Source organism: Mesocricetus auratus, unplaced genomic scaffold (assembly GCF_017639785.1).
Source record: "Mesocricetus auratus isolate SY011 unplaced genomic scaffold, BCM_Maur_2.0 Super-Scaffold_100057, whole genome shotgun sequence".
In the NCBI taxonomy this organism is placed as follows: domain Eukaryota; kingdom Metazoa; phylum Chordata; class Mammalia; order Rodentia; family Cricetidae; genus Mesocricetus; species Mesocricetus auratus.
Window position 1 is genome coordinate 4,565,468 of NW_024429233.1, and position 72,089 is coordinate 4,637,556.

Sequence of the window (72,089 nt, forward strand, 5' to 3'; positions counted from 1 at the left end):
CTAATATGTGGTTGATTTTAGAGAATGTTCCATGTGGTGATGACAAGAAGGTATATTCTTTTGTGTTTGGATGGAATGTTCTATAGATGTCTCTTAAACCCAATTGGGTCATAATTTCTATTAATTCCTTTGTTTCTTTGTTAAGATTCTATCTGGTTATCCTGTCTAGTGGTGAGAGTGGGGTGTTGAAGTCTCCCACTATAATTGTGTGAGGTCTTATGTGCTATTTGAGTTTTAGTAATGTTCCTTTTACAAATGTGGATTCATTTGTATTTGGGGCATATGTGTTCAGAATTGAGACTTCATCTTTATGGATTTCTCCTGTGATGAATATGAAGTGATCTTCTTCATCTCTTTTGATCGATTTTAGTTTAAAGTCTAATTTGTAAGATATTAAAAATGCTACTCCTGCTTGGTTCCTGGTTCCATTTGATTGGAAAATCTTTACTCAACTCTTAACTCTGAGGTAGTCTGTCTTTGACGTTGAGGTGTGTGTCCTGTATGCAGAAGAAGGATGGATTCTGTATTCATATCTATTCTATTAGCCTGTGACTTTTTATAGGTGTTAAGACCATTAATATTGAGGGATATTAATGACCATTCTTGTTTGTTTTCGACTTGTTGTTGTTGTTGGATATGTGTGTGGATTTCCACCCCTTTTTTTCTTTTAAGTGGGGCTTATCTATTGCCTATGTTTCTCTGCTTGTAGTTAACTTACTTCGGTTGGAGTTTTCTTTCCAGAAATTTCTGTAGGGCTGGATTAGTGGATGTGTATTTTTTTAAATCTGCCCTTTTCATGGAATATCTTCTTTTCTCCATCTATAGTGATTGAAAGCTTTGTTGGGTCCAGTAGTCTGTGCTGGCCTCTGTGGTCTCTTAGTGTTGATAGAATATCTATCCAGGACTTCTGGCTTTCCATGGAAAATTCAGGTACAATTCTGATAGGTTTGCCTTTATATGTTACTTGGCCTTTATATTTAGCTGCTCTTAATATTGTTTATTCTGTATGTTTGGGGTTTTGATTATTATGTGGTGAGGGACCTTTTTCATTGTCCACACTTTTGGTGTTCTGTAAGCTTCTTGTACTTCCATTGGCATATCTTTCTTTAGGTTGAGAAAATTTTCTTCTATGATTTTGTTTTCTGCACCTTTGTGGTGTGTTTCTTTACATTATTCTATACCTATTATTCTTAGGCTTGGTCTTTTCATGGTGTCCCATATTTCCTGGATATTTTGTGTTTTGGATTTGTTGGACTTAAGATTTTTTTTGGTTGATGAATCTATTTCCTCTGGCTTATCTTTATTGCCTGAGATTCTCTCTTCCATCTCTTGTATTCTATTGGTTATGCTTTCATCTGTATTTCCTGATTGGTTACCCAGATATTCTATTTCCAGCATTCCCCCAGTTTGTGTTTTCTTTATTGTCTCCATTTCAGTTTTCATGTCTTTAACTGTTTGAATTTTTCCTTCATTTGTTTGATTGGTTTTTCTTGGCTTTCCCTGCTTTCTTTAAGAGATTTGTTGATTTCTTTATTATTTTTTGTTTTTGTTTTTCTATTTCTTTAAGGGATATTCTCATATCTTCTTTGCGGGCCTCTATAATTTTCATGAAGTTGTTTTTAAGGTCATTCTCTTCTGCTTCATCTGTGTTGGGATGTTCAGGTCTTGCTGGTGTAGAGTCCCATATTGGATTTTCTGTTGTTGAATGTGTTTTTATATTATATTCTTCCCATCCCTTCTTCCAGTAGGTACAGGAGAAGTCTCTTCCTCTCCTCATGGGTACAGGTCCAAGGTTTCCCTCTGGTTCATGCAAGCAGGTTCAATATTCTGATGGCCCTCCTCTTCCCATGGTTGGAGTCAGGACTAGTACCAGGTCTTTGGCAGTCTCTGGGTGGGGTTGACCACCGGGATGGGTTCCTCATTGCTCATTCCCCAGGCTTCACGTGACTCTAAGCAGAGCATCAGAAGATGGATTGGAAAACGTGGAGGAAATTATTATATCGCTAATTTAAATTTTAAATACATGTAGTTAATTAAAATAAAAACATAGGAGAAGGTCATGTATGCCACAGCGTGAGTCAGAAGAAAGTTGGCTAGACTTGGCTGTCCCTGTCTACCATATGGTTCCTGGAATCTGAACTCCATTCATAGGGCTTGGCAGCAAGTGCTTTACAAACCAATCCTTTTCCCTTTCCTAAATATTGATTTTAAAAAAAGAAGAAAAAAGAAAAAGAATTAAGCTTACCTATTATTGACATAAAGGGGTGAGGGGCCAAAACTGCCAAATTTAGAAATTAATATGTAGCTGAGTCCTGTAATTCCAGTACTTGGGAGGGTGAAGCAGGAAAATAAAAAGTTCAAAATCTAGCAAGGCGACAGACTGAATTCAAAGCCAACCTAGGCAATTTAGTGAGACCCTGTCTTGGAGTGGAAAAACACAGAAAAAAAGACTCTACAATGGAAGGCTTCTGTACCATGGTTGAGACCCCATGTTGACTCTCTGGTACCCACTTCCAAACTGAAGGCAAACTAATTACAAAAATAGATGGATTAATGGCTAGAGGGCAGGCTGATAAGAGTGTGTGCTGCTTTTCCAGAGTACCCTATTTCCCTTCCTAAGCATACACATCAGTCAGTTCACAGTTGCCTAAAATGGCTTAAATTGGCTATACCTCAGACTTGCCTGGATCTCATGGAATCATCCTGCCCTTCTAACTGGTGAGATTGTAGGCCTGAGCCACAATGGCCAGTTTCCAACTCCTTAAAAGCAACAGACTACCTGGGTGTAGTAGGGACATGCTTTTGGTTCCAGCACTCAGGAGGCAGAAGCAGGTGAGTATCTCTGATTTCAAGGCTACCCTGATCTAAATAGTGAGTTCCAAGCCATTAGGACTAGAAAAAACATGTGATAAAAAACAGATAACAACAAAACAAAACAACAACAGAACCATAAAAGACTAATAGTTTGAGGTAGAGCCACTTCTTAGACCTACCTTAAGTACGTAGTTCTGAAATGACCCCAAAGAGTCTAAGAAAACTTTGCTCTGAACTCTACCTTTGTCAAGTATGGTGCATTAACAATGTGACAGGAGAAAAGTGATATACAGAGAGAAGCTTCAAGATTGACATATAAGACCTGCTGTTACAAAGAGCCCAGATTCAATTTTCAGCACCCACATGGAGGATCACCACCTTCTTGGGCTCCAGACATTCACACATGTGGTGCACAAACATACTCAATCAACCTCAGCTACTTAAGTGAGTATGGTGGTTTTAATACAAAAGACTCCCATAGGTTCATATATCTGAATGGTTAGTAATCAGGGAATGGAACTACTTGATAAGGATTAGGAGGTGTGTCCTTGATGGAGGAGGTGTGACACAGGGGGTGGGCATTGAGGTATTAAAAGCCCAAACCATTTCCAGGGTCTCTGTCTCCCTGCTGTCTGTGGATCTGAATGCAGAGCTCTCAGCTACTTCTCCAGCACCACGTCTTCCTGTGTGCTGCCATGCTCCCCACCATAAAGATGGATTAAATCTCTGAAAACTGTAAGCAAGCTCTGCTTAAATAATTTCTTTTGTAAAAGTTGCTATGGAAATGTCAATAGAACAGTGACCAAGAAAGTGAGTTTGAAGCCCACCTGAATTACAACAGACTTTGTCTCAAAAGTAAACAAATAGCCGGGTGTTGGTGACCTACACCTTTAATTCCAGAACTTGTGAGGCAGAGGCTGGTGGATCTCTGTGAGTTCAAGGCCAGCCTGGCTCCAAAGAAATACAGAGAAACCCTGCCTCAAAAAACAAAACAAAAAACCAAATACCACCAAAAACGAAACACAGCTACATGTATCATGTGGAGTATGCTCAAGAAAAGCTGAGGTCCACAGATCTACAAGGATAACATCACCTGGAAAATTAAATAATAGCAGAGAGACTACATTAATAGCCCCTACCTAATGATAGGGTTGATGACTTCCTTATATGACATCCTAGAACCTTCATCCAGTGACTGATGGAAGCAGAGACAGATACTCACAGCTAAACACTGAACTGATCCTCAGGAACCCAGTGACAGAGATGGAGGAGTGTAAAGAGAAGCCTTTTTCTTTGAGAGAAGCCTTCCTGCCAGCCTGGTTCTAGAGCCACATCAGTCCCAAATAAACACACAGGAGGCTATATTAATTATGAAGCTGTTGGCCTTGCTTGTTTCTTACTGGCTAGCTCTGACTTAAGTATTTACCCCATAATTGTTAATCTAAGTATTTCTCTTACCGGAGAGGTTTCCGGGCTTCCTACCCCATGGCGTTACATCTGGACTGTCCGTGTTTCTCCTACCCAGAGTCCTTCTGGACTCCTAGTCCCACCTATCTAGGTTCCTATTGACCAACAGTGCTTTATTGACATAATCACAGGACTTCCCACATCAGAGGAGTGATGAGCAAAGGGATCAAGACCGTGCTGGTGAAACCCACAAAGACAGCTGACTGGACAAGGAGGAGCTCTTGAACCCCAGACTGATGGCTAAGAGGCCAACAGGAGACTGATCCAAACTCCATAAATGTAGTGTCAGTGAGCCTTGGGTAGTAGATTAGTATTCACTATGGCATAAAAATGAACTTTAGGAGCCCATTCCACATGGTGGGATGCTCTCTCAGCATGGACACATGGGGAAGAGCCTAGGCCCTGCCCTGGATGAAATGACAGACTCTGGAGATAACCCCAAGGAGGGCCTCATCCTCCCTGGGGAAAGATGTGGGGATTTGGCTGGGGGGGTGGGAGGGTGGGGGTAGGGCTGGGAGGGAGATGGTGGGGAGCTGGAATTGACATTTGAAGCATGCATGTTTCTAATTAAAAAAAAAAAGAAAAGCTGAGGGTATAGGAGAGAAGGTGTGCAGTTATAGACAATTTATAAAAGATCAGGAGCTAGGAAGATGGCTCAATGGGAAAAGCACTACCTTTTCAAAGCATCCTTGAGACCCATGAAAATACCACAAGGATATGAGGGTCACCATATAATGCCAGCACTGCAGAGGTATAGACAGGGATCCTGTGAGAAAACTGGCAAACTAGACTAGCTGGATCTGTGAATTCTGGGTACATATGAGATCCTGCCTCAGCGTATAATGTGAATAGTAACTGAGGAAAACACCTGAAGTCAACCTTTAGCTTACACACATACAGGGTGCACACACACATACACATGCATACACATACAGGGTGCCCCCACACACATACATGCAACCATGACACACATCTGTATTCACATACCACATGGCCATACACATATACAATACAACCATGGCACACATGTCGTATACAAATACAGCATGCCCACACACATACACACATGCAACCATATGACTCACACACATGTAAAAAGAAAAGGAAAGTATCAAATGAAAACTCAGGTGCTCAGGGGCTTTTGAACTTCTTTTCCCACTTATGCCCACTAGTGCCTTTTTCCTTTCCTAAAGTCAACTGTACCTCTATTACTAACCATTTCTTTGATCCAATTCACTGTTTATTGTCCATGAAACAGTTCCAAATTTTCATTAGTAACCACTGTGCTAAATCACATACTATTCACAAAAGGAGATAATTTTGGGGGGAGGAGGCATAGGGACCTTGTAATCCTGTATTTGTTATAACTAAATTTAGCCTGCATTAGAAAATGAAACTATAAAATAACAATTTAGCTTATACTAGAAAATAAGACCACTTTGCGCCATTCTAAATGGTACCTGCAAGAAGGTTTTACCAAAGCATGCCTTTAATTCCAGCTATTAAGGAATCTGAGGCGAGGACAGTCACTGTGGAGCATGTGAAGTTTTAGTTTGAGTGTTGAAAAAATAAATAAGCTTGAATCTTTGTATATACATACCTACTCAAAGACACATATACATAATTAAAGATAATGAAATATTTGGGAAAGATGGCAATCATTATAATCTCCCACTGTTACAACTTTTTACTTATCAGGCTAAAGTGAGTGAGGGAAGAATTAACATTGTTAATGATAATATCCCTCCCCTGCCAAGCACAAGTGACTCATGCTTATAAAATCCTGGCAGTCTACAGACTGGGGTAGAAGACTTCAAGGGAGCTCCATAACATCCTGTACTACATACATATCAAGATCATGCCTCAGAAAACAAACTAATAAAATGTTACTCTTTTCACAGCTTGAAACTTCTTTAAGTTTTCAACCCATTTCCACTGTCTACCTCATTCTACTTAGACCAACAACTTATTGATTTTGACTGTATTCTGGGTATATGACATTATAGTGCTATATATGCCAATAAGGAGTGTTCCTTTGCCATCGTTGTCCGCGCTCTTTAGAGGCAAACTGTTAAGGAAAAACTGGTTGTTTCCTTGGACATTACAGAACATTCAACACATCGTTACACTGGCCAAATTTAAAGACTGGTGGGCCATAGCTTTATGGTGCATTATTTCTACTAATTAGGCAGGCCACCACAGGGCTGGGGCCACCATTCTTATGTTCACTTAGCCTGGAGGATCCTCCTCATGCTTAGGACAGAAAAGGTCAACCTGACATCCCACCTGAAAACTTTGTTCAGAAGGAGAGGAAAGTTCCCCCACCTCTATCACTTGCTTGGGGACAGAGGAGGACTCCATGTCCTTGTCAGCAGGATGACTTTGGGAGGGCTATTCTCAGCTCTAGAGCCCTGAAACAGCTACAAAAGGTTGACAAGGGACCCGAGTGGACAGGAAGAGATACAGTAGGAGGAGGGGGCATGGTAAGGGAAAGAGAGAGAGAGAGAGAGAGAGAGAGAGAGAGAGAGAGAGAGAGAGAGAGAGAGAGAGAAACAGCAGCAGGCATTTATTTCCTTGCAAGGAAAATGTAGCCTCACGCAGTCCAGTGGCCACACAAAGGGAACCGAGAGGCACAGCTGAGGAACTAGGCACTAAACCTCTGCTGCTGCCTGTGTGGCCTACACCAAGGTTTGATGGCTCTGGACCAGGGTGTGCGCCAGCTAGTCTACTCTCTGGAGTCTTCACCACCTGAATAGCAGAAGCGAATATGCGCAGAGCAGAGAGCCAAGGAGAGGCAGGGGTGCATATTAGGATCAGGGGAATGCAGGAGTATAGTGGCAAGCAAAAGCAAAGAATCATCAGAAACTGGGAGGAGAAAGGGCTAGAGCTTGTAGAATGAGATCCAGAGGGAGGAACACAGGTGACTATTGCCTGTGCCTCTGGGAGGTGGGCGAGGAAGAGGCAGATGGATAGGCATTCTACCCAGCCAGTCTCCACCGGGTTCCTCTCCAACCCTCACCCACCCCAGTAGAGACACCAGAAATCCAGTCAATCTTTACAAATGTGCTGTGCTGAGAATGAGAGTGGAGTTGGTTGTTAGTGTTAGGTGTTTTGAAGGTATTTTCCAGAGAAGTGGGAATCACACCTCCCTCGGGATTCACTATCTGACCAGAAGAGGACTCCTTAGGCCAGATGGAGGGCAGAACCATCTGGAGCCCCAGATCTCACCCTCGAGCAACGCCCATCCCCATTCCTTCTGCCAAGGGAATACACCTGAATCTTGGGTGAATGAACTCCTAAAACTCCTGCCTCCACCTACCAATTAATGCAATTATAGCTTGTGCCACATTTGGCTTAGGTGGCTTCTTTTTCAACTTCAGTGAGTCATAGCAAACCATGGATAGGAAAAGTAGTTGCTACAAAAGAAAACCAGTTTTTGGTATAAAAGCCTGCCTTTTGTCATCTATGTAATATGAGGAAAACAAAACAATACAAAACAAAACACTGCCCCTGTCTTTTCGTTTGGTTATTGCTATAAAGAGAAAAGTAAGGTTTATAAAAAAATTCTAATAAACACTCTGTGTAAAAAAGAAACAAGACTAAAGAGACAGTGTGGTTGTTAAAGGCTAAGGTTCTGTGATGCCTATTGTTGTCTACTTGACTATATCTGCAATGAACTACAGACTAGAAATGAAGGACACACCTATGATCCAGATACTGAGGTAGGAAGACAATATGCTTCTGATCTTGAGGCTGGAAGACAGGCTTTTTATTCAGATCGGAGGTAGGAAGACAATATGCCTTTGGATCTTGAGGCTGGAAGTCAGGCTTTTTATTCAGATCTTGAGGCGAGATGATACAACTTTAAATTTGGGTCATATATTGTGCTGGGAGCCTATATGAGGACAGTGGAAGTCTGTTCTTCTCCTACATGCCCTGACCTTACCAGCTCATCCTTTCCTTCACTGGCATTGGAGACTACTTCTTTGGGATTCCAGTATATACAAAAGACCACCTGAGACACCCACCTTTGTGCCACTGAACAGCGACTAGATTCTTGGATTTTCTGTTCCTAGCTAGTGATTGTTGGATTAGTTGGACTGAAGTCTTTAAGTCTTTCCAATAAATTTCAGAAAGAGCGAGAGAGATTCATTCCATAAGTTCTGTGACTCTAGAGAACCCTGACTAATTCAGATTTTGGTACCAGAGAAGTTCTAGGGAAACAGAAATATAAGGATAAATCTTTTAAGTATCTGAAATAGGCTTTTGATCTGAAGTATCAAAAACCAGGAAATTCATCTACTGAAGCCTCTCCAGTCACTCCCTCTCCTGGGAGCTCAGAATGTTCTGGAAGCCTATGCTGTAAACTATATTTCAAACTTAAAGAGAAAAGTATATTTGATTATCTTGATTCATAAATGACTAAATAAATGACATTGATTTAGTGACCATGTATATAAAACTTTTAGCAGTTTGGAGGAGAATGTGTTGCTGGTTGGCTGTTCTTAGTACCTCTAGATAAACTGATAAAGGACAGGAAAAATCTCCATGATAAAATTAATCAATTTTAGAAAACATTGAAGGACAACAATGTGTTTAGTGATAAAAATTTGTAACAGTCTGAGGAAGTGCTGAAGGAGGGCCAGACTCAAACAGTATGTAAAACCAAAGAGCATTTATTACTATTTCAGGATATGCAGGGTCATTCACCTGTGCAAAATGGTGACATCTCCTAGAGGATCGTTCAGGCTTCTTTTATGCACAACTAAGGGGAATTTCAAGGACAATTAAGTCATCTCACGTATAATTGGTTTTGCAAGCAGAAGTTAAACTAGTATACTTTTCACTGGTTGAGGCAGCACAGACAAAACAATACTTACAATGGTCTAACCTGTAATGGTCAACATAGGCAAGGTGAATTTTATAGTGGCCTGATTTGTGTGGGCCTTTGGTACTAGCTAATCAATCTTGATTTCCAGGCATGAAATAGATAAGAAGCCTACTGCATTTTATTTCTTTCTTTTTTTTTTTTTTTTTTTTGGTCTGTATAAGAGGGGAAATTCTCAAACAAATGAAAGAAAGGCTACACTGGATTGTGGCAAAAACCAATCTTAGCCAGTGAATCAATTTCCAGACTTTAGCCAGGTTGCAGAATTAGAACCCTTTGAATGAGAGGGAAGCCAGGTTCCCCTGAGGAAAGACCTTGATATGATACCTGAAAGTTTTACTGTTAGCCTTTACCCAATTCTTCCCCAGAGGTAGCTATGATGTTTTACAAAGATTGCTGTATAGTGGGAAATAACAATCAGACTTTCTGGGGACTATTGACTACTAGTTCTGAATTGGCACTGATTCTTGGCAATTCCAAGAATCATGCCCCTCTAGTTAAAGTAGGGCTGGTGGAGTTCAGGTGACTAATGGAATTTTTGCTTATGTCCAGTTCATGGTAGGGCCAGTAGGCACCTGAACTTGTCATGTTGTTATTTCCCTAGTTCCAGAATGAAAAATTGAGATAAATACTTAGAAGTTGGCAGAATTCTCCACTGATTCCCTGACTCGTGGAGTGAGGGCTATCATGTAAAGACTGACTGCAAGCTTTCAGAGTTAACCTCTGCCAAAGAAAACAGTGAATCAAAGCAGTATTACATCTCAGAAGGAAGTGCAGAAATTAGTGCCACTATTAAGTGATGTTTTATCTTTGCCATTGCCTTAATCTACTGCTATTTCACCCAGCAATCACAAGTCCACAGTTACTGACCTGATTGTCTAGCAGTGGTCTGGCCACTCAGGCTGCAGCCTAATGGGAATTCTGTTCCTGTAAGCACTGACTCTGTGTTTCCCTATTTCTCCTGGATTCCCTCTTATGCCTAAAATTTATTATAACCTGCAGTTTTAACAAGTAATTTGCCCCCAAAATGCGTGGTTTCCGGCATGTCTTAGAGATTTCTATGCAGTATGAGATGTCATTTAAAAAAGTTTTAAACAGTCAAAATACAATCTAAGGATTATAAGATTAATGACAATAGAATAGTTCCTTAACTTAGAAGACTCTGGCCTTTAGAAAATAACAACAACAAAAACATGGTAAATCAAATTCTGTGCTATAGGAAGGGACTCTGGAAATAGAGCTAATCATTCCCAACCAGAAATTGGTCAGGATTGCTGCTTATGCTTAGACATGTGGCCTCTGAACTATATAGAAATAGAAACTAGTCAAACTGTCAACCCATTGACTGGAATATACACAAAGATTGTACAGTCAACAGCTATGCAAAAGGAGAGCTTAATCATAATTTATAATGAGTGCAAGGCAAATTATTTATTCAAAACATGTATTTACTTACTGGAAGTGGTCTAAGTAGGAAAGGCAGCATTTTTTTCTTACATGATCTTGAGTTCTATTGCATCAAATGAACAAAGTGTGCTTAACATATCACTTAAGATATTATCAGTTTTGAAAGAAGTGACCTTAGTACTGAATTAAGTCTGCCTCAACAAATTGCAATCAAGAGAGTGAAAACTTTTCTTTGAGGTCTATGGCTGGCCAGATTACAAACTTGCATGGCAATCTTCAGAAGGACCGGAATGTAAAATGTTGAGCTCATTTTAGATATCGTCAATGTCCTCATTATTATCCCCAATGTTATCAAACTGAATTTCATCATCATTTCCAGTTGTATCAGTTTCACTGATTTTAGCATGCTTTGAAAGCTTGCCATGTGCCTTGAGACTTCTGGTTTCATCTGCATTGTACTTTAAAATGGCATCAACATGGAGTGTCTGAGAATTTGAGTACATGTCACTTAGGAGTGTCTTGAGGGTTAGAGGAAATATTTCCAATAAGCCCTCTCTATATAATAATAGGTGTCTTATGCCAGTACCGCTGGTTTTGGAGAGTTATTTAAGATGATGCTGGAATTAACCATGGTCTCCAGTATTTACTGAGAACCCTCCTGAGATGACCAGATGTCTATGTCTCATCCTTAATGTCATTGGGTAGCTAGGCTTCCCTCACCCACATTCTTCCATTCAGGGTCGGACCTGGGGATGTTCAGTTGGTTTCAATTGCAGCCCCATCAAAATAGATGGCTCCTGAAATGTAGGAGTGATACAGGCCAGACCACGGCAAAAGACAGGTTGATGATCAGGACCTAGAGATACTAAAATTTTCAGTTTCCTATGTTTGGCTTTGAAAACAACCTGTTTCCACACTAATGTGGGCTGAACTGCGTGGCAACAATTACTGCTTGACAAAGTTCCATAATTTTGACTTTGCAGATCACAATTCTCCAGCACCCTTTTAGCTTCATTTTTAATCATTATTTCTTTTCTTCTGGGAAATTTCATGTGGGCTTTGAAGGGTGAAAATGTATATAGTGCTAGTCTCTTTAAATAAAGTAATTCCTTGGTAAAAATCCCTGCCGCTGTGGAACCATATAGTGCGATAACTCTGCACACAGGAATTGTGCTCCCTAATTACATCAAGAATAGGAAAATTAGAAATTTACTAACTGGACACACCTGATCCCAAGGATGAAGTGCATACAATCCATATCCAGAGCCTGAGGCCATTATGTGCAGGAGTTCAGTTAATAAGTATAGAGGAATCGGAATGGTATGGTATAATGGGAAACGAGTAAGACATCAGGACCTTCCCTTCTGGGCGTGTGTGAGAGAAACAGGCCCGTATAGTGATACAAAGACATGGCAAAAACACTGAATCATGCTCCTTGAGGAATGAAAATTATTCTTAAATTATAGTGGAGTGTCTGGTCCCCAGAAGTCCTTTTTCCAAGGTCAGTCATTTGGATAAGGGCCTCTATTCTCTTACGGGCTTGCGGAAAGTTCCTGCTTGGTAAAGCAGTCATCCTCCTTAACTCTGGCAGTAGGAACTGGTGACCCTTCCATTGAAGTCAGTGGGCACCTAGTGGGGTTACTGAAATTTTGAGGACAACAGACATTTAGACATTAGCCGAACTTACTGCTTTTGTTTCCGGAAAGATGCTATAATGAAATTAATGGCTGCTTTCATCCTTGAATCATTGAGTCTGCTTTCAATCTTGCCTGTGGCTAAACTATTGCGTATAAAGGGTGTATCTTTTTTTTTTTCAGTGAATGCAGTGAATTCTGATTCACTCTCAGGTTGTCAGTCTCCTCCTTCCCCCTGCCAACTCCACATATCTTTGGGACCTGATCCCCACTGGAGCAGTTCTCTGGCACTAATTGATCAGGAATAATTAGAAAAAAAATCTTGCCATGGTTGGGGAAATAATTGGTACTTGTCTGTGTTCTCTTAGTCCACAGGCTAACTACTCTGGAATCAGCACTGACTATACAATTAATTCTCATTCTTATTGGAGTAACATCATGGCACTGTATCTTAAACTAAAACAGGATAAGTTAATGATTTGACTCATTTACTAAGACCAGTAGGGGAATATAACAGGAACCAAGAGGGTGAGCAAAAGAATGTAAGTTTTCCATCTTCATTGATTCTGACTGCATCTCAGGCATCTGTCTAGTTCCTATTCCATCCTTCAAACTGAATTGGCACATAATTCAACAATCCTCCCACCTCAGTGAGCCTAATGGATTACAGGACTGAGTCACTAAACTGTCTGAATGGTAGTCTTTATTCTTAAAGAATGCATACAAGTCCTTCCACATGAATGATTTGTTCACCAAAATAAAAAGAATAGATAAAACAGAAGTCTGGGAATTGTAGTTGGTTTTCAGTTTTTACTTTTTGGGGGCCTGCCATCCAGTTCCCAAACAAACACATGGAGACTTATTCTCACTTATGAATGCCTGACCTTAGCTTGGCTTATTTCTAGCCAGTTTTTCCTTCCTTCCTTCCTTCCTTCCTTCCTTCCTTCCTTCCTTCCTTCCTTTCTTTCTTTCCTTCTTTCTTGTTTTCTTTTGAGACTGGGTTTCTCTGTATTGTTTTGGAGGCCGTCCTGTAACTCACTCTGTAGACAAGGCTGGCCTCGAATTCACAGAGATCTTCCTGTCTCTGCCTCCCAAGTGCTGGGATTAAAGTTGTGCGCCACCAACACCTGATTTCTAGCCAGTTTTTCTAACTTAAATTATCCTTTTTTCTTTAACTATGTTTTCACTCTTGGCTTTTTGCCTTTCTTTATTCTATTTATCTCTTTTTTCCTTTTGTTTTTTAGTCTGAGACTTGCTCTGTGGCTAGCATGAGGGCTTGTCCCTGGTTTCCTCCTCTCCTTCTCCTTTTCTTTCTCCTCACTCTTTTCCTCCTCCCCTAGATTTCTCCTCCTATTTATTCTTTCTGCCCACAAGTCCCACCTATCCTTTTTCTTGCCTAGCTATTGGCTGTTCAGCTCTTTATTAGACCAATCAGGTGTTTTAGGCAGAGCAAGTAATGCAGCTTTACAGAGTTGAACAAATGCAAAATAAAAGAATGCAACACATCTTTGAATCATTAAACAAATATTATACAGCATAAATAAATATAACACATCTTAAACTATATTCCAAAACAGGAAGTGGTGGCATATGATCTTAATCCCAGCACCTGCGAGACAGAGGCAATCTTTATGAGACCAAGGCTAGCCAAGGCTATAGAGACTGTTTGTAAATAAATGTGTAAAATGAGATGAAACAGAAATGACCTAGATTCTCTTTTCCTATTCCACAGTAGTGTTACAAGTGTGTTTTCCAAAAAATATCCTTGGGTAGGAGATGGATGCATGCTTTTTCAGAGGACCTCTGTCCAATTCTAAGCACCCACATTGGCAGCTCACAACAATTTGTAATGCAATACCAGGGGAACTGATATCCCCATCTAGCCTCTGAGGGCAATACACACAGGCAGTACACAGACACACATGCAGACAATACATTCATACACCTGATTAATAAAGTCTCCCAATAAGATGGAATCATATGGTTTCAATTTTGAAAATTTTCTAAGAAAACTGGATATCAAACAACTTAAGAGTTTTATATTCCTCTACTTTAGATCATTATATATCATCATGCCTTAGAAAACATTTTTCAAAAATTTCAAAAATTTTCACTTTTTAGTATTTGCTGGGGTTTAGGAAAGAAAGCTGAATCAAGAACATGAAAGCAGACAGGTGTCACAGGGCAGGCAGAATAAGAATTATGATGGTTACCTTCTTTTGACAGTTGCAAGGCAACATAAGGCTTGATGGTAAATGCTAAATAAAGCACAGTGACACACATCTTTAATTCCAGTACTCATGAGGCAAGGCAGGTGGATCTCTGATTTCAAGGTCAGTCTAGCCTACCTAGCAAATTACACAACAATTGAAAAATTGAAAAAAAACTATATCAAAATGAAAACAAGAGTTGGTAATTGTTACTTTCCTGTGCTTAATTTAGCTTCTTTCTCCAGTTCCTAAATGATTGATTTCTCTCTCTCTCTCTCTCTCTCTCTCTCTCTCTCTCTCTCTCTCTCTCTCTCTTTCTCTCTCTCTCTCTCTATCTCTCTGCATTTGTGATTTAATTCATCCATGAGCACTTGTGCTCTTTGCCATGAATTTTCATAAGATGTATATTTAACTTTAAAAATATTTCAATTTCTCTTAGTATCACTGTTGAGCCATATGTTCTTTTTATTCAATTACCAATTATCTCAATGTTATCCAAGTATTTCTTTGTTGAGGTCCAGACTGATCCAAGGTTTCCTCAGATACCGGTGAAAGGGGAAAAAGAATCTAGTTCTGTGTCCTTGCTCAGAAGATTTGCTGAGGCTAGTGTGGGGCTGAGGCTAGTGTGGGGCTGAGGCTAGTGTGGGGCTGAGGCTAGTGTGGGGCTGAGGCTAGTGTGGGGCTGAGGCCTGGTTTTCAAAAGAGGGTTTCAAGACCTTGGAACTAGGCTTTTTCTCAGGAAGAAACTACAGTTATCAGTATCAGTATGTTCAGTCTAATGTTCCTGGATTACCCTGTGTTCCCTTTGTGCAGCATTGCTTGATTAGCCTCCTGCTGACCTTGTTCCATTGCTGACTCTGTCCCATTTCTCGCCTGGAAATAATGTAGAAGCTGCTGTACTTCTTAATTGCTTTGCTTGACATAATACATAGCTTATGTCAGACCTACCAACCCCAGCTTTTACCTTCTCTATCTTTTTTATCTTTCTAATCCCCTAGAAACTCATCATCAGGACCCTTTCACTGAAGAATGATTTGCTAATGTAGGTCATTCTTTCAACATAGCTCCAGGAGCTGACACAGAACTCACTGTGCAAGCCAGTCTGCAACTGACTATATTGCCCAGCCTGGCCTCATCCTCAAACTCCTGAATGCTAGCATTACAGTTGAGAATCATACTCAGATATTGTCATTTCATTATTTGCTTGTTTGATTGGATGATGTGGTTTCCTTTTCTTTTTCTGAGACTTGTTATTTTATATTATGTGTATGTGTATTTTGCATGAATGTTGGGGGAGGTACACTTACACCACTCAGAGAGAGTATACATGAAAGAGAAAATATTTCAACTTGATGATACCCCAAAGACAGTTTGGGTGGCCATTAGAATGGCAGAGATGGAAGTACATTTGTATACACATTCTTACCACATCTGTAGGATAAGGGTCAGAGCAGCACCTGGGGAACCACAGCTTTATTTCTCTAGCTTGTAGGGCTGGCATAAATCTGCAGGTCCATGATGTAATAGAATTCATGATACTCTTATCTCCACACCACTAAATACTAACGTGAGCATTAATGTAAGGTTTTTGTTGTGGCTTTGTTTCATTTTAACTTTCAAAAATGTTACTGACAGAGTAACTCAGACATATGAAAGGAATCTATTTGAGTCTTCACTAACAACAGGGCTTGTGTCAAACATTGTTGATGCACCATTAAGGTCACCAGTACTGTTAGTAGACATGTTTTGAAAATTTAATTCTGAACACTCATACTGATGCTAACTCTCTATAAGTAAACAAGGATATTGGGGCAATATGACCCCTTTACTGGCAACTGTTAGATTCTCTATTGTTGCCCTAGAATACTTGAGCAAAGGATTATTAAACTTCAGACAAGACTAGCTTTATACCAAACTAGTGGTTATAAATACTTTGTGGATGAATCAAGAAACCTATGAGATAATATCCCTGGATGTCTGTAACTACCTCCATATCCTGATTGGTAGAATTACAGGTATACACCATTATAACTAATTTCTTTAGTGCTTGAGATAGCATCCAGGATCATATCTATTCTGAGCATGTACTCTCTAACCTGGCCATTTCCAATCATCTTTGTTTGTTGTATTTTGTTTTTGCTATCAGGAGTCTCAATAAATTCTAGAATCTAGAGTCTAGGTAATTTTGCAACCATTTCTGTATGGATTAGGCAGGATCTCTTCTGGTGGACTAACAGAGTTTTCTGACTGGTGCTACTAAATAAACAATGCTACGATTAATGCATTATTAAATTTCAAGTTCAGAAGAGGTTGCTACAATTGCTACAAACGTCCCTACTCTACTTACATAAGCCACCCATTCAACTCACTTGGTGAATAGGCTGGTAGACAATGCCCTGTGCTGTATTATTGGTATTGCAACATTAGGCGTAATAAAAGGCTTATTTAGAATGGTCATGACTAATTCAGTAGTATGGTCTGAGTTGGTAATGTGAACAGAAAAAACAGAAGAGGACTACTCAATGTCTAACAGCACCTGCTCTTGTAGGGCACATGGGCCTTGGTTTCCAGCACCCACATGACAGCTCACAACCATTTGTTACTCCATTTCCAGGAGATCTGATGCCTTCCTCTGACCTCTGCAAGCACCAGGAACATACATGGCACACATACATACATATATGGAAAAAACTCAAACATATAAAATCAATAAATAACTTACTAAATTCTCTTTGAGGGGTTAGAGAGCTAGCCTAGTGGTTAAGAGAACGAAGACCATACACCAAATCCTAATACTTATGTCAGCTCACAGTCAGCTGAAAGGGAATCTGAATTCTCTGGTTTCCAAAGGTAAACACACATACATACATTGAAAGAGATTAAAAATAAAAAAAACAGAAAACAATCTCTTTTAGCTGGTCATGTGGTTTCATATCATCCATTCTAGCACCAAGGAACTAAGGCAGAGTGTATCACTAGTTCTCATTGGTTTTAATCCTAAAATCCAAGAGTCAGACATAGAGAGTAAATGCTGAATGATAAGAGACACAAAGGAGTAAGCCAGAGCCACCACTTATATAAAACTTCTTGCCTAGTATTTCCTTAAATCATCTGCCTATAGCTTCTAGCACTCTTTTATTTTTAACATTTAAATCTGCAAAAACTTGATTATGCAGAGACACTGGCAAATGCAAAACACAATGCTTTTTTTCCAACTAGAAATGAGATTGGCTTTCCCCATTTTGTGTTTTTAAAATAGGGTTTTCTGTTTCTTGCTAATGCCAAACTCATGTACTACCTGCTTCTCCAGTACTAAGATCTCAGGGGTGACCTAGCCCCAAGTTTTATATTTCTGGTAGTTTCTTCTACTGTCCTATGGTGCTTGCTGAATAATTAATAAACTTTGGATTGAAATGCAAACTCCTTGAGGATGCTTATTTTCTTTGGGATATTTCATCATTTGTCCACTAAGTACTATGCTGTGCAAAATGCTAGTCTAAAAAGTCAATAGATAGGAAAAGACATGATTTCACAGAAGAGAAAGGGTCCTCAGAAGACATGTAGTGAGGTTATTTGAACAACAACGGCCCCTGTAGGTCATGAATACTTGGTCCCCAGTTGGTGGAACTGTTTGGGAAGGATTAGGAGATATGAGCTTGTTGGAGATGTGCCACTGGTCATGGTCTTTGAATTTTCAAAATCTCCATCATCTGTTTCTCTGTTTCCTACTTTTATATAGGGACATAAGTTATCAACTACTTCAACACCATGCCTACATGCCTGTTATCATGTATAGTAGTCACAGACTGTAAAACCCTCTGCAACTGTCAAACCTAAATTAAACATTTTCTTTTACAAGTTGTTTGGTATTTAATCATAACAACAGAAAAGTAACTAAGACATGTGGCAATGCACAAGTAAAAAGATGAATGGCTAATGGGGTTGAAGAGTTATCTCAGCAGTAAAGGAACACTGGGTTCAATTACTAGCACCTACATGATGGGTCACAATTGTAACTGTTTCACATAACTTATCGCCCTTTTCTGGTCTTCAATGGAACCAGGCAAGTATCTGGTAATATACATTCAGGCAATACATCCAAACACATAAAATAAATTTTTTAAAGTACATGATTAATTATTCCAGAAAAGGAACATGTTTGGGCACAAAAGAAATAGCAGAGTTAGGGTTAGGGTTAGGGTTGAAGTTAGATTTGGTGTCCAAATGCTGTTATAATTCCCCAAATAGGTGTAATTGCTTGATCTCTATTTTGAAAACCCTGGTGTTTACTAGAGTGAGACACAATTTTTAAATAATTTCTTTTTATTTTATGTGCATTTGTGTTTTGCATTTCAATTATGTTTATGTGAGGGTGTCAGATCACTAGAACTGGACTTACAGACAGTTGTGAACTGCCATGTGGGTGCCGGGAACTGAACCCATGTCCTTTGGAAGAACACACAGTGCTCTTAACCACTGAGTCATCTCTCCAGTATGTGGGAGACAACTTTAATTTTTTAAGGAGGTAAAAATCCTTCAAAGATAGGTTCAACATAAACAAGGCTTGAATTTTTACATAATAGTTTTGTCGGGGATTCTGATAGTATATACTTCTGTTGTGCAGCAATTAAGGATTTTTTTTAAGTTACCTTCTTTGTGTCCTATATCATGGAATGATGACAGTTGCTTGTGAGAATAGACTTAATACAAATGGAGACCTAGCTCAGAAGCTCAATATATGACAAGACTGAACAGTTAACTGACAAAGGAAGAGATGTAAGGAAACATCTTTGTAGTCATTTGTATCCAGTAAGTTTTGGAATTAGTAAGATTATAAATTTGCTTTATTTGTAAGATTTAGCTATATATATGCACTACATGCATACCTGATATCCACAGAGACCAGAAGAGATTACCAGAACATCTGAAACTGGAGTTTATACAGAGTTGTTAGCCATTGTATGTGTCCTAGGAACCAAACCTGGGTCCTCTGGATGAACAGCCACTGCTGTTAAACTAGGGAGTCATCTCTCCAGCACCCAATCTGGTTTATTTGAAAAATTCTTGCTAATCACCACCAGTCCAATTAGGCATTAGAGATGGAAAAATGCAGAAGTCCTCCAGAAGGACTGAAGAACATTTGCGTTATCATGGGCCTTTTGGGAAAGTGGTAGGAATATTGGTTGTATGGTCAGGGACAGGAGTAGCAGGATAATAAAAGTCATACTGATTACATGTGGCACTGTAGGCAGCAGTGGAGAGGCCGCCTTTGATCCCCTTCCCCTATAATGAGATTGATGACTACCTTAATCGCCATCCTAGCGCTTTCATCTAGTAACTAATGGAAGCAGAAACAGGCACCCACAGCTAAGCACTAAGCCATACTCCTGGAATCCAGCTGTAGAGAGGGACGAGCAAAGGAGTCAAGACTGTGCTGGAGAAAACAACACAGATAGATGACTTGACCTGGTGAGAACACAGGAACACCAGTTGTAAAGCTGGGCAACCAGCATTGAACCAAACCAAGCCCTCTGAATGTGGGTGCCAGTTAGGAGGCCTGAGAAGTCTATGGGACCTCTAACAGTGGAAGCAGTATTTATTACTAGCGCACAAATGGATTTTGGGAGGCCAGTCCCTATGGAGGGTATTACTTCAGCCCAGATACAAGGAGATGGCCTAGGCCTTCCCCGAAATGACAGACCTTAATTATCCCCCATGGAAGGCTTCACTATCCTTGGGGAGCTTGTGGGGGCTAGGTTGGGGAAGTAGATGTTGGACATGGGAGGATGAGAGAGAGAGGGAACAGGGGGGGTATGTATAATGATTGTTTCTAAACAAAAAATGTGGCAATGTAGTTTAATTTTAGGAAGACAGGTAATGACTGTGACAACAATAATCAGGATGAGAAGAACCTCAAGTTCTATATGGGAACCCAACAATGTTTTCACTGACTGCAGCTATGGAGTGGGTAATTAACTCAGTAAATATGAACCCTAGTCCAGGAATAGTCTTAGGTCTTCTGGAGAAGAGGTCCATGTGGATTCCTGATATAGGATCCATTATACAGGACATCAAAAGAATAGGGAAAAGGAACATGCAAAAGTATTACAGAACGTAGAATGGAAGAAAACATTCTTGGATCTTGTTAGAGAAAGCTCTCACAGGCTCACTGGAGCAGGATACTTGAGCTTTTGAGTTTGGCAGGTAACTCCATGGTAACATACATTGCAGATTGGACATGTGATTGGGACTTACTGTTAAAATAGTTTCCAGTGGTCACTTCATACTGTGAGCAAGTTTTAAGACAGACCCAAGCCACTGAGTTAAGGGTGATTATTTTTTATCCTAGAATTCAGTGATGGCCTTGATATTCTGTCCCAGTGATGTGACCTACTGTGAAAAAATATTCTGGGAGAAGAAAGTCATTGTCTTCATTATATATCCACTGTTATTATTTTGACCTCTTCCCAGGGACACCTGTTACAATAGTGTTCCCAAGTATTTGTGTTTCTGAGCTATACTTTAGTTGGGGATGGGTAATCATAAGAAAAAATAAAAAAAACCAAAAAATAATAAAACCTTTATTTGATTGGGTTCAGAATTCTTTTAAAGATAGGGTCTCACCAAGATCATGCTGGCATGGACCTCATTCTATACTGGAGGATGATTTTAAATTTTGATCTCATTGCTTCCACCGCCTAATTGTTTAGATTATCATGCTCTATTTTCCCAGCCACGTCTTGTACTTTCTCTTGTCAGAAAGTAGTCCAGACTGACCTTCAACTTTTGAAACTACTGGCTTGGCCAGCAGAGTAGCTAAGAACACAGGAATTCGTCACACCACTTCTCCTGTGTCTCTTAATGAGGACAGTATGATTTGATTTAGGGTTCATCTCTAAAATCCAAGATGACATCATTCACATCCTGGTAATTAGCTTAATTACATCTGGAAAAATGCTTATTACTAATTTGGAGGTTCAAAGGAAGTTGCCCTCAAACCTAAACACACACACACACACACACTCACAGTGGAATATGGACTCGTATATATATACAATACATATATGTAATAAAAGATTCTTATTAGCAACTCATATTTCCAATTTAATTTTTTTGTGAAAAATCATATATAAATTTAATTGCATTGTGTCCTCTACTTAGTTCATTAAAGGATACTCTGCTAAACACAAAACTCTATCTCATTTTTACTTTTCCCTCTTTAAAGTTATTTCATTGATATTGTGTCTCTCATTTTATGTTATCTACTGTGCATATTTTATTGTGATTAAAATGTGTTATTTATTCCTAAAAGCTTTATATATTTTGTTTACCTTCTTTAAAATATTGAGTGATTTAACAATTTGTGGCTATAGTCACTATGTGCTGTGTAGCTACATGGAGTGTCGTCCTAGTATTTATGTTGTGAGTATCTGAATCTTCAAATTGTGGCATTACTTGGGGAAGTATTTTAAACTTTTCAATGTACAGCATAGTTGGTCAAGGTCACAGAGAAATGACTTTGAAGAATAAATCTGGTACCTTCTCTTTGTACTATGTTTCCTATCTTTAAATCTGTGTATATTCTTCATGTGTTCTGGGGATTACAGTTACAAAGTGTATTTACAGAGGCATATACCCTATTACTAAGGTATACTCTGACCTTCAGTTGCTCTATTTTTAGACAAACTTCACATATTCTATGTGGTTATGCCAAAGCCACTCAAGGAAATAAATTCTAATGTCCATAAAGCACAGATACTTATGTATGTGTGGCCTTTAATTGGTTAGTTTCAACACAAAGTCCCAGTGATAACAAGAAATACATTAAAATGTTGTCCAGGGACCTATAACTCAGGATACAGCACTTGCCTACAATGCCTGAGTCTATGGTTTTGATCCAAAGCATTACAATAACGAATGAAAACCTAAAATAAATAAACAAATAAGTAAATAAATAAAAACTTGCCTGATGGATATTGGCAAGGAACATTATTATTATTATGTTTCTTTATTGGGTTATAGTTGAACATTTTAATTTAATTTGAACATTAATGTGACAATGATATATACTAATACATAATTTCCTAACATAAAATATTGGCATTTTTCTATTGTGTGTACATGTTCTGTTTCCATGTGTGGGTATATAACTATGCAGATGCAGAAGCCAGAAGACACTAAGGCTACACATCAAGATTTTGTCTCCAAACTAAACAATTATACAAATGTGACACATTCAAAATGTTCATGTCTGATGATGAGACATTAAAACGTGTAGACAATTTTAACTGATATAAATGCCCCATGAATGTAAACATTCTAAGACAACACATCAAAACTTTTATGTGTAAATACACATAGTACACAATTCATATGCTTATTGCCACTGAGTCACAACTAAGACAAGTTCACTTTTAAACTTCAAATGTACTCTCACTTTCATAAGTTATCTGACGGCTGGTATGGTGGGAGCATGGATGAATGCCTCTTCTAGAATCCTTACATCTATGATTTGTTGGTGAATCTTTGTAATAAACTCAGATGGACTACTGACATGGTTTCAAATTGGATTCCCCTGCTTAATCACCTCTGTTGGGTTTCTAATTCCAGATGAATTTCAAATTTAATTAAAAGTTTTGGCATTCTTCATATACTTAGTGTTTTAAACACATGGGTTGTGATGACATGGGGTGCTTCAAGAAGGCTTTTAACCATATGCAATGATAACATATGTTGCTAAGGTGTCTCAATAAACTTGCAGGATGAGGATCTAGAATTGAAAACACTGTACTTTTTGCTGTACCTGGCATATCAGAGATGAAGTTGCTAATGTAGAGGCCTAAATTCTATTTCAAAAACTGTCTATTTTAATTTCATCGGGCCCCACACCTGCATAAGTTTTCAGGTGTGAATTCATGGAGTTTAATGTTAGAAAGCTTTCCTCCATTCTTTACATTAGGTATTACTCACCTACAAAATACTCAAGTAAACTGAAGAATGACACAGCTTTTCTACATTTTTTAACTTCATAGGAGACATTCACATGTATGGCTTCTCTTACAGAGAACACTATGGTACCACCCCTTCCAACAATCTTAGTTGTATGCCTCATTGTGGTATGTGTTCACTGGCAGAGTGACATCTGACTTACATCAGAAATTGCCCATAGTTTGTACATTAATCAGGTTCTTACCTGCAAGCTTTCTGATTACGTACTTTAGTAAGATTTCATGGATTCTTTCAATTCTTAGGCTTTCTCATTTGACTTTGAGTGAGGTGTGACATCAGGAAGAAAAATTTCTGCATTGGGTGGAGTTACAAGGTCTCTCCTATGAGTTCTTTCATACACAGAGAAGTTTTATTTACCATGAAATGTCCTGCATTATTTACATCCAGTGATTTATCATGTTTATGAGTTCTTTTATGTCAAGTGAGTTGCTTCTTGAAGTAGTATGCTTTCCTACATTGTTCACACGTATAGGGTTTCTCACCTGTATGAATTCTCTGATGTTGAATGAGGTGTGACATCCAGGAAAAAGCTTTCCCACATTCTGCACAATGAAATGACTTCTCACTTGCATGAGTTTTCTGATGTAGAGAAAGATACTTCTTGCAATAGAATGCTTTCTTGCATTCTGTACATTGGTATGGCTTCTCACCTGTATGAACTCAATGGTATTCAATTAGCAAATACTTGTTATAGAATGCTTTTCCACACTCTTTACATTCATAGGGCTTCTCCCCTGTATGAGTTTTCTGATGTGCATTAAGTTCAGACTTACTGGAGAATGCTTTCCCACATTGCTTACATTCATAGGGCTTCTCATCAGTGTGAGTTTTCTGATGTACAGTAAGCTGTGTCTGAGAGTAGAATGCTTTCTTTCATTCTGTACATTGATAGAGCTTGTCACTTATATGAGTTCTCTGATGTACAGTGAGGTGGGACTTGCAGTAAAATGCTTTTCCACATTGCTTACATTCATAAGGGTTCTCACCAGTATGAGTTTTATGATGCAAAGTAAGGTTAGACCTCCAGTAGAACGCTTTCCCACATTGCTTACATTCAAAGCGCCTCTCAGCAGTATGTGTTTTCAGATGACAAGTAAGTTGTTTTTTAAAGTAGAATGCTTTGGGGCATTGTATGCATTCATATGGCTTCTCATCTGTATGAGTCCTTTGATGTCGAGTGAGCCATGCACTAAAAGAGAAAGCTTTCCCACATTCTGTACACTCATAAGGTTTCTCACTTTCATGAATCCTCTGGTGTAGAGAAAGATGTGTGTTACAGTAGAAAGATTTTCCACATTTAATACATTCATAGGGCTTCTCCCCTGTATGACTTCTCTGGTGTCGAGTGAGTTGTGACTTTTAGTAAAAACCTTTCCTACATTCTGTACATTCATGTGGCTTCTCACCTGTGTGACTTCTCTGATGCTCAGTGATTTGTGACTTGTAGTAGAAATATTTCCCACATTCCAGACATTTGTAGGGCTTCTCTGTATGAGTGATCTGATGCTGAGAACTGATGTGGGAAGCTTGCCCACATCTTGAACTTTCATATGGCTTCTCACCTATATGACGTGTCTGCTGTTCAATGACATGTGACTTCAAAGAGAATGCATTCTTGCATGCTCTATGTGTACAGGGTGTCTCCACTTTAAGTCTCTGACAGTTGTTGAGAAGTGAGTTAAAACTGAAATGTTTCTTATGTGTGTGTGTCCTCTGATCCTCTGTGTCCTGTGACTGCTGGCAAAACATCTTCAAACATCCTTTCCCTTCATAAGATGCTGAACTTTGGTGGAATTTCTGTGCCACATTCAGTTCTGCCTTAAGACAAAGGAATTAGTTATATTTCTTATAGCCACAGGGCCTTTTCCTAAATGTGCTTTCTAATATTAGCTTGGAATTGTTCTTGTGTTATAGACATAAATGTCACATATAAAATTTGTAATATTTACTGAGTTTACAAGAGATCTGTCTAATATGAAAATTCATATATAAATAATATTGCCTTGAACAATATCACTGATCAAATATATTTACAACATCATAGTCAATTTTGACTGAGATTATGGCAAATTAAGTTGATCAGGATGTCAGAGTAATTTTCCCATTATCATTAAAATTATGTTCTCCACAAGGGCTAACTCTTGAATCCCAGGCTGATGCCTGGGAATCCAGCATGGGGCTGATCAAGACCCCCTGAATGGGGGTGTCAGTGAGGAGGCCTAGGTAATCTATTGAGCCTTGGGCAGTAGATCAGTATTTATCCCGAGTATATACATGGACTTTGGACTCCCATCCAAAAATGTGAGATGCACTCTCACCCTGAACTCTTGAGGGAGGGTCTAAGACCTGCCCTGGATGAAATGACAGACTATGGACATCCCCAAAGATATTGGGGGGTTGGGGGAGGGCACTGGAGGAGGGGAGGGAAACGGAGAGGGACCTGGAACTGACTTGTGAAGCAACCTTGTTTCTAATCTAAATTTAAATTTAAAAAGGAAAAAAATAAATACAAAAAAAAGAAAAAAGAACAAAAGAAAAAAAATTATGTTCTCCAGCTGGCAACAATCACCCAAAAGAGAAAGATACTCGGCTATGAGTTCCTTTGTAAATGTACAGGAGGTAACAAATGTGTGTACACAAGTTTATGTATATCTATGTATTAGAGGTTGCTCTTCAGTGTCTTCATAAATCACTATTCATCCTATTTTTAGTTTTGTTTGGAAAAGGACCCAAAGCTCCCTACTTTGGAAGTAATCATAAGTCAGCAAGCCCCAGTGACTCTAATCTCTCCAACTTCACTGCACTATTTTGAGATATATATCACCACAGATGTCTTAATTTATGGCTTCTAAGGATGTAAACTCAAATTCTCATTTTCTACATCAAGCATTTTACTGACTAATCTACTCAGTTAATTTCTTTCATCTTTTCAAATTACATTTGTGTGTACATATGCATACGATGACACACATATGGAGGTCAAAGGACACATTTTGGGGTTTTTCTTTACCATCTGCCACATGGGACATGGTGATCACATTCAGATGATTAGGCTTGGTGGCAAGTCCCTTTACAAACCGAGTCACCTTGCTGACCTGGGTAAAGTTCCTGAAGAAATACTCCTAATTTCCAATCTTTATGTTTACAATTGAAATATGTTAAAAGCTCATGTTAAATATTTTACTTACTTCAACAATTTCTTCATTTGATGTCTGGCTGTTGGTGATTTCAACTTGCCACAAAAGTCCCTTGTGATATTCCTGGTGGTTCTCAATTGGAGTAGACACTTTATGAACACCTAAAATGACATTAAAAATATCCTCATTTATGAATAACTGAAAAATTCTTCATGTGCCTGTCTTCTTATTCTCAGAGAAACTATAAAATAATATTGACCCTTCACCCTCTGGTATAGAGGTGTGCCAGGGGCTCTTTAACCACAACTTTCCCTCTTCCAGTCACCTGACCTGTGGCTGCCAGACCCTTCCTGGTACAAAAATCTGCCAGAGGGACCAGGAGACAGAACAAAGCAGCCAGCATCATCAGTCACCACTCCTGTCTTGCCCCTCCACCCATCAGTAATGAGGAGAGGGAGAAACCTTACCTATACCCACTGGAAGAAGAGATGGGAAAATGACAGTATAAGAACACATCCAACAACAGAAAGACTTATATGACACCACCAGAGTCTAGGGACTCAACAGCAGCAAGACCTGAATATCCCAACACAGATGAAGCAGAGAATGACCTTAAAAAAAACAACTTCATGAAACTGATAGAGGCACTCAAAGGGGATATGAGAAAATCTCTTAAAGAAATGAAAGAAAGAACAAAAAAATTGCAAGAAATCAACAAATCTTTTAAAGAAAGCAAGGAAAACAAAAAAAAACCCAAAAAACAATCAAACAGATGAAGGAAGCAATTCAAACAGTTCAAGACCTGAAAACTGAAATGGAGACAATAAAGGCAACACAAACTGAGGGAATGCTGGAAATAGAAAAGCTGGGTAAATGATCAGTAGCTACACATGCAAGCATAACCAAGAAAATACAAGAGATGGAAGAGAAAAATTCAGGCACTGAAGATGAACTAAAGGAAATAGGTTCATTGATGAAAGAAAATCTTAAATACAACAAATCCTTAACACTAAATATCCAGGAAATATGGGACACCATGAAAAGACCAATCCTAAGAATAATAGGCATAGAAGGTGAAGAAACCCAACTCAAATGTGCAGAAAACATATTCAACAAGATCACAGAAAAAAACGTTCCCAACCTAAAGAAAGACATGCTAATGATAGTACAAGAAGCTTACAGAACACCAAATAGAGTTAACCACAAAAAAGTCCACTTGCCACATAATAATCAAAACATCAAACATGCAAAATAAAGAAAGAATACTACGAACAGCTAAGGAAAAAGGTCAAATAACATATAAAGGCAAACACATCAGAATTACACCTGACTTCTCCATGGAAACTGAAATCCAGAGGTCCCAGATAGATATTCTACAAACACTAAGAGACCATGGAAGCCAACCCAGACTACTATACCCAGCAAAACTTTCAGTCACTATAGATGGAGAAAACAAGATAACTCCATGAGAAAACCAGATCTATACAATACAAGTCCACTAATCCAGCTCTGCAGGAAGAACTGGAAGGAAATCTCCAACCTAAGGCAGTTAACTACACTTACAAAAACATAGATAATAGATAATCCGACTTTACCAAAACCTCAAAGAAAACTCGTGGAAAATCCACACATTATACCAACAATAACAACAAATCCAAAACAAACAAGAATTAACACTAAATGGTCCTTAATTTCCCTCTGTATTAATGGTGTTAACTTGCCTAAAAAATACACAGACTAACAGAATGGATACAAAGACAGAATTCAAGCTGTGTAGGTATCCTAATATTAACAAATTAGATTTCAACCTAAAATCAATCAAAAGAGATGAATGTCATTTCATATTCATCACAGAAAAAATCCATTATTCTGATGTCTCTATTCTGAACATAAATGCCTCAAATACAAAGGCACCCATGTTCATAAAAGAAACATTACTAAAACTCAAATCACACATAAAACCTTACACAGTTATAGTGGGAGACTTCAACACCCCACTCAATACTAGACAGGACCACTAGACAGAAACTTAAGAAAAGAACTAACAGAAATGATGACCCAATTGGGTATAACAGACATCTATAGAACATTCCATCCAATCACAAAAGAACATATCTACTTGTCAGTGCCACATGGAACATACTCTAAAATAGACCACATACTCAGCAACATAGCAAACCTCAATAGAATAAAAAAATAGGAAAATCCCCTCTATCTTATCTGACCACCATGCTTTAAAGATAGAATTCAACAACAAATCAAATTGCAGAAACCCTTAAAACTCATGGAAATTGAACAATGCGCAACTGCACCATTCCTGGGTGAAGGAAGAAATAAAGAAAGAAATCAAAGACATCCTAGAATTAAATAAAAATGAAGACACATGGGACTCTTTGAAAGCAGTAATAAGAGGAAAGTTCATAGCACTAAGTGCTCACATGAAGAAACTAGAGAATAGTCACACTAGAGACTAAAACTCTACCCAGGAAGTCCTACACCTAACAAGCACCTTCAGCCACAGGGCAGGATACCTAAAGAACTAAAAAGAAAAATCAGTAGCCCTACTATATTCAGACAATAAATAGGCTGAGAAAGAAATCAGAGAAACATCACCCTTTACAATAGCCACAAACAACATAAAATATCTTGGGTTAACACTAACCAAACAAGTTAAAGACCTGCATAGAAAGAACTTTTGTCTTTAAAGAAAGAAATTAAAGAAGACACCAGGAAATGGAAAGATCTCCCATGCTCTTGGATAGGTAGGACCAACATAGTAAAAATGGCATTCTTGCCAAAAATCAATCTACAGATTCAATGCAATCCCTATCAAAATCCCAGCACATTTCTTCACAGACCTTGAACGAATAATACTCAACTTTATATGAAAAATCAAAGACCCAGGATAGCCATAACAATGCTGTACTATAAAGGAACTTCTGAAGGCATCACCATCCCTGACTTTAAGCTCTATTATAGAGCTATAGCCCTGAAAGCAGCTTGATATTTGCATAAAAATAGACAGGTAGACCAATTGAACGGAATTGAAAACACTGATATTAACCCATACACCTACGAACACCTGATTTTTGACAAATAAGCTGAAAGTATATAATGGAAAAAACAAAGCATATTCAACAAATGATACTGATATAACTGGAAGCTGGTATATAGAAGATTGCAGATAGATCCATATCTATCACCATGCACAAAACTTAAAGCCAAATGAATCAAAGACTTCAACATAAATCCAGTCACACTGAACCTCTTACAAGAGTAATTGGGAAGTACCCTTGAACAAATTGGTACAGGAGCCTGATTCCTGAAAATAACATCAGTAGCACAGACACTGAGAATGACAATTAATAAATGGGGCTGACTGAAACTGAGAAGCTTCTGTAAGGCAAAGGACATAGTTAACAAGACAAAATAGCAGCCCACAAAATAGGAAAAGATATTCACCAATCCCACATCTGACAGAGGGCTGATTTTCAAAATATATTAAGAACTCAAGAAGGTAGTCACCAAAACACCAAATAATCCAAGTAAAAAGTGGGGTAAAGAACTAAATAGAGAATTCTCAATAGAGGAATCAAAAATGTCTGGAAGACACTTAAGAAAGTGTTCAACATCCTTAGCCATCAGGGAAATGCAAATCAAAATATCTCTGAGATACCATCTTACTCCTGTGAGAATGTCTAAAATCAAAAACACTAATGACAGTTTATGCTGGAGAGGATGTGAAGAAAGGGGAACAGTCCTCCACTGCTGGTGGGAGTGCAAAGTTTTAGAAATCAGTATGGCGGGTTCTCTGGAAAATGGGAACCAGTGTACCTCAAGAACCAGCAATTCCATTCTTAGGTATATACCAAAAAGATGCACATTTATACAACAAGGACATATGTGTAACTATGTTCATAGCGGCATTATTTGTAGTAGCCAGAACCCAATCGATGAATGGATGAAGTAAATGTGGTACATTTACACAATGGATTATTAGTTAGTGGGGGGGGGCGCCCGGCAATGGAATCTTGAAATTCTCAGGCAAATGGATGGGATTAGAAGAAACCATTCTGAGTAAGGCAACCCAGTCATAAAAAGTCAAACATGGTATGCACTCATTCATACATGGATTTTAGACATAGAGTAAAAGATGACCAGCCTACAATCCACACTGCCAGAGAAGGCATGGAACAAGGAGGAAACTGGAGAAGGGGAAAGGGATGAGATCTAAGCAAATTGGGAGCATGGGGGAGGGGAGAAGGAGATAGGAGAAAGAGAAGAGGCAAAGAAGAGGTGGGAGGAGGACATGGGGGAGCAGGAAGACTAAGTCAGGGGAATAATAGAAGAGAGCTAGAAAAGAGATACCATAATAGAGGGAGCCATTATAGGTTTAAAGAGAAATTTGGTATTAGGGAAATGTCCAGAGATCTATAAGGATGACACAAACTAACAATCTAAGTATTAGTGGAGAGGGTGCCTTAAATGCCCTTCCCTGATAATAAGATTGATGACTACCTTATATGTCATCCTAGAGCCTTCATCCAGTGGCTGATAGAAGCAGAAGCAGACATCCACAGCTAAACAGAGATGAACTCCTAGAATCTAGTTGCGAAGAGGGAGGAGTGATGAGCAAAGGGGTCAAGACCAGGCTGCAGAAACAGTTGACCTGTACAAGGGGGAGCTCATGGGCCCCAGACTGATAGCTGGGAAAACAGCATAGGACTGTTCCAGACCCCTTGAACATGGGTTTCAGTTGTGAGGTCTGGGAAATCTATGGGGCCTCTAGTAGTGGATTTTTATCCTTAGTATATGAATGGACTTAGGGAGCCCATTTAACACAGAGGGATGCTCTCTCAGCCTAGACACATGGGGCACGGCCTAGGCCCTGCTCCTAATGATATGACAGACTTTGAAGATCCCCCCAAGGAAGGCCCCACCCTGCCTGGGGAGTGGAAATGGGATGGGATAGGGCGTTTGTGAGGTGCATGGGAGGAGGGGAGTGAGAGGGGACTGGGATTGACATGTAAAACAAGCTTGTTTCTAATTTAAATTTTAAAAAAGGAAGAAAGAAAAACCAAAAACTTTACATTCAATCATTTGTCTATATGTGAGAGTGTACACTTGCCATACAATATGTGTGGACATCAGAGGTCAAGTACATAAGTGTTTGTTCTCTCGTTTAACCATACTGGTCTCAAAGATTGAACTCAAGCCCCTTTATCCACTGAGCTATATTGCTAACTCCTCAATTTCATCACTGTGTTTCAGTTTTAACTGCACACACTATTTATATAGTATTGATAGGTAGCTTAGATTTTTTAAAGGCAATTTTAAATTATATTTTCTTCATTTCCTTCAACATATTCATTTTTCATATGTAGACAAGACATTGGAAGGTAAGCATTAAATTCAGTTGGCAGAGTGTTTGCAGAGCACACACAAAGTCCTGGTTTCAAAAACCTAGGCAAGGTGGCACCCCTTTTAGAAGTTCAAGGTGATCCTCAACTACATAGTGAAGTTGAGGTTATCCTTGGCTTTATGAGATGTTGTTACATTAAAAGTTACTGCATAGCTTGTAACTTTATCTTAGGGTTACAACACTTGGCTGGTATATGTAAGACCTTGGATCTTATTCTTAGCAGAAAAAAGGGGGGAGGGAGAAGATACTGATTTGCTATGCTGATTGTGTAACCTGCTACTTTTAGACCATGCTTAAGAGCCTTTACGGTCACTGAAGTACAGGGTCATGTCACCTGAAAAATGAATTAATACCCATTTCTTTCCTAACTTGTATTCCTTGGTTTCTTTTACTTGCTTTTCTGCTCACGAAATCAATGTCTGTTTAAAAAAGACTGAACACCCCCTATTGTCCTTTATATTAAATGAAATGTTCTCACTTTGGGTTATTTTTTCCATCCTTCCTTCCTTTTCCTTCCTTTTTTCCTTCCTTTTCTTTTCCTCCCTCCCCCCCTTCTTCTCTCCCCCCTCTTTCTTCTTTCTGAGACACAATCTGCCTATGTAGTCCTGCCTGTAATGAAACTCACTATGTAGACCAGGCTGGCCTCAGAACTCACAGAGATCTTCCTGACTCACCACTGTGCCCAACATATTCATGTTTTAGCACTTTAATGAGTCATGCGTTCTACTGTAGCCAACACTCACTGCAAAAGTCAGCTTCCCTAACCAAACCGACACTGGTGTTAATCTATAGACACATGCATGAATAGTTAATCTGCAATCTGGCAGGCACATTAGGTCCACTTAGCAAAACATGAGCAATAGCCTCTTCAGCAAGACCTCTAACTATACCAGCCACATATATGACAATTTAGTTACTGAATTAGGTTATTAGAGTGATCATGTTATGGCTCAGTTGTCACTTTTGCTTGCTATTTTGCCATAACGACTGTGTTTCCAGAGTGCCATTTGTGCAGGTATAAGGATGGCTAGCCCTTTTTACTTTACATCCAGAGTCTTTTCAGTCAGCAAGCTTCATCTCTAGCCTCAATCTCTACCACTACTAAGTGTGAAAGACCCCGGCCCAGTCTACACACATAGGCAAGCTGAGGCTCATGGAAAATTCCTTTCCCCCACAGCTCAGCCGAATAGTCATTTTTTTTTTATCAGAAGGGAGCTCTGCCCAAGGACATGGGCTTTGGGTGTCTTCTGTGACCAGACGGCAAGCCCAGCAAGATTGGGCAAGCACAGAGACCTATTGTTCCTCAGATAGGGCCAAGGCCAAGACTTGAGTTCTGAGAGAAACCTCAATTGCCCTCGTTCTGAGCCCCGGCCTCATTTAAATTGCCCAATCAGGGACCTGTAACTAGGCTTCTCGCTTCTGTACTGTGCTTTTTGCTATAAAAGAACCCCTGAGTCCCCAGCTCGGGGCTCTCAGTTCCCGAGACTGAGATGCCCCGGGTACCCGTGTATTATCAATAAAGCCTCTTGCTGTTGCATCCAAGCTCGTGGTCTCGGTGTTCCTTGGGTTCGGGTCTCCCTCCCGTGAAAGTCCCCCACCTGGGGTCTTTCATTTGGTGCATTGGCCGGGAAACTGAGACCCCGCCCAGGGACCACCGACCCACTTCTGGGAGGTAAGAATTGTCTGGACTAAATTTCTGTTATTTCTGTTGTCTGGTGTCTGTCTATGCCTGTTCTCGCGCCTGCGTTTGTAGTATACAGCTGTATGCATTTGTATTTGCAGCTCCAGGAGACGTCCTGGTAGCGTTTGGAGTACTCAGTTGTTTGGGGTAGATATCAATCTGCCCCGTTTGTATTTGGAGTACTCATTTGTTTGGGGTAGATGTCAATCTGCCCCGTTTGGAGTTCTTAGGGACTCATTTGGGTTAGGGGTAGATGCCTAGGAATCTGCCCCGTTTGTTTGGGGAATCTGCCCCGTTTGTATCTGGGAGTCCTTAAGGACTCGGTTGTTTGGGGTAGATGCCTAGGAATCTGCCCCGTCTGTTTGGGGAAGTCCCACTGGCCGAGGGATTTTCCATCCTGGTAGGGGACGAGGATGGGAGCACAAGGCCCCCGTCCCCGATCTGAATTTGCTTTTGACTTTCGTCAAAGCCACGCAGCGAAAATCTGTTTGTTTTTGTTTCTTATCTGTTCGTCCGTCTTAGTGTCGTTTGTCATCGCTCTCGAGAAAATGGGCCAGACAGTTACCACTCTGCTTAGCCTGACCCTTTCACATTGGCAACAGGTCCAGGAATACGCTCACAACCGGTCTGTCGATGCGCGCAAGAAGCAATGGATCACCTTTTGCTCTTCTGAATGGCCAACTTTTGATGTTGGCTGGCCACGAGATGGCACCTTTAACTCTCAAATTATCTTCCAGGTGAAGGAGAAAGTCATGGATCCTGGACCCCAGGGCCACCCGGACCAAGTACCCTATATAGTTACCTGGGAAGTGCTGGTCTATGACCCTCCCTCCCCCTCCTCTTCCCTAACCCCCGCCACCGCCGCCGCAGCTGCAGGCACCGCTCGGGCTGCGGCTCATTTCCGGTTCACGTTCAGCGTCCCGGCCGCTGCGGGAAGGGCGCCCTGAGTGTGACGGCGCGACCGGCGGTGGTGCGAGGGGAGCTTCGTCTGCCTCCCTGGTGGTCTAATGGTTAGGATTCGGCGCTCTCCCCGCCGCGGCCCGCGGTGGACTGGGTACGGACAGAGAGCGGCCGCCACGCCCTCGCCCCGCTCCCCGGCGGCTGCTCCGGCTCTTCCGGGCGGCGCTGAGCCTCAGCCCGCTCCGGTCAACCGCCCTGCCTCCCCGTACGGGCCCCGATGGCCAGTTGCATTACTGGCCGTTCTCTGCCTCAGATCTTTATAACTGGAAAAATAATAACCCTTCCTTTTCAGCAGACCCCGTGAGACTGACTGATCTATTAGAATCGGTTCTCACTACAGCGGGTCCTTCTTGAAGCCCGGAAGAATGTTCCTGGGACAAATGGACAACCTACGCAGCTTCCAAATGAAATTGATGCTGCTTTTCCCCTCGATCGCCCAGACTGGGACTTCACCACTGAGGCAGGTAGGACCCATCTATGTCTTTATTGCCAGTTGCTTGTAGCGAGTCTCCAAGAGACGGGTAAGCAATCTACAAATTTGGCCCAGGTAAGACAGAGAGTTCAGAAGGCAGAGGAATCGCCAGCCGCATTTTTTAGAAAGACTTAAGGAAGCTTACAGAATGTATACCCCATATGACAGGGGTATACACTACCAGATGTATTGAGGGAGGCAGAACGCATTTTTAATAAAAGAGAGAGAGAGAAAAGATGGAGACAGAAGAGCAGAGACAGGATAGGTAGAGAGAGGGACAAGAGGCGTAACAGAGAAATGACTAAACTGTTGGCCACAGTAGTCGCAGAGCAGAGACAGGATAGGTAGAGAGAGGGACAAAGGGGGCCATCGGCGGGAGGCAGTATCGATGGACCACGGACCGCCAGCTCCACCTAGCGACCGGTAAGGTGATGCACTCCTTTTTACATGTTCCTGACTGTCCATACCCCCTCCTGGGTCGAGACCTCCTAACGAAGTTAAAGGCTCGAGTACATTTCAAGAAAGCCAACATAAGAGTCACGGGGCCAGAAGGGGCCCCACTCACGGTGCTGACCATAGCCTTAGAAGAGGAATATAGAATACATGAGCCCAAGGATGACTCTTTTAAGGTAGAGGACCGCTGGCTGACCGACTTTCCCCAGTCCTGGGCAGAGACTGGAGGCATGGGACTAGCCCTCCAGCAGGCTCCCATCATAGTCCATTTAAAGGCATCTGCTCTCCCGGCCTCAATTAAACAATATCCTATGTCCCGGGAGGCCCGCGATGGGATCAAGCCTCACATTAGGAGGCTACTGGAGCAGGGCATTCTAACTCCCTGCCGGTCCCCCTGGAACACTCCCCTGCTGCCAGTCAAAAAGCCCAGAACCAATGACTATAGGCCGGTCCAGGACCTCCGGGAAGTCAATAAGCGGGTTGAGGACATACACCCCACGGTCCCCAATCCCTATAACCTCCTGAGTGGACTGCCACCTGACTATGTTTGGTACTCAGTCCTGGATTTAAAGGATGCCTTCTTCTGCCTGCGGTTACACAAAGACAGTCAGCCACTGTTTGCCTTTGAATGGCAGGATGCAGACCTGGGAATCTCGGGACAACTTAGACTGGGGGGAGAGCCAGAAAAAAAAAAGCCTTCATGGACATCAAAAAGGCTCTGCTCTGCTCCCCAGCTCTGGGGTTACCTGATCTGACTAAACCCTTTGACTTATTCGTGGCTGAGCAAGAGGGTTATGCGAAGGGGGTCCTAACTCAAAAACTTGGGCCCTGGAGACGACCGGTCGCCTACCTATCTAAGAGATTAGATCCCGTAGCGTCAGGATGGCCCCCATGTCTCCGCATGATCGCCGCCACCACAGTTCTCATAAAGGACTCTCACAAATTGACTTTGGGGCAGCCTTTGACTATTTATGCCCCCCATGCTATGGTTATCAGACAGCCACCGGGCCGCTGGCTCACCAATGCCAGGATGACTCATTACCAGACTTTGTTGCTGGACAAGGACCGAATTCACTCCGGGGCTCCGGTGACCCTAGACCCCGCCTCGCTACTTCCCCCTTCCTGGGGAAGCAGAGACTCATGACTGCTTGCAGGTCCTGGCTGAGGTCCATGGGACGAGAGCTGACCTCACGGATCAACCCCTTCCCAACCCTGACCTTGTCTGGTTCACGGACGGAAGCAGCTTTGTACATCAAGGGGAGCGGGAGGCCGGTGCTGCAGTGACAACTGAGTCAGAAACAATTTGGGCCGAGGCCTTGCCGCCAGGAACATCAGCCCAACGAGCAGAACTGATTGCCTTAACACAGGCCCTGAGACTGGCAGAAGGTAAGAAACTCACTGTTTACACAGACAGCCGCTATGCTTTTGCCACCGCTCACATCCATGGTGAAATTTATAGGCGAAGGGGGCTATTGACCTCAGAGGGCAGAGACATTAAAAATAAAAAGGAAATCCTGGCCCTCTTAGAGGCTCTGCACCTCCCAACCGCCCTCAGTATCATATATTGCCCAGGGCATCAGAAAGGCGAGAGCCCAGTTGCCCGGGGAAACCGGAGGGCAGACCTGGCCGCCCGGGAGGCTGCCCTGGCCTTGGAAAGCAGCAGTCACCTCCTTCAGGCAGCTGTAGTCCCTGTAACTAATGAGGCTTCCGAGAAGACCTCCCCGTCTTGGGACTATGAGATAAAAGACATCAAGGCCATGAAAAGACTGGGGGCGACCCGAGTACATGATGGTCTCTGGACCTATCAAGGAAAAACTGCCCTTCCCCGCCTAATGACTAGATATCTGGTTAACAGCCTACACAAACTCACTCATTTGAGCTCCAGGAAAATGCGAGAACTATTAGCCCGGGAAGAAAATACTCGCCACCTGTTGGGAATAGAAGAAATAATAAAACAAGTGACTGAGCAATGTGACGCCTGCGCCCGCGTCAATATGACCAGGCTAAAGCTACCCATGGTGACTCGAGCTCGGGGGCACCGGCCTGGGATGCACTGGGAAATAGATTTCACAGACCTCATGGTTTTTGTTGACACCTTCTCGGGATGGACTGAAGCCTACCCCACCAAGCACGAGACGACGAAGGTGGTCACCAAGAAACTTCTTGAAGAAATCTTCCCCCGTTACGGAATGCCACAGGTATTGGGGACAGACAACGGGCCTGCCTTTGTTTCTCAGGTAAGTCAGTCTGTGGCCACCTTGTTGGGGATTAATTGGAAATTGCATTGTGCTTACTGACCCCAAAGCTCAGGACAGGTAGAGCAAATGAATAGAACCATTGAGGAGACTCTAACTAAATTATCGCTTGTAGCTGGCACTAAAGACTGGGTCCTCTTGCTCCCCCTTGCCCTCTATCGTGCCCGGAATACACCGGGCCCCCATGGCCTCACCCCTTTTGAGATTTTACATGGAACCACCATTCCCTTTGTTCAGTTCTTTGACCAAGATATTTCTGACTATGCCAATTCCTCCTCTCTTCAAGCTCACCTGCAGGCACTCCAGCTGGTCCAGCAGGAAGTCTGGAAGCCCCTGGCCCAAGCCTACCGAGACCAGAGGAGACACCCTATCGTCCCCCACTCCTATTACGTGGGAGACAGCGTTTGGGTCCGACGCCACCAGGCTAAGAACCTTGAACCCCGCTGGAAGGGACCATACACGGTCCTGTTGACCACCCCTACTGCTCTCAAGGTGGATGGGATTGCTGCTTGGATACACGTCTCGCTTGTGAAAGCTGCCTCCCCTGAGGATCCGGACCCAGGATGCAGGGCCCAACGCACTCAAAATCTTCTAAAGATAAGACTCTCCCGAGTTGTTTGATTGCTTTTTTATGCTTCATGCTTACCTTTCCCCTTATTGAGGGAAGTCCTCACTGAGTATTCAATATTACTTGGGTGATAACCAATCTGGGGACGGGATATACTGCAAACCTGAGTTCCCAACTTGGGGCTCTGACAGACACCTTCCCCACCCTATATTTTGATCTATGTGATCTGGTGGGGGAAGATTGGGACCCCTGATCATTATACTTTTGGTTCTGATGTTTGGGCCATACATCTTAAACAGACTGACCCAGTTCATAAAAGAAAGGATACAATCACTGGTCTTGACTCAACAATACCAGCAGCTAAAGCAAAGGGATCTCGAGATGGCAGAAACCCTTGAATGAAAGATTCCATTCAGTTACAAGAGCAATGGGGGAATGAAAGACCCCGGCCCAGTCTACACACATAGGCAAGCTGAGGCTCATGGAAAATTCCTTTCCCCCACAGCTCAGCCAAATAGTCATTTTTTTATCAGAAGGGAGCTCTGCCCAAGGACATGGGCTTTGGGTGTCTTCTGTGACCAGATGGCCAGCCCAGCAAGATTGGGCAAGCACAGAGACCTATTGTTCCTCAGATAGGGCCAAGGCCGAGACTTGAGTTCTGAGAGAAACCTCAATTGCCCTCGTTCTGAGCCCCAGCCTCATTTAAATTGCCCAATCAGGGACCTGTAACTAGGCTTCTCGCTTCTGTACTGCGCTTTTTGCTATAAAAGAACCCCTGAGTCCCCAGCTCGGGGCTCTCAGTTCCTGAGACTGAGATGCCCCGGGTACCCGTGTATTATCAATAAAGCCTCTTGCTGTTGCATCCAAGCTCGTGGTCTCGGTGTTCCTTGGGTTCGGGTCTCCCTCCCGTGAAAGTCCCCCGCCTGGGGTCTTTCAAGTGAAGAGAAAGCAAATTGCAGTAACAGCACTGCTACCAGAAAAAAAGACATAAACATAGAATAAATATAAAAACAAATTAGAGCCTGCAAGATGACCCAAAGGATAAAGGAGCTTACTGCCAGTATACTGATCTGAATTCTATCCTCAATACCCAAATGGTAGGGGAACCAACCCCGACAAGTTGTCCTCTGGCCTCCACAATAGTGTGCCATAATGTATAGAGGGACACACACATGCACACACGAGGGACACACACACACACACACACACACACGCACACACGCACACGCACGCATGCACACACGCACACTAAACGTAAACAAATAAACGAATTTAATAAATAAAAATTAAAAAAATGTACACCAAAGAACATGTGAGTAAAATTTCAGGTAACAATTAATATTATGCTAGGTGTAGCAGCACACACCTTTATGAAACAAAAACAGGCAAATATTTGTAAGCAAGGCCAGTCTGGTCTACATAATGAGTTCCAGGACAGCCAAGGCTACATAGACAAAACCTGTCTCAAAAAGCAAAGTAATAATAATGGTAACAATAATAGTAACCATACTTAGATAATTAAAAGTAAACAAGAGCAGAGCAAGCAAACTGGAAAACAGGTGTGGTGATTTAAGTAGGACTGGTTCCCAAAGACTCATGTATTTGAATGCTTGGCCCATGGGGGTGGCACTATTAGAAGGTGTGGCCTTTTTGGAGTAGATATGACCTTGTTGGAGGAAGTTTGTTACTGTGGATGTGAGCTTTGAGGTCTCATATGCTCAAACTATGCCCAGTGTAGCAGAGTCTCCTTCTGTTGCCTGTAGATTAAGACAGAACTTTGAGCTCCTTGTCCTGCACCATGTCCACCTGCATGTCACCATGCTTCTTCCCATGACAACAGTGGCAGCCCCTGTTAATGTTTTCCTTTGTAAGAGTTGCCAAAGTCATGGTGCCTTTTCACAGCAATTCAACCCAAACTAAGACAAAAGGGTTAAATAAAAGGAAAATAAAAACAAAAATAGAAAAAAGAAAGGAATACATGAGAGGAGAAGAGAAAAACAGATGAGATAATGGATCTGGTGACAACATAAAAAAATACAAGGCTAAATAAGCCTGTAAGGAAGAATAAAATTATACACACAAAATAACTGAATAAAAAAGGAAATAAAGTAAAAACACTAGCTATGAAGTAAAGAGGTTGGAACCAATGAAGGATGGTCATTATCAGTGTGTTGAGAGAGTCTAATGTAAATCAGTCCTCTGTTCTCCCCTTATCAGATAGTGCTGTATGTTGACTAATTGCTATCCTCATCAGTTATGTGCCAGTAATACGGCAGCATTCATTTAAAAACTTGCATGTTTCCAGGTAAGGGAAACACACATGAGAAACAACCAAAACCTGGTGGTGGGTCGATATGGCTAATTCTTTCCAGAAATTGCAAAAATCGAGTCTTGTCAGGGCTCGATAGGTGGTGAAAAGCATTCAACATAACCAACACGATGAACTATCCTCTTGCTGACCTCCCTCGTTCAGTATGCATTCACCCACCTGGAAGGCTCTGGATAGAGGCTTCCACTATAGTCCATGGCTCAAATTCATGCTCCAACTTGAAGATCAACTCAGGTTTGGTCATGCAGTATCCTGAAGTGGGAAATAATAAACAAATTTTGCATAAGTGTTAGGTTCAGTCCATTAACAAAAGACAACAGATCTGATCACTGAATCAGAAACTTTCATTAGGACATTAGAGGGTTTACACAAACATTCTTCACTGACTGGAATATCACCTTAAATCAGCATAACGGTTTCCAGAAAAAAGAAACAGAGGAGAATAAAAGAGAAACACAAAAAATTTAAACAAAAAAAAGATATTTGTGATGGTTTGGAAGAAAATGGCCCCCAAAAGAACTGGCACTATTAGGAGGTATGGCCTTGTTGGAAGAAGTGTGTCATTGCAGGGACAGGCTTTGAGATCTCTTTTGTTCAAGCTTCCTTCAGTGTGACTGTCAGTCTCATTTCCTCCAGCACCATGTCTGCCTGCATGCTGCCATGCTCCCTATCTTGATAGGGACTGAACCTCTGAAACTATAAGCAAGGACCCTCAATTAAATGTTCTCCTTTGTAAGAGTTGCCATGGCCATGATGTCTCTTCACAGCAATCGTAACTCTAAGAAAGTACTTAAAATGAGTTATACAGGAGAGAATAATCATAAAAACAACCAGCCAAGGAACTGAGGAGATAGCTCAGTGGTTAAGAATACTTGATACTTGTACAGACCCGGGTTCAGTTCCAGCACCAATATTGGGTGGCACATACCCACTTATAACTCTAGTTTCAGGAAATCTAACACTCTCTTCTAACTTCTGCAGGTACTGCATACACACATCATAAATAAAAATGAATTTTAAAAAATTCTTTAAATAAACTAAACTACTGGGTATGGTTAAGCAAATATTTAATTCCAGCATTTGCAAGACAGAGGCAGGCAGGTCATGTTGAGTTAAAGATCAATCTGGAAAAAAAAGCAGTCTGGTTTGTAATGAGTCCTAGGCCAGTCAGGGCCATATAGTGAAACACTTTCTCAAATCAATAAATTAGATATCCCAGGCAAATTTTTAAAAATTGAAAGAATATAAGGATAATTTAAAACACATCACTGAAAAGCAAATATTCCTTCCATGTGTATTGTATAAAAAAGACAAGGCCATCAAAAAATTATCAGGAAATATAAGGCATACATCAACAAATGACTGTGTCACATATACAGGAAAAATAGCAAGATGAAGAGAATTCTAAACACTTTAAGAAGAAAGCCAAATTTGCATATACAATAACACACACTAGAGGTACAGCCATGCATTTTAGCTGTCAACATATTCACCAGCATTACAATGACTTCAAAGCCACGTATTGACCCAGCAACCAAATCTCAGGTACAGTAATCCCAATGAACAGAGGCACAAAGAAATCAACATAGCACATAAAGTAATTAGAAACTATGGTCATGTGTGAGTCATACTAGGAATGCAGCACTCACTACATGGAAATTTGAAACTCTTATATCCATGTACTACATAATATACAGCAGTATTTCAAGATACAGTGGCATCTGACATTAGTCACAGAAGTCAGGAGTCAGGGCACACAGATTTCTGTGAGTTCCAGAGCAAACAGATTTGCAGAGTGAGACCCTGTCACAACAAAAACAGTCATATGAATACAGTGGATGCATAAAAGGTATTTTTATCTTCCGGTGAAAAAGACCTCAGTAAACCATGACTATATATAACAAACCCACTTCCCACAGCTAGGGCAGTGGATCATGCCTGAGATGATTTTCTCTTGGAACACAGCAAGATACGCTCTTTCATCACTCTTAGTTTATGAAGACATATAAACCTGATAAGGTAAAGAAACAACATCCAAAGGAGAAAGGGGAATGGAAAAGCGAGGCTATCTATAAATGATGCTATAAAGAGAAAACACTAGACCCTACACAGAATGTTTGATGACATAACATGTGACAAAACAATACGTCACACATCAAACTTTACACCTTCTTTGTTCAACAAGAACAAATTTGCTGAGAAATTCAGAAAAATCCCCTTAAAGAGGGCCACTCAGCACTAAGCATGGTAGTGCATGCATTTAATCCCAGTACTCAGAGTCAGAGCAAGTCACATTTCTATGAGTTTGAGACCAGCCTGGTCTATACATCAAGTTCCAGACCAGCCAAGTGCAACCCTGTCTAAAAAAACAATAAACAAACAAAAAACAGAAAGCAAAGAAAAAAGAAAAGGTTCAATACTGGGGCTGGGGAGATGTTTCCGTGGCTAAGAGGACTTATTGCTCTTCCACAGGATGTGGGTTCAATTCCCAGCACCTGCATGATGGCACACAGCCATCGTTAACTTCAGTTTTGGAGGATCCAACACCCACTTTTGGCCTCCCAGAGAATCAGGCTTACATGTGGTATATAGATACACAAGCATACAAAACTCATAAGCATTACAAAATAGATTTTATTTAAGATGGTGGCAGCTGCCAGGACGTTTGGAGCCAAGGATCAGCTCCAAAGAGCCTGAGAGACCCATGAAGACTGAGGGCAGACTTGCAGCAGAGGACTCTGAAGAGCCCACAGCATCTCCTGATGACAACAAAAAGGCAGATATTATGTGAGATGCTTTTGTAAAGTGGTCTCATGAAACTAGAAAGAAAAGATGGTGGAGCAGAGACACATGATGAAGAATGCCAAAAGTAGAGATGAGAGATGTAGAGTGAAGGGAATGGCATGGGAGTGTGGCCCCAGTAGACAAGGAACTGTTGCGCTGATTAGGGCTCATCCTCTGCCCACTGTTGCAGTGCACTGGGGAGCATTGCTGAGTAGTGCTGGCAGGTTAGTATGCAGCAGCCTGGAGCTTTCACAGGCTGTGCTTCCAAACTCACTGCCCAGACACACAACTGCCTGGACTGAGCAATGATAGGATATTCAAGATGAAGAATGGTTCATTTTCTGGAATGAGCCTCCTTGAAAGGCCTCTATGGTCTATGCTGCCAAGATTTTACATGTAATTTTCAGCATTGCTGAAAATAAGTCCAAACAAACAAACATTAGAAGTATTGAACCTTTAAAAGTTTTCTTCCAGATTTATTTCATTCTGTGTGTATGAGGATTTGGCAGCACAAACCATGGAGCTCTTTCAAGGAGCCTGCATGATTGTATATGCACTAAATGCATGCCTAGTGCCCATATGGATCACAAGAGGGTATCAGATACCCTGGAACTGAAGTTAGAGATCATTGGAAGACACCATGTGGCTGCTGGGAACCAACTTGAATACTTAGTGAGAGCGACAAATGTTCTTACATGAACTGAGATCTTGAGCATGGTTTGAGCATATATGAGACATCACAGCCTGCAACCACACTGACACACTTCGTCCAACAAGGCCATACCCACTCCAACAAAGCCACACATCCTAATAGTGCCACTCCCTCTGAGCTTATAGGGGGCAATTACATTCAAAGGGCCACAGCAGTGTTTTAATATATGTGAAAAAGGACAAACAGAAGCAAAAGTCAAAAGGATTACATGAATCTCAAAATCACCTCTGTAGAAAAGTAGGCAACTAATAAAAGAAATCAACCTACAGGGTGATAAACTACTTTAGCAAACTATTCATTTAACAAGACATTCATTTACAGAATAATGACCTTTAACACCTAAAGTGAAGAAACAGTCAATATGCTTAAAAGTAGGCAAATGTCTTGAAGAGATACTTTTCAAATACAGATAGTTGACAAATATATAAAAAAAGTTCTGTGCACCAGTTATCATGAAAATATCAATCACAACCACAAGGAGGTGTTGCTTCTCTCATCTTAGCATGGTCACTTAAGATGCACAGTTACAAATGTGAAAAGATCCCATAAAATGGTGATATTAATACAACCTAGTACAGATAATATGAAACACAATATAATGTAGTCTCAAAAAACTAAACGGAACTACAGCATGATGCTACTATTGCACTGTTGGATGAACATTCAAGGGAAGTAAGAACTATGCAGAGAAATCTGTAGCTATCCATGTGTTACAATGTCATTCACAAAAGCCAAGGTGAGTATCCATCAATGGAGGAAACTGGAGAACATATGGCACATAGACTTAACTAAGGCTGCAGGAATGAATGAAAATTCTTATAGTGACATGGACATCACTGGAGGGTGTTACTGAATCTATCATGCTGCTATTTCCTCTTAGCTTAAAGCCAATCAACCGTGGGGACTTGTAGCAGACACTGGCCCATGGTCATGACAACAGAGGAGTATACAGCAGATCTCTGGGTCTAGGTTGATGATAATATAATGAGTCTCTTGAAATTCACACATAGGGTTGTTATAAATCCAACTAATATTCCATTCAGGACTGGCTTTCAGCCAACTATGTGGCACAAGTAGATATAATCTGAGTATGGTTGGGACTGTTTGGTGGTACAACTGACTAAATGCCCTGGTTCTCTAAGAATCCTATTAATTTCATTTATTCTCTATGCTGGAATTGATGGAATCTTTCTTTGGGCTTATCTACTCACTTCATAGTTGTGAATAGATGTTTCTTTACTGTAGTAGAAATCTAGTAGAGTCATTGTTATCTAGGCTAAACATTAGAATAAAATAATTGCTTTTAACGGTATTTACAGTAAACATCAAAATGAAGTAGTTGTTTGCTGGAGGTATTTAGACCTTGGAGAAATCACTGTAGAAAACTGTTGGGGGTATTTTGACCATACTCTGAACCCCAATTCATTAATTAAATAAAATCAACCTTGAATTTGCACTGATTAAATTAAATTAACTGCTGTGGAATAATTCTTTTGTACACTGTAAAGATTGGTCACTCAAATTGGTTTAAAAAAAGCTGACTGGCTGGTAGCCAGGGAGGAAGAATAGACAGGACAACCAAACTATGGACACTGGAAAAAAGGGTAAAGTCAAAGAAGTCATTAGCTAGATGGAGAGGAAGCAAGACATGCCAGAGAGGTAAATGTCAGGAGCCTCGGAGCAGCACATAGATTAACAGAAATGAGTTAATTTAAGTTTTAAGAGCTAGTTAGTGATAACCCTGAGCTACTGGTTGAGTGGTTATTTGGGAGCGGGTGGTTGGAACAGGAAAACTCTGCCTACAATTAACCCTGGGTCAGGAGGCTGAGTTAGCAACTAGTTGACAGAAAATAATCATAGCGCATCAGAGGGCATCTGAGAGAGACACAAGAAGTAGTTGGGTAGAATTTGGAGTGGTGCAGGCTTATCTGGTTTGGTCAAGCAGAAGCAGGAGTCTTTCAGAGATGCCAGCAAGGAGAGGTTAGCTTTTCGCTACTGAGCCTCTCTCTGAGCTTACAGGTTTTCAACCCAGGCTTTTAATCTCTGAGTCTCATTTATAAACAGAATGATTGATTTAGTTAAAGCTACCTTTAGTGGCAGCAACAGAGCTGGTGCCTTCAGGAACAGAATTCCTTCCAGGCTACAGCCTGAGCTGTCAGGCCACTGCTAGAGAAGCAGGCTAGTAACTGTAGAGTTGCAATTACTGGCTGAAATAAAACAACAGAAAATGGTGACTGCTTTTCTGAAGGAGCTTTACAGCCTTCGTATGACTTTAGTCACAAGATGGTTCTGACACACCTTGAATGTCTTGCATTTGATCCCAGCATGTGGTTGTTTGAATAGATATGGCCTCCACAGACTCATGTGTTTGAATGCTAGGCCCATAAAAAGTGACATTAGGAAATGTGGCCTTGTTGGAGGAAATGTGTCATTGTAGGGGTTGGCTTTGAGGTCTCCAATGCCCAAGTCACACTCAGTGCATGATACAGTCTCCTTCTGCTGCCTGCAGATCAAGATGTAGAACTCTCACTCCTTCTCCAGCATGATGTCTACCCACATGTGGCCATACTCCCAGCTGCCATGCTCCCTACCATGATGACAATGTACTAAACCTCTGAAACTGTAAGCCAACTACAATTAAATGACCATGGTCATGGTGTCTCTTCACAGTAATAAAACCCTAAGACGCAGCACTTGAGAGGCAGAGGCAGGTTGACCTCTGAGTTTAAGGCTACCCTTTTCTACAGAGCAAGATGCAAGTTCCAGGATAGCCAGTATGACACAGAAAAAGCCTGTCTTGAAAAACTAAAAAAAAGAGAAAAAGATAGAAAGAAAAAAGAGTCAGTAATAATTATCAACCAAGAATTTAATCCCTATAGGGCAGACTTACCCAAGAACATGAGACTGCTATAGTTCTCTAGCATCACATCCCTGTAGAGTGACCTCTGAGCAGCATCAAGAGCATGCCACTCATCCCAGGTGAAATCCAAAGAGATGTCCTCAAATGATACAGAACCCTGCAATGATACATTTCTTTTAAATGCTAAGTACTTAGCTTTGGGAACATAAAATCAGCAATTTACTATACTCTGTATGTTGTTTCCTCTGAAGGCTTGACAGGATGTGGAACCATGGGAGGGAACCTCAGTGACAAACTGTGTGGATTAAGTTGACATTCCCATTTTTGTTTTGTTTTCAAGTAGTCTGCCTGAGGTGAAAGGACCTGTTCACTATGGCTATATTATTTTAAGGGTGGGATTCTGAATTTTAAGAAAAGGAGAGAGGGAGTTAAGCATGCAAATATTCTGTGTTCCCTGTACTGTGATTATGGATCCAACATGACCAGCTATGTCAAGTTCCTGTCCCTGTAACTTCCCTGCATCAATGGACTATGCTCATAAACCCCTTTCTAAATTGCCTTTTTCAGGAAGAAACTAAGTGTCTTATAGAAGGTATTGCTTGAGTTGTATCATGGAATAAAATTAACATAAGTATCTTATCTGTGTTAATGCAGGGATTCAAGAATTTTTAAAAGTGTTTTCTAAGCAGTTATACTACAAACAAAATCACGCCCATCCTGAAGCCACTCCAGGGCCATTAAATCTGCCCATGTATTGAATGTCTTCAGCTCAGGTGACTTGAAGGAATACAGGTTGCCCCCTCCCCCCCATTGCAAGCTCTAGGAATAAAGGGATCTGGACACATGCAAATACCCCTGGATTCCAGAAAAACAAATGGTTTTAAATAGGCATGTAACCATGTCCATGGGCTGAAATCCCCAGGAGTAATTTTGAAAGGAACTTCCTGCTTATTCAACACAGCTGTAGAAATGGGTATGCATGCCTTTAATTCCAGTACTCTACTCAGGGAACGTAGAGGCAGGCAGTTCTCTGTGGGTTCTAGGCCAGCATGGTCTATGAAGAGAGATTCTATTTCAAAAACAAAACAAAAAACAGAGTACAAGTTTTTGAAAGGAAAAGGGTATGGCTAAGGGCAAACCCTCCTACGCTGTTGTAAAACATCTTTAATTATGTAGCACTGTTCTCAGTCTTGGTCAGAGAAGCTTGGTCACAGTCTGCAACACTTAATATAGACACTTGTAACTGATTAGAATGCTGAGAATAAGTGATTGTTGACTGCTCAGCAGTGTATGGCACACCTATTCTCATCCCCTCCAAGGCTCAGGGAACACCACTGAAGAGGGCATGAGAAGCAGTGTAAGGATTCAGGGATTATGCTGGCCTGACCCTGTCACCTGGCAGAATGCACTCAGGCAGTGCTCTGGTCAGCCCATGGTTCCTTGGGTACTAGTCTACATGCAGGTGCAAAGGACCCCCTAAAAGAAAGACCTCTACCCACTTATGCCCTTTTCCACTCCTCTTTACTGCAGACAAGACTTTTCCTGTCTTCCTCTTCTCTTCTGTCCTCTCTCTCTGTCTCTGTGTCTCTTTACCTCTTTTCTCTTTCCTTCCCCCTTCCCTCCCCTTTCTAATAAAACTTCTCACTTAAGCTTTGTCTGCCTGGCATGTTTGTCCCTCCACCTTCACCTGACATGCAATCCACTAAGATCGCCCTCATGCTTTTTTTTTTTCCGAGACAGGGTAGAAACTGTATTGTTTTGGAGGCTGTCCTGGAACTCTCTCTGTAGATCAGGCTGGCCTTGAACTGAGAGATCTGCCTGCCTCTGTCTCTGTGCTGGGATTAAAGCCCCCTCACGCTTTATCATAACAAGCAGTTCTGGGTATTGCACCCAGGAACTCACAGCTGCAGTGCCTACTTGCACATCAACAGTGAATGCAAGATAGGCAATAAGGCCTCATCATTCTCAGTGGAGCTTTAGGCAGTTAATAAATGTTTGAGGAGGGGATGTCATATTTCTCATTGGTGTGGTCACCAAATAAACCCTCCCTATTCAAAAACATCCTAATAAAATGTAGTAGACATCCAGACATAGCCATTTTATAAAATAACAGGTAAATTCTTTAAAATAAATTGCACAGGGGTGAAGTGCAACAATCAAAAGCACTGTCCACTCTTGTAGGGGACCAGTGTTCCATTCACAGCACTCACATGGCACGTCACAACTGTCTATAACTCTAGTTCAGGGGATCTGATGTCATCTTCTGGCTTCCAAGGCCATGAGGTACTCACATGATTCACAGATACATGAAGGTGAAACACACATAAAAATAATTATTTTTAAAATAAAAATTATGTCTCAGCAAGCTTGATGTCTTGAGTTCAATTCTTGGAACCTAATATGAAGGTAGAAGAGAATTGAGTTTACAAAAGTTTCCTCTGACCTCAACATTTCAACTGTGATACATCCACACAAATACATCATGTACACAGAAGACCCCCCCACACACAAATAATAAAAGTATCATGCAGTCAATTGTTGTTATTTGTCCCAGTTATCTTCAGCTGGTAGTCTATGAGGGAGTCTCAACTATGAGAATGTCCAGATCAGACTGGTCTGTGAGGAATTGTCTTGATTGTTGATTGATAAAGGAAAGTCACAGTCCACTGGAGACAGGTAATCTTGGGTTGTGTTAAAAGCTAAGCTAAGTTGAGTCAAAGAACAAGCTAGCAAGCAGCTTATTTCATGGTTTCTGGAAATGTAAATTAAAATAAACCCCTTTATTCACAAACTGTTTTGATTATGATGTTTGTCACAGCAATAGAATGGTACTAGAACAACATTTTAAAAAATTAGAATGTTGACTACAACACTATTAAGTCAAAAGGCAGATATGGTCATTTAAAATGATTCTTAGATGAAGAGTATAGAAGGTCATTCTCTCAACTGAAGGTTACCCAGCTGTTCTCCAAAGAGGCTGCTCATCCCATCTTAGACTGTTTTTGACCCAAAGACACTCCAAGAGCAACTTTGGGTACCTGGTAGTACTAACTGCCTAATTCTAGATAATTCTAATACCTGAGACCTGGAAGACATAGGCTGGGATGAGGACATATCACTCTGTAAAGTAAGCAAGAGTGAAGTTACAAACAAATGCATCCTGGTGAGGGTCATGTGCCTAGGTGAGAAGAGAGGCACAAAGATTGTTAACATGGAGTCAGGAAAGAATCTTCACAGATTACTTGTGTGAAATGTTCACAAACACAATTTAATCCCTCAAAATTTACTGCTCAAAATTGAGAGGAAAATAAGAGACTTAGAAATATACCATACAGAACAAAATGTTGATCACAATGTGGAAAGGGAAAGTTGCATGGGAATGCTTATAGGGTGGCAGAATTTTGTTTTTTGTTTTTTTGGTTTTTACGAGACAGGGTTTCTCTGTATTGTTTTGGATGCTGTCGGTCCAGCCTGGCCTCGAACTCACAGAGATCTGCCTGGCTCTGCCTCCCGAGTGCTGGGATTAAAGGCGTGTGCCACCACCGCCCGGCTAGGGTGGCGGAATTTTAAGAATTTGTTGGCAGGGTACTCATCCTGATTCTGCATCTCCATGATACTGGATAGGAGGTTGATGTGGGCACTGGATCTTTTTTGAGTAGTGAAAGGCTCTACTCAAAATGTGTCAGCAATAGGGCAATGCCTTTCCTTGCACCTTCCCCCTTCTCCCTTCTTCTCATTTTATGGGTTCCAGATACCTTCCCCCCACCACCTCCTCGAAAGGAAACTTGGAAACCACTCTCATTGTGAACAGTAGTGGAAAATGACTTTCCTCTGCTCCATGCAACAACCTGAGCCATTGTTTTTGGAGACTGTCACTCAGATATAGCCAGGATTCTTTTTTAAGGTTTTTAAAATTACTTTTAATTATGGAGCACATGTGCTCACAGAAGCAGGGAGAATTGGATCCCCATGAAGCTGAAGTTACAGGTAATTGTGAACCACTTGATATGGAACTGGGAATCAAACCTGAGTCCTCTGGAAGAACAATATATGCTCTTAAGTACTGAGCCATCTCTCCAGTCCCATATGGCAGAATTCTTGACTTCACTACAGAAAAAAAAACATTCAGGAAAAGCCTATATGAAACAGAGTTGGAATCTATCAATGCAATTTAAGCAAGAAGTTAAGACAAAGGAATGGAAAGGAGAGCACCCACCCACAAGTGATGTGGAGTCAAGCGACATCCTTAAGTTTCTTTAGATCAATGATAAACAGACAGACAGACAGGATTTTGAGAACTACTGACTTTAAGGACTAGTGACCTTGCATTTTAAAGGATCACTTAGGAAGTTAAATGAGCTAAGCTGCACTGGATAGGCTTATAGATGGAAGGCAAATCAAGGGCTGCAGAACTTTAGGTGTTTTTACTGTTATTAATTAATAGTACTGTTTGGGTGATGCCCAGAAAATTTCAGGTTTATGGTAAAGATGTAAGGTCATCCTTGTAAAAGGTCATGTACTCATAGGTTGTAAACACAATTCACTGCTATTTTCACATTCATATTTGAAATACTGTTATATAAGACTGTTGTCTCTACAAAGGCAACCTTCACAGGAAATCTTAATTTTTCTGGAATTCTTGATACTCAGCTGGAGAGAGACACCAGACTATAAAAGAACTCTTATGTCCCCTTAATTTTTCCTGGGGGGTGAGGGAGCTGGTATGTATGTGTGTGTGTGTGTGTGTGTGTGTGTGTGTGTGTGTGTGTGTGTAGGCTACAGGTTAACCTTATGTGCCTTCCTCAGTGTAAGTCCACCTTGTTTTTGAGACAGGCTTTCCTACTTTCAACATAGAGTTTGTTTACAATTAAGCCCAGCTTGTTGGTCTGCAAGCCCCAAAAATTTATCTGTCTCCACCAGCATTCTTATTTTTTTCCACCAGTATTCTTTTAAAGAACTATTACTTCTAATTATGTGTATATGTGTGTATGTGTAGGTGATTGCAGCTTCCCACAGACACTAGCAGTGTTGGATTCCCTGAAGATGGAGCTGGAGCTACAGGGAGCTGTGAGAAGCCCCACATCACTGCTGGGAACCAACTTCAGGTCCTCCGCAAGAGTGGCAAGCACTCTTGAGCCATCTCTCCAGTCCCCTCTCTCATTTCTTTTTAAGTGGTGTGTGTGTGTGTGTGTGTGTGTGTGTGTGTGTGTGTGTGTAGGGGGGAAATGGGAATATGGGCATTCATGTGGAAATTAGAATACAATCTTAAGTGTCAGTTTTTACCTTCCAACTTGAGACAGTCTCTTTCACTGCTTTTCTATAAGATATTCCAGGATAGCTGGGATTTTTCTGCCTGTGAAATTACAAACACTCACTACATTCCCTGTTTTGATGTAGATTCTGGGGGTTTGAACTTGGGTCCTCACACTTTCATGCCAAGTACTCTACATTAAGCCATCTCCCCAGTTCTTCCCTCATCTTACCATGGCCTATATTTCGACACTCAGATCTCCGCCAAAGCTCCTTCTCCCTCACAATTTACAACCCCTCTCAGATCTCCTCAAAATCTCATCCCTCAGCTGCAAGTTCCTTCATGAGGGGTGAAGACTTCATTTACCTATGGGTATATGGTCAAATATTTAAAATGTAGTTAGAGATTATGTTGGTTCAGCAAAGTGGCAGTTGTAGGCTCTCCTCCAAAATCTATGACTTCAATAGCCCACGGTAGTTGTCTTGGTTTCCAGTATTAGGCAGAGTTTCCCTCAACATGCACAGCTGTGGAGTCAAAGCCTAACTAATAGATCAACAACACAACTCCTTCACCCTAGGTTCAGGGACCATTGCCACAGAGGGCACAGAAAAACTATCAGATCTAGAGAAACAGAGTTTGCTGTGAGACTGTGTCTCCTAGGAATGTCATAAGCTATATCCATGAAGTCTCACCAACATGGCTGCCTAAATATGACCTGAAAAAGGACAACACCAACAGACATGCTAACATGGACAGGGAAAATCTGTGGGGGCTTTACCACCAGACAAATAACTACAGACAACAACAAAATGCTGAGAGTAGGAGAAGTTGTCTTTCCCAGGGAAGAACACACCAATTGGTCATCCAATTCCAAATGGTCAGTCCTGAACACACAGATATTCCAGTAACATTACACAGACTGAACAGGCTGCATTATGTGTTTGGGAACACACAGTAACAATTAAAGAAAAAAAAAGACATAAACTGAAAGAAAGCATGGCAGAAATGAAATGGAAGAGTTTGGAAGGAGAACAGGGGAAATTACAATTTCAAGAAATAATTACAATTTCAAGAAATAAAATTAACTTAAAAATCTCATCCCTTATACAGCTTTCCCTCATTCTCTTCTCCCTCAGAACCATTTCTCTTAATTAACCTCAGACTGATACAATGTCCTCTCCCTCAGACTCTCACCAAGTATCTTCTCTCAGACACCCTTCCCCCAACTTTGGTCCCTCACAACTATTTCTCTCCAGTTACTCCTCAGACTTCGGCAGGCTACATCCCCTACCTGAGACCATATTCTCCTTGATAAATCCCTCATTTCTTCCCTCACACCGTCTTTCCCCTTTACATCTAGAAGGCTTGTAACCCTTTTCCCCCATAGACCTCCAAAGATACTTTCATCCTAGTCCACCTTCATATACTGGGGACCATCAGCATGGTCTCTTCCAGCCATTAGATGTTTTCCTGAGCCTAGTGTAGCCAGTCTTCTGCAGTCCCATGATAGTCAAGCTACTGCTTCAGGGAGACAAGCTATGGCAAAAACACTCCACTTCTGTCGCAGGCCAGACTTGTCAAAAGAGACCTATTTTCAAGGGGAAAGAAAAAAAGAAGGACAGGATGAGGGGAGACAAGAGACACAGGGAGAGATCTGCAGACATAAGAAACACAGATGAAGAACCAGAGGATCCATGTGCCCCTGGCCAAGTTTAGGGTACAGTTCCCATTCCTGCTCCCCTGATTCCTACTGTCTTTCTTTCCCTCTGTCCCCTGCCCTAGACTGAACTGCCCAGAACTTCACAGCAGAGGATTGTTCAGGTGAAATCCTGAAAAGCTCCCTGTAGAACACCTGAATCAGTCTTTTGAGTCATGTCCCCCAAACAGCAATTTCAGCTGCCCTCCTGCCAAGCCCTCCCAGATGCTAGAAGTAGGGAAACAGGAACCAACCTCCACCACCACCCCAGGGCCAGTCAGCTGATGGGCGTTTTGATCTGTGTCTCTCACCATGCCTGTACCCCGGTCTACAAGTCTCTTTCACTGGGCCATCCAGATTCCTTAAATACCACCTGTGTGCAATGAGTAAGGTGCTGGGACCCCATCAGGCCAGACCCATTCACAGACTCTGTGCACACCTGCTGGCCCCTAGATTCATCACAAGCGGAAGCAGGGGTGACAGAAGAGCAACTAATGCCTGGGTGCCTCTCAAGTGCCTGTCTCTGCTGTGGGTTCCTCTCTTTACTTCAACGAAAACAGGACCCAGTGCCAACCCTGATGGTGCAAGTATATAATCTCATCTACTTTAGAAGTCACACACCTAGATTTAGAGAGTCAGATTACAAAACCACAAAGACTCGCAGAAGTGCAAGCTGAGCCCTGGGCGGAAGGGACAGCGAGGGTACGGGAAAGCTATGGCGGGGACGCTGGGTGAGATCACCTTCGAATGTCGCTCTCGGCCGCCCCAGCCAGGCTGATGTCCAGTGAGGGGCAGGATAGGAAGGCCCAGAGGGGCAGGGCGGGAAGGTGCGGCGGGCCCACACAGAGCCCAGGTCAGGACGTCAAGCTCACCATTTCCTGTTCCTGGACCCCGAGTCCACAGTGCAGAGCTCCCCGCAGCAGCGAGTCACTGGTGACAGGACCAGGCAGAGAATTCCAAGTACCTAGGCGGAGAGGAAGCCCAGGACAGATACGAACAGGGTTCGGTGGGTGGGGTTCGGTGTGTGTGTGTGTCGGGGGTGGGTGTAGTGGTGGTAAGACAACCTTAGTTCCGAAGAAAGCCCGCCGGTCCTCTGTCAGGGAATCTGATTGGAAACTCTTAATAACAGTGCTTTCCATTGGACAGGGCTTCAGGCAGTCTTCTCCAGAGAAGGGGGGAAGGGAGGAATTATGGGAGAGGGGTAAGGGGAATGGTGGGGGTGCAGTTGCTCACAAAAGCCAGAAGAGGTCGTAGGATTGCCTCTGTATCATCCAGTTCTCTCTAACCGATACTTCAGGGCCTGGCCCGAATTAATTGAAGATTAGGGTTAAACCTTCTACATAAAGTTATGTCAGCTAATGATTGATATTCAAATGTTGCTTTTCATAAATGAAAATGATAATCAACCTTCATAAAAATCAGACACAGAAGCTGTGATATTTTGGGTTGATGTGTATTTGTACTGCCATATTCAAGTTAGAAGCAGGATTCTTTTTATTTTCTAATAGCTGGTGCTGTCAAATGTGAAATGCTTTGCTTTTTAAAAAGCCTTACAGTGATGGGAGAGATGCTTTAGCTATGTTGATGGCTAGCTTTATGTTTAACAATTTAACCACACCCTGTTTCGAAAAAAGAACAAACAAAAACAAAAACAATTTAACCACAAATCAAAATTGGACATCTAAATGTTAAGGTTGTTGCCTGGTCTTGTAGAATTTTAACAAAACTGTTGTTTGTGCAAGATGGCCTCAAAATTATCCGCTGTTTCTGTTTCTGTAAGCGAAAGTCTGTTTTGCTGGTAATGACCAGAACAGCTGAAAGACATCTGCTTGCAAAACAGAATACAACTTTATGGTTTTTGCCTTTATGAATGCCTGACTAATGTGACTGGGATACATTTGGGAATCCTGTGTCCTGGAGGAAGCCTTGGTGACAGTATCTGCCTAAAAGCCCCTTCTTTGTTAAAAATATATTAAAGGTTCAGACAGGTGAATCTCTGAATGATCACAGAGCCATAACAGGCTCAGCAATCAATAGTGTGTATTGCTATAGCAGAGGATGGAGTTGGATTCTCAGCAGCTCACAACTTCCTGTGACTCCAACTCCAAGGGACCCAACACCATCTTCTGGCTTCTAGGGGTACATGCTTATACTGATGCAGGAGAAATGTGAGTGAAATGTAATGGGGAAATAAAAGTCCCCAACTAAGCGAGGTGACAGGAAGCCACCAGCAGTTCCCACAAGAAGGGGACTTAAGCTCATTCCTACCCCACTGTCTTAAGAAAACTGGGAGCTGGATGGCCACCTGACCTGCCAGTCATAAATCCCCCTGACCATGGATTACAAGGCCAGAAGCTTGGACCCCAGCAGCTGTAACAACATCTGCAGCTACCCGGTTGTCTTCAGAAGACTGGGAACCAGATAGCCTCTTGGCCTACCAGTCATAAAAGTAGCCCCTTGCCCACAATCACAGGATGTGCTCTGGCCATGAACCCCTAGACTACAAATGTGCCAATTAATTTTACCCAACCAGGTGGCAGTTATTTCCTTCCTCAAGGCCCTTCCTTTCATGATGACCTTGTATGGGAACTTTGTGTGCTAAGTAATCTCTGTAACCATGGGACCCTTGCAAACTGAGGCTTCAGTCTCAGGACTCCTCCTCCCCTTTCTTTTCTTGACTGGTGGGCATTTCCTTTCCTCTACCATGGAAAGAGATCTGAGCTGGCCAGCTTGAATAAAAGAAACTTTTTGCTTTTGCATCAGAAGTGTCAACCTCTTGGTTTAGTCTCTGGGATTCTGCAAACCTGGCACAACATGAGTAAAAGTCATACCATAAAGGATTTATTAATAAACTTGAAAGTTACACAAAGTTGAATTCAGGTAAAGGAGTTCTGTCTCCAATATGACTGGAAAACAAGTAGTATACTAAACAGGCTTGTTAGAGACTCTGAAAAAGAAAAATTTGTACAATTGAAGTTTAGGGTTGTTGAGAAAGGTTATATTGTTTGTTCCCTGAGACTGACCTCTAGTCTGGCTCCATACCTATAACAGAGGGTAGCAATCTTGACTTACAACCAGCTATGTGGTACATACCCGCTCATCCCCATATCAAAGAACATCCCTCTAAAAGAAGCTCAAGGGAACACCACAAGGTCACAGCCACCATTAAGTTCTGTTCTGTCATTAAGTTCTGAGCTCTTATCAGGAAAAGCATAATTCTGCTAACTGGGCAAGATTTTTAGAAAGAAAAACAATGGTGTATTTTTAGTAATTCTGGCAGACACTTTTTAAAACATTTTTTTAAATTTTAAATAGCTTATTTTACATGTCAATCCCAGTTCCCTCTCCCTCCCCTCCTCCCGCACCCCCCCACCATCTCACCCATCCTCCTACCCTATTGCCAATTCTTTCTGCATAGGGGATATCTAGAGTCTATCATTTCATTCAGGGTAGGGTCCAGGAACTTCCCTAAGAGTCCAGCCAGAGAGAGCAACCCTCTTTGTGTTATGGACACACGATGTCTGTTAGTATTCGAGGGATAAACACTGATCCACTGCTCAGGACCCCATAGGTAGCCCAGGCATCCTCACTGACTCTCACATTCAGGGGGTCTGGATTGATCCCATGCTGGCCTCCAAGCTGTCGGTCTGGGGTCCAAGAGCTCTCCCCTGTTCAGATCAGCTGTCTCTGCTGGTTTTGCCAGCCCATTCTTTGCCCATTTGCTCTTCGCTCCTCTCTCTCTGTCGCTGGGTTCCTTGAGTTCTGTTCAGTATTTAACTGTGGGTGTTTGCCTCTGCTTCCATCAGTCACTGGATGAAGGCTCCAGGATGGTTATAGACATCAAGTACACTATCAGGAATAGGCATTTGAGGTGGTCTCTACACTATTGCTTAGCTTGCCAATTGGTGTCATCCGTTTAGATCACTAGAGGTCTCAATGGTGCCTGATCTGTCTTCTAACCTATGATTCCCTCTTCCCCCTATCCTACCTCCCCAGTCGACCTTCCTGTTCCTCCATGTCCTACTCTCTCTTCTACTTCTTCCCCTCTCTATTTCCCAGGTCCCCCTCCCCCCCAACCCTCGCCGTGTTCCCCATCTGTTCAGAGGATCTTGCCTCATTTCTCTTCTCTTGGGTACCATATATATCTTTTAGGTTCTTTCCTGTTTCCCAGACTCACTGGCAGACACTTTTTTGGGAAATCTGAAGGCATCTTTGATGGGGGGGGGTGGGAGGGCTGCGTGAGGAAGCATGGAGGACTGCAAGCTGCTGTAGCTGTTTTCTGCAGAGTGAAAAGTATTTAAGAAACAAACAAAAAACCAAACAGCAACAACAACAAAAATGCATCACTTTTCTTTACCCTGTATTTGCACTATCATTCCTGCCTTCCCAGACACACCCATTCATCCCCACATGTCTGGAATGATTCCACAGATGCAGAGAAAGATGCAGGGCTCAGCTGGTAAGCTGCCATGCCCGAGGACCCAAGCTTGAGCCCCCAGAATCCACATCATGTCTTGCATGCTGTCCCCTGACCTCTGCATGGGTGCCTGCACATGGAAACTAAAGAGTGCAGGACTTCAAATCTCTTTCAAATTGGTCAACTTCCCACTGGCAGATTTTCTCACTTGGCAATCACAACAAACAATCCTCCAGTTCATATAGCATTTCTCGGACTATAAGTCACAGTAACTCATGAGCCTCACAGTTAACCAAGCAACAACCTACACTCCCACTAAATGTGGCCCAGCCAGCTGCATGTCTCCAGTTAACATACAGGTCTGGGGAGGTCAAAGGACCTTCCTAAATGCCCCCATTGCCCAGGTTTTTATGAAAAACAAACTTGGGGTGACATTGTTTCCCCCAAGATCCTTTGGCCCCTTAGCTCTCCCTGGTCTAAAGACAGAGGGAGGGGGATGGTGGGAGGATTAGTGCAAGTTAATTGGCCTGAGAGAGGAGATGACAATCCAGAGAACTGGCTGGAACTAAGGTCGAAGTAACCCAAAAGCTCACCTTCAAGCGCAGAGCCTACTTCCCACAGATTGGCAACCACTCTGTCTCCACTCCACACCCAGATGGTGACAGCCTTTGAGGCAGCTCAGGCTAGCACGTGCTTAATGCAAGTTCTGACTGGCCCTTCCCCAGTAGACCCGGAACAGCTGTGTGTCCAGAGAACATTGGCATCCTTCTACCCCTCACCCAGCAGCTGCTCAGAGGAAAGTTCATCCACACCCCCCCATTAACTTGTACTCTTATTATTTTTAAGATTAAAAAAATTATGTGTGTATGCACAGAGGTCAGAAGAGGGCATGGGGTCCCTTGGAGTTGTATTAATTTCAGTGCTGGGAGCCAAGGCAAAGTCCTCTGCTAGACTCACGGCCCATGGCTTATAAGCAGGAATCAATTTTTCCAGATAAAGACTCATTCTTACTAGTGAGCACAGAACCTGGGATATTCACAAACCCCACTGGGTGTTTCTAAGCAGCATGTATTCAGGGTCCTCACCTTTTAAAAATTTAGCCTGGAAATTGTGCTCGGCATTTACATATTTTTAAAATTTCACTGCAAGCTGACAATCATAATCTGGTGTATATATGAAGTACAAAATAGCATTAAATATATTTGTTGTGAGATGACTAAGCTAAATATCATTTTTGAATATTTATGTCATGGGGGTGAATTTGACATATATCTTTAGCAAATTTTGAAATCCTTTTTGGTTCCCACTTACAGACTCAATGTGCCCAGCTGCCTCTCACTCCTGCCACTATGCCTTTCCCATCAGGACAGAATGAATATTCCCCTCACATCATGAGCCACAATGAATTATATCTCACTAGAGTAACTTCTTGTTGGGTATTTGGACACACCAAGGAGAAAAATGACTAATATGGACTCTGAGGAAAGTCATCTAAGGTATATACATGCTAGTGTAAGATAAGTGGCCAACAGAGGATCATTTAGAATTGCATTCTGGGCTGGGTGGTGGTAGTGCTTGCTCTTAATCCCAGCACTCAGGAGGGAGAGGCAGGTGGATCTCATGAGTCTGGTCTGTAAAGTGAGTTCCAGGATAGGCTTCAAAAATAGACATAGAAACCATGTCTCAAAAAACCAAGAGAGAATGAGTGACAGAGACAGAGTGAGAGACAGAGACAGAGTGAGAGACACAGAGAGGAGAAGAATAAGGAGGAGGAGGAGGAGATGGTCGTGGCTGTGGTATTCTGGTACTCAGCAGCAGTATGATAGCAAGAACACATTATCCCTAATGTAGGAAGTCAGGTCTCACAGCATCATTCTGCTCCAAGAGGTAGAGAATCACTCAGAACACAAGAGAACGGGGAGCAAGTGAGTTCAAAGATTCCCAAACATCCTAAGCTGACACTATCCTTAATGCCTTGGTCATTATTTTCAGGTTTAGCATGTGATATGGGTGCTAGGATCCAAACTCCGATCCTCTGCAAGAGTGCAAACTTTCTTAACTGCCTAAGCCTCTCAGGCAGTTTGTTGGTAAGTAATTGCTAAATATGAACCATGTGAGTTAGCCTGGTTAGTTTTACACTTAGAACACAAAATACTTTATCAGTAATCCTGTGTTAGCTTTTCACGAAGAGACCCTGAGTTTTGGCTTTGAATTTAGAGTATTAACAGTGCTGTAGATAGAATGACAATGTCCAGTTAAAATGGATTTTAACTCAGAGAAGTATTGTACAGTGAAGGAGAACCCTTCCTACCCCCTCCTCCCACACCTGTCCAGCCTGGGTATCCTCTCATATCACTATTAGGCACAAACCACACCCAAACACACTTCATTTTTCAATGAGAGATCCTTATTAAGTGGGGAAGAAAAGTTAAAGTGGCTTATTTACGACTCAGGCAGAAAAACAGCAGCAAATGGCCTGCAGGTAAAATTTTTACAAGAGAAAAAGGGAATGTCTGTTAGAATGGGATAGGGTACAGTGATATATTTTGATTGGTCATGTTAATTGGGTGAACTAAAAGGGGATTTTGATTGCTAGACCTTGGTAGGCAGCCTCAGTAGGAAGTAGCCAAGTATGGTAATAGAGCTTTAGGAATGTAATCTAATGATTTTTAGCAAGACAGAGTGAATGGGGAGCAGGGCAAGACCTGCCAGAGGCACATGCTTGGATGGGCTAGTATCCCTTCATGCAGGACAGATTTGAAGAATTTATTGTTTAATAAATGTGCTGCTTTACATGAGGCACTGCTTGAGCAAATTGGGGAATAGCCACATCCATATTATCTTATTCTAAAGAATATGGGGTGAAAGTCATTTCTTTGCAGTGATGAGTGTAGGAACCTATTTGACACTGGCTAACAAACTAATACATAACTGATTTTTTTTCATTTTCCTTTTCCTTGAATTAGCAGGTTTTCTTGTATTTTATTTTATTTTTACATTTTATTTATTTATTTAGAGGTCAGAGGACAACTTGTGAGAATTGTTCGTTCTTTCTACCATGTGAGCCCCAAGGATCATCTCATTTGCGTCTAGGTTCCTTAACATATGAAATTATCTCCTTGGCCAAGTTTTCTGCTTTAAACTTTTTTTTAACTTGTGTGTATATGTTCTATATGTGTGTGGCCAGAGAAAGAGGTTGAGTATCTTATTCTATGATACATCTGTTTTATTCCCTTGGAACAAAATCTGTCACTGAAGTTGGAGTAAGGCTGGCAGTCAGTCAGCCAGCTCCAGTGATTGCCCTGTCTCTCCCATAGCCCTCAGCTTTCTTATGTAAGTACTAGAGATTCAGACTCAGGGTTTTATACTTGGGCATTCACCCTTACTCTTTGATTCTTCTCTCCAGATCCTTTTTTACTTTTTTGGAACTCATTATACAGCCTTAAACTTGTTTTAGTCCCCCTCCTATACCTTTCAACTCTGTAATTATGTGCCACTCTGTAAGGTGTTGATCCTGTTTTAATCCATATTTGGAGGGCGACAATAAGATTATATGTCCCATAGTTAACCTACAATATTCTACTTTGCTTCTCTGATGCTGTGTATAAACACTGACCAACAACAACTCAGGGAGGAAAGGGTTTATTTGACTTATATGTTACAATCCATCTTTGAAGGAAGTCAGGGCATGTTGGGGACACCAAGGTTTTACGCCTACAGAGCAGTAGGGAGCCAGCAATGTTAAACACACTGGGCCTGTCCCCAATGGAGGAGATAAAATACATGTTTTACCAACCAGCAGGCTGGGAGTGGATATTATTAGTGACATGGTGACTTTTGTGCTATTTGTGGAGGCAGACCTCACTACACATCTTTTGCTATAGAGGTAGACCTCACCAAAATCCCTCACAATGTTACAGACTCTCCCTCTCTAGCTCCCAGTTAATAGAACCCATCCTTAGGGGAGATACCACATGCTCTTTATGGCCTGCTGACCTCCATGCTAGTGTGATTAGCTAGACTCTGAACTTTTAGCTGTGGGATCTACCCTCGTGGTCACATATACTTTGTTACTAGCCACACCTTAAGCTTCATTGTATACCTAGAATTTGAATGCTTGCTGTCTGGAACCTTTTCCCCCAAATTATACTGTGTTTGAAATATGCTGACAAGGAACTGATCCAGGTTGTCAAAGTCAATCTGAACCGAGTTTTCATTCTCATCTTCATGGATTTGATTCTCTGCTTGGACATCTACAGGGACCTCCTCAAGGGGCAGAATTGCAGGAGATAAGAAGCTTGAAGCAGAAACCATGGAAAAATGATACTTACTGGCTTGATGACCAGCTTATAGTCAGCTACCTTTCTTATAAGCTCAGGCCTATCTGTGTAAGGATGGTACTGCCCACTATATCAATAAGAAAAAAAAACCTTCCCCACATACATGCTAAAAACAATTATAGCAGAATTGTAATTGTTCCTCTTCCTAGGTGTGTAAAACCATAGCCCAGACTAGCCATCACATATCTTATATTCACATGCAAGATAAATAAAATGAACAAAAAGCAGAGAAAATTATAAACTCAATATAAGCCAGAAAGAAAAAGCTATTTCTACATGTACAGAGAGCCAAAGAAATGCTGTTTCCTTTCTGTACTATTAAATACTCATACCCTGAAGACTCAGTACCGTATTAAGAGAACCTAGAGGTAATGTTTGATTCACAAATCATCAGTGATAGCAGAACCCTAGTGAGTAGTTTCTGCTATGTGAAATATAAGTTTTTGATGGGGGAGGTCCTTCTGTATGTTTCTCTTATTGGTTGATGAATAACGCTGTTTTGGCCAATTGACAGGCAGGATGAAGTCAGGCATGAAGTATAGGCAGAGCTACCAGATTAGGAGAATTCTTGGAGGAGGAATGAAGAGTGTGAAGAAAGAAATAGAGAGAGAGAGAAAGAGAAAGAACGAAGAGAGAGAGAGAGAGAGAGAGAGAGAGAGAGAGAGAGAGAGAGAGAGAGAGATGCCATGTAGCTGCTAAGGAAGAAATGGAATAGAGTATCACCAGTAAGACCATGTGGAAATACATAGATTGATGGATATGGACTAATAATTAAGAGACAGCTAGCCAGTAAGAAGCCTAAGCCATTGGCCAATTTATATAATTTATATAATTCTCTGTGTATTTATTTGGGGCTAAATGACTGTGGGATCATGTGGGACAGAACCTCCATCTGCACTGTTTATTAAAACTGGTTTTTATTAATTGGATGATTTGGCTTATTGCATTGGTGGAGGAAACCCCAAATGGAGAATTTTCAAAATACTTACTCCAAGGTACAATGGCCCAAGATATATATTACCATTCCAAAACATAGGGAAGGGAACATAGTGAAGAAATACTGAACCAAAGCAATACTGATATATAGCTTGGAAAATTTTAAACTCTGCATCTAAATGTCTGATGTCAAAGCACTTTCAATTTCCAACTCCTTTCAGCTCTGTTGACTGCAACATACTTCTTTCTCTTAGACAGCTTTCCTTGGCAAATACCCCATGGCCAATGTCTTGGTTTCTCCAAGGAAATCCTGGTTTCACCTTCATAGCTTCACAATGGCCTCTCTCAATCTCCATTCCGAGACATTCCTGATATTTGTCTGGCTTCAGTGGCTTTTCTTAATCTCAGAGGGAGATTCCATAACCCCTTTCTTTTTGTCTTTGGCACTAAAGCCAGAACCATATTGCCAAAGCTGCCAAGTTCAGCTGTTTGCTAGAGCTGGAACATGGCCTGATCATTCAGTTATGTCTTCACCAACTTTCTGTTTTTAGTGGTTTTCTTCGTTGTTTAAGTTTGGCTGCCCTGAAACTCATTCTGCAGACTAGGCTGACCTCTGCCTTCTGATTACTGGGATTAAAGGCAAGGCCTATCACACCTAGACCTAAGCTGCTTTGTTAATTCCTTTTCACAAGTTGGAAGTTTAATTGGTGGGGTCTGGCCCTAAGGTCACTACTCACTTTAGTCCATTTCTTGATTTGTTTATCTACTTGAATACAGGACTTAGCTCCATTCCATTTCCTGATGCCCTTTTCTCCTTGAACTGTACATTTTGTATTTTTCTTTTCACAGCTTGTTCCTTTTTATTATAGATCTTCATAAGAGTACAATCAATGGTAGGCTGCTTTGACATTTTTCTCTGCCAGTGGAATTAATCCAAATCTCTTAACTTTAGATGCAGGCAGACTATCAGTATTCAGGCATCTCTACTAGCCTGACCTTGGTGTTCTGACAGGATATGTCCTTAGCTGCAACCACTCAGAGCACCTCCTGTTCACATTCACTAATTCCTTTTTAAAAGGGCCGGGCCCTCGCTGTGTTTCTCTCTGGCTTTCTGCCTGTCTCTCTCCTTCTCTCTACCTCTTTTTTCTCTTGTGCTGCTCCTTCATCCAGAGGCTGGTGTCCCCCTTCTTCCTTTTCCCATTCCCCTTTCCCTAATTGAAAAAAATTGCCTTTTCTTTCACTGGTGGCTTCCCCTTCCATTCAATATTGGCAGTTGGGTCTCTGGTGGGGCTACCTGCCTCTGACGATTCCCTTGGATGTGAGGCTTCTTTTCTGCAACACAGTCTTCCTATCCCATTCTGGCTCTTCTGGAAGTTCTGGAAGTTCTGGTACCAGGTGACTGTATCTCTTGGGCTCAGAGCCCTTGGATCTTGACGTTTGCATGATGATTCACTAGGTGTCCCATGTCTGTCTTGAAATTAACTCTCTCTGAATTCCTGGGATGCTAGGAATTGCAGACCTTTAGGTCATACTTCTCTGCCTCATTCATGGGGACTGTGTTATCATTTATACCTCTTCACTCCCATTGGGATGTTTCTTGGAGATCTACTGATGATTACTAAACAGCAGGACTACCAGGTGTTGTCCTTAGAGCTGGAAGTACAAGACTACAAAGCATGTCCAGGTGCTACTTCAGTGATGGGAAAAAATCAGGTGCTTTAAGTCCTAGGTAGTTGATTCACCAAGAACAGTGTTTTGGCAGATCCAGGTGGCACCTGATTGTTCCACAGAACCTGGACAGTGACGTTAAGCAGCCAGCTACTCTAGAACATGACTAACACCCTAGCTTTCCCAGGTCCACAAAAGATAAGTGGTGTCTGCTAGGTCAGCAGGAAGTAATCTTGATAACATGGTATCCTCATCCCCACCTCACCTGCTAGCCCTTTCTAACTCTTCATCTTTTAATCAGAAATAAAATGAAGAAATGCTAGTATTCAGACATCTGTACTGGTTTTTCCTTGGAGTTGTGACAGGATATGTCCTCAGCTGCAGCCACTAATGGAACTTCCTGTGCAGATTCACTGTACCCCCTTTAAAAGGGTCCTGCCTACTTTCCCTCTTTCTCTTTGTTTTTCCTCTCTCTACTTCCCTGCCTGTCTCTCTCTCTCTCCCTCCCTCTGCCTCTGTTTTCTTGTGCTGCTCCTGTCACCACAGGCCAGCTTCCCTTCCCCTTTATCCCATTCATTTTTCCCTATGGGAAAAAAAACCCTGCACGTGAGGTCTGTTGCATGGCATCATTTTCTCTTGTGTTGATTTTTCTAATATAGATTATAACACAGACACTTAGGATAAGGGAATAAATACCATAATAATACCATGGCAACAAACTAAAATTCTTCATTTCTGAAATTTATTGAGCTTCCACAGTTCAAATCACCCTTAGTGCCACTGTCTTCCAAACCACTACTAGTATGGCCCATTAAACAGTGCTTAAACATTCCACTGATTTCCTAACCCAAATGCCAATGTCCAAATTCCTCCAGACAATAACAATTCCCCAGCAATTCCCCAGTCACTGGTACCAACTTCTGTCTTAGTTATGGCTTCTGTTGCTGCCACAAAACACCATGATCAAAAAGCAAGTTGGGGAGGAAAGGGTTTATTTGGTTTACACCTCTACATCGATGTTTATTACCAAAGAACGTCAGGATAGGAACTCAAGCAGGGCAGGAACCTGGAAGCAGGAGATTATGCAGAGGCCATAGAGAGGAGTTGTTTACTGGTTTGTTTCATAGGGCCTTTTCAGATTGCTTTCTTGTAGAACCCAGGACTACCAGCCTGGCACTATCCAATATTGGCTGAACACTCCCCCATCAATCACTAATTAATAAAATGCCTTACAGCTGGATCCCCTGGAGGTATGACCTCACCTGAGGCTCCTCCTCTAATGACTCTAGCTTGGGTCAACTTGACACACAAAAAATCATCTGGTACTGCCTTTATTATGTTGATATATGTCCTTTGTATCCCTAATCATTCCCATCTCTCATGAAGCGGTGTTGTATTTTGTCAAAGGCCTTTTCTGTATCTAATGAGAAGACCATGTAGGTTTTTTTCTTTCTGCTCATTTATATTGTAATTACATATGCTGATTTTCATATGTTGAACCATTCCTGCATCACTTAGATGAAGCTGACATGATCTTGGTGGATGATCTTTTTGATGTGTTCTTGGATTCAATTTGCAAGTATTTTATTATGGATTTTTACATCTTTGTTCATAAAGGAAATTAGTCTATAATTATCTTTCTCTGTTGGGTCTGCATGTTGTTTGGGTATCAGGGTAACTGTGGCCCCATAACATGAATTGGAGAAAAACTCATCTGTTTCAATTTTGTGGGATAATTTGAGGGGTATTGATATTAGTTCTTTCTTGAAAGTCTGGTAGGACTCTATGCTTAAACCATCATGCCCTGAGTGTTTTGGGGGGTTGGGGAGAGTTTTTAGTGACTAATTCCATTTCACTAGGATTATAGGTCTACATAAACTGTTTGCCTGATTTGACTTAATTTTGTTTAGTGGTGTTAAAGCAGAAAATTATCCATTTGTTTTAGATTTTCCAATTTGGTAGAGTATAGGTCTTAAATATATGTCCTTACAATTCTCTAGATTCCCTCAGTGTCTGTTCTCTGCCCCTTTCCATTTTTGATTAGATTAATTTGGATATCCTCTTTCTGCACTTTAGTTAATTTGGATAAGGGTTTTTTCCATTTTAATGATTTTCTCAAAGAACTGACTGTTTTGTTCTTTATTTTTCTCTCTTTTTTAAATTTTTATCACCGAATTTGATTATTTCTTGTCATCTCATCCTCTTGTGTGTGATTTCTTTTCATTCTAGAACTTTCAGGTGTGTTGTTAAGTTGCTACTATGAGAGATCTCCAAGTGTTTTTTTTTATGTAGGCACTTAATGCTATGAACTTTCCGTTTATCACTGCTTTCAGTGTGTCCCATAAGTTCGGGTATGATATGTATTCATTTTTCATTTGAAGGACCAAAAATTAAAATTAATAAAAGTTTAAAAATTTGGGCCCTAAATCTATACAGAGAAAGGAACTTCTAATGGTAATGGAAAATTTAACTCCTTAAAATACGAGTACTATGGCTGGTGCCTAAGCCCCTGCTCTCAGAGAAGGGGAGGTGACTGTTCACCACTCCAGTCTATATTCCTTTGCTAACTGCTGGACTTAAAGATCTCCTGCTGGTTGTAAATATCTCTTGGCCCAGGGGATAACTAACACACCCTGTGACCCCATAACCCTGCAAGCCCATGCCCTGTCTTATCTCACTCAGATGTATCTTGCTTAAAATTAGTAGTTACTTCTTACTCTGTACTTTGTATGACCTTAAGTAACCACAGAAACTCTGAAATTTATGGCCTACAACCTTATGGTCTGCCCCTTTAAAAGCTTCTCTTTTTGCCTGGATGGGATCTCATTTTCCTGCCTGGCCAGTTTGAACAATAAAAAGAAACCTTTTGCTTTTTCATCAGAGTGTTGACTCCTTGAGTTAGTCTCTGGTCTCCATGAACCTGACACACTTTGGTTCCCTAAATGGGAAATCCAAGACCCTCCCCGGACTCAGAACTCTGAGGGTTTCAACCCTAACTAGTTGGGTGAGTAACTGTTTATGTCTGACTGTTAAGTGCATGTTCTTCTAATCAAGGAATCGTGGTACTTCTAGGCATCTAGGTTTGCGGTTTGCTATCAAAACAGGTAATAAGTAACAGGCCAAGAGCTTGGCAGATGGGCCTATAAGACCAGGCCTGGGAAAGCAAGGAGGCATCCCTAACTTCCCGTTTAGGGCAGGTATTCCACTGAGAGTTGGATCAAACCTGCAATCTAGGTAAAACAGGGGTCCAATTGAGGACTTCCCTAGGTAAAATAGGGGTCCAATTGAGGAATTCTCCAGGTAAAATAGGAGTCCATTTGAGGATTGTCTAGGTAAATCTAGGAATCTAGGTACAGGCCCTTTTTTCTTTGTCTCAGTACTATGTCTGTTTGTTTGCCTGTTTGTCTTGACTTGATGGACTTTGACTCAAGACAGAATCTAATGGGACAAACCCCTCCCTCCGTATTGAAAAACAGACTTTCCTGCTGCAGTGACTTCAGGCAGGAACTTATAGCCTGGAGGAGGACAGTACCCCCTGACTCCTTGCCGTGCAAAGGCCTGAGACATGCTTGGCCTAAGACCATTATGAACTGCCAGCCTCATCATGAAGCCACACCATGAAGCTGAGTAGTGGCAGCCACCAAGGCCCATCGGGGTAGAAAAAAGTGCCTTTGAACAGAGGGCACTCAGAGCCAGCAGGTAGACAGAAGCCTGCTGGCACAAGCAGGGTCAAGCATCCTCCATTGTCTGTCTGTGGTGGCTGCACAGGTGACAAAGACTCGGGAGAAAGATGCCTGTGGGGATCACAATCTCTTTTGATTCATTTATTTTAATGTCTAATTTGTTAGATATTAGGATTTCTACTCCTGCTTGTATCTTGGGTCCATTTGATTGGAAAATCTTTTCCCAACCATTAACTCTGAGGTAGTGTCTGTCTTTGAGGGTGAAGTGTGTTTCTTGTAAGCCGGAGAAGGATGGGGTCTCTCTTCAAAGCCATTCTGTTAGCCTGTGTCTTTTTATGGGTGAGTTCAGACCATTAATATTAAAGGATATTAAGGACGAGTCTTCTTTGAATTGGAATGGTTGGTGGTGGTGGAATTATGTGTGGAATTCCACCCCTTTGTTCTCCTGGCTGTTGGTAGAGTGGGATTCTCTAATGCGTATGGTTTTCCTTGGGTTGGATTTTTCCTTCCAAAACTTTCTGTAGGGCTGGGTTAGTGGATACGTGTTTCTTGAATCTAGTCTTATCATGGAATATCTTGTTTTTTTTCAATATATAGTGATTGAAAGCTTTGCTGGGTATAGTAATCTGGGCTGGCATCCATGGTCTCTTAGTGTTGGTAGAATATCTATCCAGGACCTTCTGGCTTTCAGAATTTCCATGGAGAAGTCAGTGTAATTCTGATACGTTTGCCTGTATGTGTTACTTGACCGCTTTCATTAGTTGCTTTTAATATTCTTTCTTTATTATGTATATTTGGGGTCTAAATTATTATGTGGTAAGGGGATTTTTTTTGTGGTCCACTCTGGTGTTCTGTAAGCTTCTTGTACTTTCATTGGCATGTCTTTTTAGGTTAGGAAAAAGTTTTCTTCTATGATATTGTTGAATATATTTTCTGCGCATTTGAGTGATTTTCTTCACCTTCTTCTATACCTATTATTCTTAGGTTTGGTCTTTTTCTGGTGTCCCATATTTCCTGGATGGTTTGTGTGAGGGATTTTTTGGAGTTAAGATTTTCTTTGGTCGATGAATCAATTTCTCCTAGTGTACCTTCAACACCTGAGATTCTCTCTTCCATCTCTCGTATTCTATTGGTTATACTTGCATCTGTAGTATCTGACCATTTGCCCAGCTTTTCTATTACCAGCCTTTCTTCAGATTGTGTTTTTTTATTGTCTCTATTTCAGTTTTCAACCCTTACACTGTTTGCATTGTTTCTTGAAATTTTTTCTTTGTCTTTTTGTCCATTTTTTACATTTTTTGGTTTGATTTTTCTTCCATTTCTTGCATTTTTTGGTTTGTTTTTTTCTTCCATTTCCTTGAGGGATTTTCCCATATCCTCTTTTAGGGCCTCTATCATTTTCATCAAGTTGTTTTTAAGGTCATTCTTTTCTGCTTCATTTTCATTGCTGGGTTGGAGTCTCTAGAATCTGGCAGTGTCATATTTGTTTCTCTATTGCTGAGTGTGTTTTTATATTGCTCCTTTCCATCCCGGGAAAGAGCCTTTTCCTGGCCTGGTAGTTAGGAGAACAGAGTTTCCTTTCGGTGGGTGCAAGCAAGTCCAATACTCTGGTCCTAGTCCTGATCCCGTAGGTGGAGAAGAAGACTGGGAATCTGGGATGTGTAGGCTCCCACTGAGAGGGGAGACTCAGTGGCAGTCTCCAGACACTGGAACACAGGCCCAGAAACATACCCCAAATTGCCTGGTCCTGTGGGTAGAGAAGACCAGGTTTTGGAGTGTGTAGGCTCCCACCAGGAGGTGAGGCTCAATGGCAGTCCCTAGGCAGTCCCCAGGCACTGGAAGGCAGGCACAGATACAGGGCCAGGTTTACCTGGTCTTATTGGTGGAAAAGAAGACCAGGAATCTGGGGTGCATAGGCATCTGCTGGGAGGAAAGGCTCTATGGTAGTCCCCAGGCACTGGTCATTTTTTAATACATTCAAAAATTACAATGAATTTATCCTGATCTCTGATAATATTGATAGTTAAACTCACTGTAACTTTGTCAGCTTGGCAGCATCAGTCAGCCTTGACACAGTTCCTAAATAAGGATCTGAGGATATAAAGACATATGTCTTAATGATATAAAAATAACTTAAAATATAACATTTCAGAGCTTAATATTTAATAAAGTTATGATAAGCTGGTAGAGCAGTGGTTACCAACTGTTCAGTCACAAGCTCAAGGTTTGAAGATTTACTTTCATTGTCATCTAAGTACAAATGTAAAGGCTTTTCATCAGGCCTAAGGCACTTCTGTCCAATCTCTATCTGGTCCTCTCTGGACAGAAGAAAAATGTACATGCTTCTAACCCAAACTGTAGATTTTATTAGGACTCAAAGGTATAAGTATATTCCTGCTATTTTACAGATACCCAATATCTGCTTTTTCTACAATGTGTATCTCAGTACAGATTGGTAATGATAATATGTGTAAGACTTTTATGTCCTTTTATATCATAAAGTTCATTTAGGCTTCAGAGGATCAAAAGTCATAAAGCTTGGATACAATTCTCACAGGTCAAAAGGACTCCAGATAAGTACAACTTTTGTTATCCCACCTGTGGTTCCTGAGAATGGGATTTTCTCCCTTGTCTTGGGACTCACATCCTTCTGGATAACTAAAATTGTGGGCCTAAGAGTTCCAGTTAAGTACAAACATTTTAACTTTTGTTCCCAGTTTAAACATATCCCAACAAATTTCTGCTTCTGGCAGACAAGCATCAGTTACTGATTATAGTCTGCTCCTAAAGACTGCTAGCCCTGAACTTGATGAGAATGTGAACCAGCCCCAGCTGATGCAAACACTCCCCGTATTTTCAACAGAGTCTAAAAACTAGATGCCTCTGATCAATGCCCCATTTCCTGAATGCCCTCCTTTCTTTTTCTTTTGACTAACATTTCATTCTTCTTTTCGCTCCTGACAACAACACTGCCAAAGTCAGTAGGAAGTAGCCCAGGAAATAATACTTTGCCCCTTTACCATGGTTGAGATGCTA

The 72,089-nt window shown here is 41.4% G+C and overlaps 1 protein-coding gene across 1 annotated transcript; it reads right to left on the reverse strand.

Moving 5' to 3' along the window:
• Window positions 1-22,176: 22,176 nt before the first annotated feature.
• On the reverse strand, window positions 22,177-55,071 carry LOC101830115 (zinc finger protein 809-like). The gene is made up of 6 exons (XM_013124521.3): window positions 54,882-55,071; window positions 49,354-49,457; window positions 47,093-47,219; window positions 40,866-40,958; window positions 26,618-26,727; window positions 22,177-25,247 (listed from the first exon to the last, which is right to left on the reverse strand). The coding sequence occupies exons 3-6, from the start codon at window positions 47,124-47,126 to the stop codon at window positions 24,789-24,791; spliced, it is 696 nt and encodes a 231-aa protein (XP_012979975.2). The 5' UTR covers window positions 47,127-47,219; window positions 49,354-49,457; window positions 54,882-55,071; the 3' UTR covers window positions 22,177-24,788.
• Window positions 55,072-72,089: the final 17,018 nt, after the last annotated feature.

Bases quoted from the DNA above. Each gene is read 5' to 3' on its own strand.
- LOC101830115 (XM_013124521.3), bottom strand. From the start codon at position 47,126: ATGCTAGAGAACTATAGCAGTCTCATGTTCTTGG. The intron at 26,728-40,865 runs GTGGGTGAATGC...ATGTCATTTTAG, and splicing joins CTCTATCCAGAGCCTTCCAG to GTGTTCATAAAGTGTCTACT. The intron at 25,248-26,617 runs GTAAGTAAAATA...CTTTGTCTTAAG, and splicing joins CAAATGAAGAAATTGTTGAA to GCAGAACTGAATGTGGCACA.